Source organism: Podarcis pityusensis, assembly GCF_964106645.2.
Source record: "Podarcis pityusensis genome assembly, chromosome: 13".
NCBI lineage: Eukaryota > Metazoa > Chordata > Lepidosauria > Squamata > Lacertidae > Podarcis > Podarcis pityusensis.
In genome coordinates this window covers 21,739,620-21,810,365 of record NC_138038.1, presented here as the reverse complement: position 1 = coordinate 21,810,365, position 70,746 = coordinate 21,739,620, and the positions used below count along the sequence as shown (strand labels likewise).

At 45.3% G+C, this 70,746-nt stretch overlaps 3 protein-coding genes and 1 long non-coding RNA gene across 6 annotated transcripts in view; 2 read left to right on the top strand and 2 right to left on the bottom strand.

Moving 5' to 3' along the window:
• Positions 1-7,630, top strand: part of PNPO (pyridoxamine 5'-phosphate oxidase) — an 8,576-nt gene extending 946 nt beyond the window's left edge. Inside the window, exons 2-7 of the mRNA XM_080977834.1 lie at positions 352-476; positions 593-692; positions 1,416-1,469; positions 2,637-2,765; positions 4,121-4,191; positions 4,930-7,630. Coding sequence (XP_080833960.1) covers positions 352-476; positions 593-692; positions 1,416-1,469; positions 2,637-2,765; positions 4,121-4,191; positions 4,930-5,095 — 645 coding nt within the window. The 3' untranslated portion in view covers positions 5,096-7,630. The remainder of the gene's footprint in view (positions 1-351; positions 477-592; positions 693-1,415; positions 1,470-2,636; positions 2,766-4,120; positions 4,192-4,929) is intronic.
• Positions 7,631-15,261: 7,631 nt separating this feature from the next.
• On the bottom strand, positions 15,262-24,289 carry PRR15L (proline rich 15 like). Its single transcript, XM_080979562.1, has 2 exons — positions 23,851-24,289; positions 15,262-15,854 (listed from the first exon to the last, which is right to left on the bottom strand). Exon 2 carries the CDS (start codon positions 15,832-15,834, stop codon positions 15,511-15,513), a length of 324 nt encoding a protein of 107 aa, XP_080835688.1. The 5' UTR covers positions 15,835-15,854; positions 23,851-24,289; the 3' UTR covers positions 15,262-15,510.
• Positions 24,290-28,426: 4,137 nt separating this feature from the next.
• LOC308462170 lies at positions 28,427-31,044 on the bottom strand. Its single transcript, XR_013979038.1, has 2 exons — positions 30,920-31,044; positions 28,427-28,590 (listed from the first exon to the last, which is right to left on the bottom strand). It is a non-coding gene; the product is annotated as an uncharacterized lncRNA (long non-coding RNA).
• Positions 31,045-31,162: 118 nt separating this feature from the next.
• Positions 31,163-50,470, top strand: CDK5RAP3 (CDK5 regulatory subunit associated protein 3). Of its 3 annotated transcripts, none has more exons than XM_080979394.1 (14): positions 31,163-31,287; positions 32,823-32,868; positions 33,065-33,196; positions 33,448-33,548; positions 34,437-34,485; positions 35,522-35,700; positions 37,862-37,998; positions 39,031-39,175; positions 39,823-39,954; positions 42,276-42,357; positions 45,066-45,154; positions 46,562-46,767; positions 48,217-48,388; positions 50,178-50,470. In XM_080979394.1, the coding sequence occupies exons 1-14, from the start codon at positions 31,282-31,284 to the stop codon at positions 50,241-50,243; spliced, it is 1,542 nt and encodes a 513-aa protein (XP_080835520.1). In that variant the 5' UTR covers positions 31,163-31,281; the 3' UTR covers positions 50,244-50,470. The 3 variants fall into 3 exon arrangements, with proteins under 3 accessions (XP_080835520.1, XP_080835521.1, XP_080835522.1); XM_080979395.1 differs by having other exon boundaries at positions 31,176-31,287; positions 39,826-39,954; XM_080979396.1 differs by lacking the exon at positions 31,163-31,287 and adding an exon at positions 31,344-31,487.
• Positions 50,471-70,746: the final 20,276 nt, after the last annotated feature.

Below are 70,746 nucleotides of genomic sequence, written 5' to 3'. Positions count from 1 at the left end.
GCTTTTGCTTCAAACTGAGCACTATGGGACTGGGTCCAAAAGCTTGGGTGGGTGTGTCAATTGATAGATGCAGGCAGGTTTGGAGGAAAGGGTCAGGTGATGATTATGGAACCATGAAGGCTGGGAGGATGATGGAACAATTGGGGAATATCAAAAGGAGGGAAGGGGAAATGGAAAGGGTTGGTGAGTTTACAATAACACAATAGGTGGTGGAGAAGCAGTAGGATATGACACACTGACCACATTTTGGAAATGAGAAGTGATAGATGTGTGACTGAAAGGGGAGAAGAACTGGCGTCAAACGGTGTAGCCACCTGCTAAAAATGTGGGTGTTTTTTGTTCCCATCCCAGGCCTTTGAGGAGAAACATCTGACCTCCCTTAACCCTATTAAGCAGTTCTCTGTATGGTTTGAAGAAGCTATGAAGTGCCCATCTATTGGGGAAGTCAATGCCATGTGCTTAGCCACCTGTACTAGGTAGGAATCATTGCCTGATGGCTTGTATTCTTGTTGCTTTATGGGTTTGGGGGACCCGGGGCCAAAGTAGAGAAGAAATATTTCCCTATCTACAAGCTGTGTTTATCTCTTCCCAGAGATGGACGGCCTTCTGCTCGGATGCTGCTTTTGAAGGGGTTTAGTCAGGAAGGCTTTCGCTTCTTCACTAACCATGAGAGCCGGAAAGGAAGAGAGCTGGTGAGTGCTACTTGTACAGAAAGATTATCGGAGAAAAGTTGAACCTTTGTAAACTGGCACCTCAGATTTACTTCTGTGGAGCTGACACTTTGAATCCAGGCTTCTTATTTTTTAAGTGAAACAGCAACAATCCTTTAGGATATCTACATTTTGTGACCAATATCAATTATGCAAAGTTAGGAAAGTTGCAAATATTTGCCTATTCTGCTTCCATTTTGCTGTGGGAACATACATAAGCACCTATGCAAGCTACTGAGGGGGAACTGGAAGTCTCATAGAAGCTATCTATGGCGTCTCAGTTTTTGCCGGCTCAGCAACAGGTGACCCTGAGCTAAACTGGGCCAGCCAAAGGGTTATGAGTACAAATTCCTCTTCCTTCTGCAAATAGACAATTCAAGCAGCAAGGAGCAGAGAGAGAAGCTGACTGAAAAAAAAGTACGACAAAAAACTCTTCAGTCTAAGAACCTCCTTCCATATTATCCTTGCCTTCTAGCTTAGGGAATCCAGGTGTCCCTGTGTAGACACCATATGTTTAAAGCACTTTCCCCCACCCCCAAATAATGCAGGGAACACTACCTTTCACACAGCTACAATTCCCCACAAACTACAGTTCCCATGATTCTTTGTGGGAAGTCACATGCTCTGAATATATTATATGTACACAGCCTTAGTCAGCGGACACGGCAACTTTCTTTTCACTGTTGCTTTTCTCACCATTTGCAGGATTCAAACCCATTTGCTTCAATGGTCTTCTACTGGGAGCCCCTCAATCGCCAGGTAAACTGTCTTCTCTGCATCTACTGAAAAGAAGTCCTGTAGTCAAACTGGAAACCTCTGTAATACATGGGGTGGGTGACATGGTAAGAGGCGCTTTGGTGAACTTTTGTCCTGGCTGCTCCTTTTCATTTTCCCAGTTGCTGCTTATATGTGCTGAGTCTTACTGTATGTAGCCAGGTCTTGAGCAGATGGACAAGGGCATGATCTTGCTGCAGCTGGAGGCTCTTCCTCTTTGGCCTGTTCTGTGGAAGATGCTGAACTCTGATCTCAAGTATGGAAGGGACTGAAGTGTCGGTACTTGAGTTTGCTTCAGCTCTTCTTGTATCTCGTGAAAATGAAATCATCCCTTTGGAACAGCTCGGAGGGAGTACTGTAGTTATCCTCTCTGGTTTGTAGCAAGTCTGCATTTTGGAACCAGAAACTGCTATTCATTGCCGTGTGTCTTGTTCTTTCAGCCACCTCCTCCTTACTGTCTTTCAGCTCCCTTTCCCAGCTCAGAGAGCCACCAACACAAGCAGGGCACCTTAAAATGTGGCCATGGGAAAGACTCCCATAGAGACTAGAAGCCGTGTGCTTTCCCTCTCTGTGTCCATAGAGAGGCCATAGAGTCTGTGGGGTGTGAGCTTACTGTTCCTCCTCCCTCAAGATCTAATGATAGACAGCTGTTCCCGCCACTGCAAGGCAAGAAGCAACATGCTAGATGGAACGAGGCCATGGGCCACATCTGGGCCACAGGCATCCAGAGGTGTAGAGTGGGAGAAAATAACTTTTAATTCATCATATTTGGTTTCATGGACAATAGACCAAAAAAATGACGTGGAATGGGAAAGTTTGGAATGAGCCTGTTTTTAACTTGGCAATTTGATGGGTTTAAGAAGTAAGAGGGAGTGTTTGCCTATGCAAGATTAAGTAGGTGGAAGGAGAAGAGACTTTTTTTGAGCAGTACTTCACACAGAAAACAAGCAAATCAGAAGAGTTGGAATTGTCCAATTAAGTTTTAAAAATTAAGTTTTCCGTCTCCACCCCCTTCTCTTTTCTCAGTTAATTCCACCATATTGGAGAGGAGCTTGGGGTAACTATGATTTGAACTGCACAGCAAAGCCCCCTTACTAGCACATCCTCACTCTGGTCTTGTGCTTCACATGCTTTGAACTGAATTGCTTGCAGGTACGGATTGAGGGCCCTGTAGAGAAGCTTTCTGAGGAGGAATCGGAGAAATACTTCTATACGCGTCCAAAGAGCAGCCAGATCGGGGCTGTAGTGAGTCGTCAAAGCACGGTGATTGCGGACAGAGAGGTGAGGAGCTGCAGGGTTGGGGCTGCCCTTTCTTGAACCAGCGTTGGGGGTGGGGAAAGTGTTGAAATATGCCTTTTCATGATAAGCTGGAGAGCCTGGGTGTACATTGTCAGACGTGGTAACAAGAATATTAATCTGTAAACGGGTATCAAAACTTCCTTAACATAGAGGGTTCTCAAGGTGGACTGCTTGTCATCAGGGATATTGAAGAACAATTGCAAACATGGTTCTGCACAAAAGTTGAAAGCTCCTCCACAACATAGGCATTCTGTAGTACAGGGGTGGGGAATGTCTGGCCCCTGGGCTTCATCATTTGACTTGCCGGGCCATTTCAGCTGATATTTCATATGATGTTGGATAATGGTAGGGCTCGGCCAGAAGGCTCTCTGATGGCAGTACCTCTATACCCCCTGTGCAAAGCGCTGTGCAAGCCATGCTTTAAGAGCAGCTTCCAAAGACCCCTGCAGTCAAAAAAGCTCAGGCAATTCACAAATGGGCAGCTCAGATTTGGTGCGGGAGATGGGCTAGAAAGGTTCCCCAACTCTGCTACAGTAGATATCCAGTGTGTTACGACTTATTGTAGTTGAGCTTGAGTTCTTAACAGCCATTTTTAACACAAATAACCTTTAGATTTGTCTGTAATAGGTATGGGGGTATAGGTGTTTGAGTTTCTTTGGGGGGGGAGTGTCTGAGCATCACCAGCCTTTCTTCTGTGAAATGGGGTTTTTTTTGGTGGCCGTGGCAGTTCCTTAGAATCCACATGTTGTGGATTCCTGGCATATATCATTACAGTTTACCTTGCAGATCATTTGGCTGGAAGGTGGGATATAAAACTTTTAAATAAATTTGTAATAAATACATCTTTATTGGTTTAAAATACAATCTAACAATAAAGGTAAGTACAATGGAGTACAACACCCATCCAGGCACAGAAAAGAAAAAAAGGAAAAGAAAAAAGAAAGAAAAAGAATTCTCTACATCAAAAAGTACTAAAAGTTTAAAAGTAACAAGAAAATGAAAATAACAATTAAAAGTATCAGATATTTATGCAACATCATTTCTTATCCAATAATGTCTTCTGTGAAAAGCTTCCAATCGTTCTCATTATACTTTTTCTATTGAAACTTTTAAATAAATTAATAGTCTAGTCCTAACACCACCCATTATTGTCCCTTGGCATCCCTTCCCTCCAGTTTTCAGCTTACGACATGCTCGTTAGCCATCCTTACAAAGTGCAGATTATCCGCAAGCCTCTCTATATCCCCAAATCACCTAGTAGATTGGAGTTATTACCAAGCTCCCAGGTAGTTTCCTTTTGACGAAAAGCTTCACAGCCCTTTTCCTCTTTTTGTTAGTATTTAAGGAAGAAAAATGCCGAGCTGGAAGAGGTGTACCGAGAGGCTAAGGTGCCTAAGCCAGCATATTGGTGAGTCAGGCCTCGGTGTGCATTCTGGCCGTTTGGTTTTCTGTATATTGTTCCCCCTCTCTCAGTTGTTATCAGCCATAGATCCAGGACGTTGTTTTCAGAAACTTGTGATCTTTTTTACAGTGGTGGATTGGGCTGGTTGGAATAAACTCAAGCCAAAGGAAATTGAGGATTGTGGTGTTGTGGCAAACACCACAGCAGGGATTAGTAAAGGTAAAGGGACCCCTGACCATTAGGTCCAGTCGTGGCCGACTCTGGGGTTGTGGCGCTCATCTCGCTTTATTGGCCAAGGGAGCCGGCGTACAGCTTCCGGGTCATGTGGCCAGCATGACTAAGCCACTTCTGGCAAACCAGAGCAGCGCACGGAAACGCCGTTTACCTTCCCGCCAGAGCGGTACCTATTTATCTACTTGCAATTTGACGTGCTTTCGAACTGCTAGGTGGGCAGGAGCAGGGACCGAGCAACAGGAGCTCACCCCGTCGCAGGGATTCGAACCGCCAACCTTCTGATCAGCAAGTCCTAGGCTCTGTGGTTTTAACCCACAGCGCCACCCACATCCCTCTACATACAGCAGGGATTAGAGAGTAGCTAAACCTCTTGATTTATTTCCGCACCCCATGAGGTTTGTTTATATAGCTCTCACAGCCCTATTACCAATTGGCGAGTTGGTGCTTTGTTGTTTAAGGGTTCTTTCTTTCAGTCTTTTTATCTCTCTCTCTCTCTTTTATCCCCTCCAGGGGAGGCTACATCTTGAAACCAAAAGTCATAGAGTTCTGGCAGGGCCAGACAAACCGTTTGCATGACCGCATTGTTTTCCGGTACCTCCAAGACAGCAGTGCACCCTTGAAACCTATGACCCACAGAGGAGAGGACAACTGGATCTACGAGAGGCTGTCTCCTTGAGAAGCTTTTAGAGTTCACCCTCTCTCTTTTTTAAGTGCCAAATTCTTTGTTCCCCCACTTGCCTCTCAGACAGAGCACCCAAAGAACCGCTGGACAAAGTCATAGACTGGGGAGACCTGGAATTGAAATCCTTGCAGTGCTGTTCAATCAGCTGCTAACTCTCAGCCTAGCCTACCTTACAAGGTACTGGTGAGGATAAAGTGGTGGTAATCTCTGTGTAAACCATTGGAAGAAAGGCAGGTTGAAGCAGCCTAAACATTCTTGCGGAGAAGGGCAGTGCAAACATGTAGCATGGGCTTCCTCCTACACAGAAAGCACAATCCCAACCATTCTGTTTTAATTTTGAAATTGTTCTTTTTTATTTTGGGGCCCGCTAGCAGCACTGGTTCCTACAATCCCTGAGATCAGTGTCCTTGATTATTTTGTGTGTTTGTCCATTCCACCAGCAATCTCGCTCTTGCATATGCACTAAGCATGGTCATTTTTGAGACTATGTCACATTAAGGAAGCACAAATCTCTCCGTCTCTCAAACTGCATGTTCTACTTGAACTGTGCAAGCATTTATTCTGATCTAGAGAAGGACCTGACCCAGCAAGCCACTGTTTCAGGATGTTGCCTGTTTGACTAGCAATCTCACGAGATCTGGACAACAGATGCATAGGAAACAGGGAAATAAGTTGGCATACATATATCCTCAAGCATGGTCTGCACTTTATTTAGCCTCAGTAATTTTCCTTGTAATTGGGTTGCAACCTGGGTGAGGCCCTCATGGATCTCTGAGCCCTGTTAAAAGGTACCTGCCAAATAATAATAATAATAATAATAATAATAATAATAATTTTATTATTTACACCCCGCCCATCTGGCTGGGTTGCCACAACCATTCTGGGCTACTTCCAACACATATAAAAACATAATAAAACATCAAACATTCAAAACTTCCCAGTACAGGGCTGCCTTCAGATGTCTTCTAAAAGTTTAATCTCCTGTTGCTTATCTCATATATTTGGGCCCTGGAGGTAACAATATTTATGTTCAGGGTATGACTGCGCTACATATTTTTAAACTATTCACACATTTAGCTAACATTTCTCCCAAAGCATAAAACCTTGGGGATTTTCAATCCCCTAATGCTATACTTTCCAGAGTTTTGAGGTGCTGGTGGGAGATTATTAATTACCTGCCCTTCAGCCTAAGGTCACAGGGCAAGTTACAACATTAGAACACAATATTAAAAGCAGTTTAAAACAACTTCTTGACTTTTTCAGACTGGTTTAATGCTGTGGCTAGCAGATATATCTGTGTGGTTCTGCATTAGAATGGAGCAGATAGGCTTAGTTCAGTTTCTATAAATTCACTATATCAGGCATGATTAGAAGAGGCTTGTGCTCTGTGTTGAAGGGGACCCGGATTCTGAAACCAACAAAAATGAAAATTGGGAGGTCTGTTAAATGGGCAACCAAGATGGAGTTGGAAGAGACCTCCCAAATCGTCCAGTCCAGTGTGCCCAGTGCAGAAGATGCAGTAAAACAACATAGGCACACATATGTGGATTCTGGTGCAAGGGCTGGGAGTGGTGGAAGGGGGATAGACCAGCACTTATTAGATGCTTGTGAAATTACAACCAAGGGTGTGCAAGGACTATAAGTTCAGGATCTTAAAGGGGTGGGGCTGTGGTAACACATACTTTGCATGCAGATTCTAGATTCAGTCCGGCTGAAATTGCAGAGAGCTGCTTTCAGTCAGCGTGGACAGTACTGAGCAAGATGGGCTAATGATCTGAATTTGCATAAGGCAGTTTCCTATGTCCCCATGAACTAGAAAGGCTTAATGGGGGGGAAGACAGGTGGATGTTCTGTCTTCCCTTCCTTTTTGCTTCTGATTTCACTGCCCCCACATATTTTCTGACCTTCAATCTATAAAAGCTAGGAACTCTTTAAAACAAAAAAGGCCTGAGATACTTGGGATGTGGAAATCTGACCTGGATATCAGATTCCATGCTTAACTGACAGTCCCTGGGACAATCAAAGAGTTTGGGTCCAAAGTTGATCTTCCATTTATTTAAAGAGGGAGGTGATTTCCACCAAGCTTTTGCAACTGCAGCCCTTCTACTTCACTTGCCAGGCCTCCCTAATCCATAGCAGATGGCTGTATGGTGGGAAAGAGGCAGGAAATCCCCGTTTCAGTAACATTCATTTTGAGGAACTCCTGTTCCTGCCTTGAGGTGTTATCTCCCAGTGTGACAACTTACATGCGCTTTGTGGTCCTTCCGTAGACGAAACTGGAAGTGCAATAGTAAATACATTAGTCACTGATCCTAATGGGTCAGAGATGTGCTTTGTTGTGTGTGTGTGTGTGTGTGGTGCTCTGTTAATGTTCTTTGTGAAAGTCTTAAAAGTACTGGATATTGTCTTGATAATTCCTGTTGTTGCTCTGTCTGGGCAGTCCAGCGTCTATAAGTGCTGCTGTGTACCAACTTTTGAGTCTGTGCCTATGTACATTTGGACAATAAAAGTTCAGCCTAGTGAATGATAGTTGAAGGTGAATGTGGATTAATATTAACTTCTGTCCTGTTCCCTCCCACAAAAAGTGTATGTGTCTTCTTTCCTGCCTCCAGAAGTGGTGGGGAACATGTCATGCTCCTTCTGGGGTAGCTTCCCCAATTTTGGTCCCCATCCTGCCCTCATCTCTCACCTGTGGCTCCTAGAACTGTCAACGTGCGGCAGTGGCCACACCCTGGGAAACTGTGTTGACTAGTTGGCTGGCTGCCTAAGCCAGGTGAGGGTAGCCATTGGGTCTCAAGCCCTTGCTGAGTTAGTGAGGGGCAGAAGTGGCTCATCAACCTGGAAAGTTAGCCCATCTACTGTAGGAGAAGGAAAACTGATCCTAAACCAATACTCATTCATGAGAAAGACTTGAGGTGTAAACGCAGAGGGAAAATCTGTACCCGTTGCCTTGCAGTACATCTTTAGGAGAAGAAAAAGTGCTAAAGAGTAAATGCTTCACAACTCTGAAGTGATGACTGCCTACGGTTGGTGAAAATCATATGCTGAAACTAACCCCAGGCTAAAAGCAAGCAATTTAATCTTGGCAACTTTAAAAACTTCTCCAAAGAAACTCTTAAGAGAACTGGTAAAAGAGGTTTGGATTCAGCTGACGAATGCCTGAAAGGAGGGAATTCCAAAGGGAAACCCCTGCGAGTGTTTGTGGCCTTATTACATAAGGCACAACCGGTGAAAAGTGGAAATACTGGATTTCTCTTCTGGTTTTACCTTGTCATCTACCCCCCCTCCCCAAGCATGCTGTTCTTCTACATTCCACCAGGGGGAGTTAGCATGGGCTTTTCTCTGGTGTGCAGCCCAAGTCAAGTATTGGTTTGCTCTCTGTTCATTCTTGGGTTGCCTCCCAGTGAAACTGCATCCCTGATAACCTTTTGCCCACTCTCAGCTCCCGGCACATATTTGCCTTTTCAGTCATTGCTCCTTCGCTTGCTAATCGAGGGCTAAGATCTGCCAGAGCAGTTCACGTTTGATGATGGGATTCCCTAAAGCCTGGGAGAGCCCCCTTCTGCCTTGCCTTTGGAAACACCCGTTTCTGGAATCCTCCTGAACTTTCACTTTCCTTGTCTTAGCCTGAGGCTTCACGTTGTCACTGCGGTGCCTGGAGATCAGAAGCATATCCTGAACCACGCAAAGCAATAAACAAGAGAACAGCGTCCCTGATCATGTGTGAAACCATGCACACAGACACACACAGATCGCTTGTGCATTTGTGAATTAGGGAAGAGGTCCCAAGTTGGAAGGTGTGGGTTCCAGTAAATCTGAGCCTTAGTGCATCAAGTTTTAGAAACGTAGGATGTTTTATTACTAAAAAGTGATATGACATCTTAAGAGAATCGATGTAGTGTTGTGCTTAACATTGTTAACTATGGCCTGGAGAACTAGGCTTCAAATCCCCACCCAGCCTTGAAGCTCACTGGATGGCCTTCAGCCAGTCACCATTTCTCGGGCTAACCTACCTCACAAGGTTGTTATAAAGATAAAATTGGGAGAGAGGAGAACTATTGAGATCTTTGCAGGAAAGGTGGGATATAAATGTAATAACTAGTCTTTTAAGAGACCAATCAGGCCATTCTGCATATTTCTGACAGAGGGTTGTGTTGCATCTATTGGCACATTTATTTAGGTGTAAATCCCATTGAACTACATGAAGTTTGCTCTTGAGTAAACCTACAAGGGACACTGATATGTATGTCTTGCTTTCTCCTTCCTGAAAAAATGTAGTGCCTGGACCCCCCCCCCCCCAGTTAAATATATTATAAATATGTGCCCACTTTGTGAACAGAGGTGTAGCCAAAGTCAGTGGTCTCTGAAGTACATTGCTAATGAGATACTTGAGCTGTATAGAATCCAATTAAATCGCAAAGGGGTAGTGATGTGATGCTCAAATCTGTGCTGGGTTTGATTGTAGGAGACTTCACATCACATTACTGCTGAGCCAGACAACCTTGGGCCTAACCTCTACCTCCCAGGGTTGAGCTGAGGTCATAATGAGGCGAACACTGTACAAGTTCCTGGTACACTGTAAAAATGTGCCACAAAGATGATTATCCTTTGCCCGTGGGCCTTCGAGGAGGCCTCTTAATTTTGCTTCCTGCTTAGCTGGGACCCTGGAGCAGAACTGCAGGACTCTTGGCCTCTCCTTCAACCTACACAGTGAGGTATTTGCAAAGAGGAAATGCTGGGCCTCTTAATATCAGAAGAGAGGATATTTTAATTCTCCACCAGGATTTCATGCCTGCATTCAAAAAGAGCTGTTAAGCTTTGTGACTATACCTTCGTTTTCGTCTGGGAATATCTGCTAGTGGTTCAGAGCCAACAAGAAAGCTTTCTCTGCTGCTTCTGGAAGACAAGCAGTAGCAATGGGCCCTGTCTCTCCCCATACACTGAATACAAACTGCATAAGAAACAAATGGAGTAACAAACATATTGGTTCTGTACTGAGTAAGCACGCAAGTAGACCCATTTGCCAGGCAAGACAGTGTCATGCTGAGGGCACAGGGGAACACACTCATTTTCAATGTTTCCCTGATCCTCAGATTCTTGTGTACAATAGCATGATGCATACCACAACATACACAAATGCCTGGTTATTAAGCCCTAGTCTGTACATGCAAACAGTGGTGCAGAAGAGAGAATGATCTGAAAACACTTTGGATTGCAGGTAGGTGATTGCTCCTCCGTTAAAACTTCCTTCAAACAGAAATCCACCACAGCAGACAAAGGGCTGGATCTGTCTTCCTGCTCTGCTGACTTTCTGTTTGCAGGATTGTATTTTTAATGTTTTTGAGGGCTTCAGGATGATTCTGAGGTCAAAAAAGTTTGAAGAAATTCTTCTGTAAAGAATTTTTACTTTGCACCAATGTGTAGGTACAGTCCTCCCTTCCCCAAACTGGTAACCTCCAGATAGTTTGGCCTACAACTCCCATCAGCCCCAGCCAACATGGCCAATGTGAAGGATGATGGGAGTTTTTAGCTGCATACATTCTTTTATAGCACATTCCCACCTCGAAAGAGTCCTGGGAATGGGAGTTTACCTCTCACAGGGCTATGACCCCCAGCATCCTTAATTACAGTTCCCAGGGTCCTTTGGGAGGAAAATGTATGGTGTATACACAGTTGCAGTCCAAAAGGTCCAGGCAGGAGGGCATGCCAGGTTGCGGAAGACTGGCCTAGGAGTTGTTTCTTACTTTGTAGTAGTTACCAGGTGCTCAGCTATGAAGCATTATGTAACAGCGCAGTGAAAATCTGCACTTCAAGCTAAACTGACTGAAGTATTCATTTGAATCCAAGACTTTGTCCTGAAACTTTTTTTCACTTGTTAGGATTTCTCCCTGAGATATGTACGGTTCTAAAAGGGATGGATGTGTGTGTCTCAGCACAAGGTGAGTGCCTTTCACTTCCAGATGGCCACTTAAAGAGATATGGGGCTTGAAGAGTTTTTCAGTCAGAGTTGTGCCTTGTCCCCCAGTGCTGCCATTTCTGTTGCTGGGAGAGCAGTATCCATGCACACCTCTTGTTAGAAGTGCATCAGGGATCATTCATCTAGTAACCCAATGGTTAATTCTGTTTACAGTTAGCCAGCCAACCAAGAGGGTGTTGGGGTGGTGTTGCCTAGCAACCAGTCTGAATAGCATGATATTTGCTGAGGTAATTCCTACTCTGATTGGCTGTGGAGGTCTGAGGGAGTTTTCCTTATACGTTAGTTGAATATCTTTCTGCTATAAACAAAGGCTGTAAATAAAACAAAACCTCTCTGTTCATTTCTCCTCATATTTTTTGTGCCCCTAACACAAAGAGGAAATAAAGGTAGATGGAGTAGGTTGAAGATGCATCTGGACGCAACTGAATAGACCTTTTTGTAGCCTCTAAAGCAGAAATAGCTTCATAAAGAACCTGTTTGAAGCACACACACACACAGCTGGGTTGGGTCATATTTGAAACTAAACAGAAATAAAACGGGGACATTTCAGTGTAAAGAAAGGCTATATTGTATGGACGTGCTCTGTATTGAATTCTTGGATGTACAACCCTGCCCCAATCTGCCCAAAGGGGATTGTATTTCCTGCAGCTGACACTGTCCTTAGAATCTATTATCAAAACAGAACACAGTAAGTTCTTTTGTCCCAGGATGAACTGACCTACTACACTCCTTTGATAGCATTGGGAGATCAAGGTATAAGGATGAGCTGACCATGGAAACAACTCCTCTCTCACCCCTGCCATTGGGTGTGCTGCTGTGATGTCATAGAATAATCACAAATTAATTAAAGAGAAGGCTATATCAGAATGGTGTAAAACAGTCCAGCCACTTTAAATAATATGAAAGATCAGTGGGAGAAAGAAGACAAAGAGGAACTGGGGGGCAGCGGGGATTCCTAAGGATAGAAAGGTCTGGAGGCTGATGATATGAAAGGTGATGGGGGAGAGAAGGCAGCTAACATACTGGCTCAAAACAGATAGTCAAAACCTAGCTGTAGGTCTTAATCATGTAAAATCAACCCTTCCCTTAAATCATATAACATTGTTTGTTTCTCATGTTATGATCACAACCCTGTCTGGGCCCGTGTTTGCATGCAACTACTTACTAGGGAGACACTCTGTGTATGCTCAGAGACAATCCCATCACTATAATTTATCACAATTCTCAGTGTGGTTTAACAGCCAATCCCTCTTCACAGGGAACTCTGGGAACTGTAGATCTGGAAGGGAATTAAGGGTTTCCTAACAACTCTCAAAACCTTTAACGAATTATAGCCCCCAGAATTCTTTGGGGGAAGCCATGACTATTTAAAGTGGTTTCAGAGTTCTTTAAATGTATGTTGCAAATGTGGCCTAATGCTTTCTCTTGAGATGGGTGAGGGTGAGGGAAGTTTGTCCTTTTGGATCCCAATATATATGGGGCAATGGTGGGGACAAGTTTTTTGCAGCAAGCAATTCTTGCCGGTTAGGAAGACAAACTGTGATGAAGTTCAATGAAACTGGTGTGCAAAGTTCAGCAGAACAGTAGGTTTTTATGAGTATAAACTGAGGTTGATAGGTGAGTTATTAATACAGTTCTTCACAGCAAATGTTCACCTGACTTACCAGACAGCCTTGGCAGGGACTGACTGGAGGCAACTGAACTGAATGTGGGAAAAGGACAACCTTGAATTCAATGTGCGTTGCCATCATTTTCAGAAGTCCTTTCCTCCACTGTAATGGACCTGAGTTAATATGGTTTGGATTGAATTGGATGTTTGCTGGCATTTAGGTGACACTTTGAGCAAGGACCCTTGAACTTGGATATCAGGCTATGAAGTAAATATGAACCAAACAGTCTCTCCCTGTGTATCCCCCAAACAAGTCCTGCACATACATGCACAGAGAAGTGGCTGGTACCAGAGGCAGGATCTTTTTGTCATAGGCTTTGCTCGTCTAGAACGCTCTCCCTTAGGACCCCATCTTTGGAAACTTTTAAGAAACAAACCCATTTTTATTCCAATCTACTTTTTATTAATCACTTCATTTTTTTATTGATCGCCGTTGACGTTTTCACCTCCTATTCAATTTTAAGGAGTGTGTCATTTTAATTGGACATTAATATATTTTTTTTATCATTAATGCACTTTTTGAAATTTTGTACCCTGCCTTGAAGAAGCAGTTGTGCCCCAAAATATGGTATATAAAGCAGGTGGACAAATAAGAAAATAAGAAAAACGGCTTCTGACGACTCAAGCTAGTGAGACATTCCACACTGTTAGAAGGAAGGTCTCTAGGGCAGGGATAAGGAACTTACTTCACCCTGAGGGACACATTCCCTCTTACAGCCTTTCTCAACCTGTGGGTCCCCAGATGTTGTTGAACTACAACTCCCATCACCCCTAGCTAGCAAGGCCAGAGCTCAGGGATGAGGGGAGTTGTAGTCCAACAACATCTGGGGACCCACAGGTTGAGAACCGCTGCTAGGAGAACCTTGTGGGTGGCCACACATCAGTGATGGGTGGGGCCATAGGCAAAAGTGGGTGGTTACATTCCAGCAACACAAAGATCAGAGGTTTCCACTCACATGTACACAAACATTTCCTCTTCCTTCATCAAGACAAGCAAGAGGTGTTATTAGAGTTCGGAGATACGTTCCAGTCAGGCAAAGGCACTCAGAGAGGGTGTGGAGCAGGGCTGGTGTGCTGGGTGTCACCAGGGCAGAGAGGGGTGTGACTTGGGGAGAGTTCAAAATGTGAGATAAAGAGGCCCGGAGGGCGACATTTTGCACCCAAGCCTGAGGGATCCCCACCCCTGCCATGAGGTTTACTGTTCAGTTTGAGCTGGAGAGAAATGACCTTTTGATTCCCGCATAGATCAGTTATAAAACAAAATGCATGTTACTAGGGTTGCAACTCCATGCTAAAGCACGCTTTTCTTTATAAACATCCCTAATGCTGCACAGTGGAGGGAGGAAAAACATAAAGTCACAGATGATGGTGAGAGAAATGCCCATTTTGCAGTCCGAGGAGATGGAAAAGGGAAAGGTTTCATGTAGGGCTTATGTGACGCATTGTAGCTGGATATTTCATCCCTTGGAGGAATGTTAAGGCTTCTGAGCAAGGGCATGTCCACAGTTTCTATTATTATTATTATTATTATTATTATTATTATTATCATCATCATTGATTGCTGACTCCAGAATATCCATTGGATCAAACCTGCACAAATTGTGGCCCATCACTGAATACACAGCCCTCCAGCCTTATCTGGTGGTCCTCGATAAACCTGTTTTTGCAGCATTCCCCTGGCTGCAAAATAGGCATAGTGGGATGTTAATCACATGCCCGACACGCCAGAATGCATGCCTGTGGGTCTGTTGAGCTTGGTGGGTCACAATTGTGGAGGCTGGCACCATACAAGGACAGATTAGAATATCCAGCTTTAGCAGGGCACACCGCACTCAAGAGATGACAACAAGGCTGGTTTCATTGCTGAGCAGCCCCTGAGCAAGGTACCTCCCCACCAAGTGTCCATGACACTTCCTCAAAATTCCAAATGTGTCTACTGGCCAAGAAAATTGGTGATCCCCCCCCCCCAAGTTCTGCTACACTGAGTGTTCTGGGGCATTGTGGGAGATTTTCAGTGGTGGGCAGCTTCTCAGACTGAGCCACTGCAACCAGATAAACCTACCTCCAAGGAAACAGTGGCTGAGGTGGCCATCAGTGCTGGTTGGCACAGCTGGAGTGCTGAAGTCCCAGCTGTTGCTTGAGGATGCCATGTGCTGATGCTAATCTTGGGTGGCAAACATGTTGGCTTGACTTGCACCCCAATTATGAGGGTCACATGGTGGTACACTATGGTAATTTTTGAAACTAGACTCTATGGTTTAATGGTACTTCTCCTCCATAGGTAGTAAATATGTATTCTCTTAACTTCAAAATATGGTAAGCTAGCCCTACTGAGTGTGTGTGTGTGTGTGTAATTCTGCCGACTGGAGCCCTGAACCTTAGCCCTAGTCCTGCCCTGATAGCACCACTGGGATGATAGGGTTCCTAATGGTATCCAGGGGTAACTGGTTTAAGCAATTCTGAATATGTTCCTTGCACCACACATTCTCTGCTGTGCCTCTGGCTTCTCCTGTCTTGCATTTTAAATACTATTAGCTTTATTCCTTAAATTAAAAAAAAAAGACTAGTAACATTAATAAAGTTCATCTTCTTCTGAAACTTTTCAAGTGAAAATCAGGACCCAATCTCGAAAGCCCAGCTGGTCCCTCGTTAAACTTCATTTGCAAATGGGTTGAAATGCAGGTGTCGTACGCTTCTCTCAGACCAGAGAAACACCCTCAAATGAGGGCGTGTGAAGAGAGCATCTCTCCTTCATCCACCTCCTTATTTCTCGTCCCGTTCGCTGTCAGCAAAAAAATTGGGGTTTTCTGACAACGTGGCCCTTACTTTCTTCTTTTCCTTGAAGCGCCCTGAATGAGAGACTTTGACGTGTTTCCCTTTGGTGCTCTTGTCCACAATCTTCTCTAGCCGGGCGTTGAACTCGTGCTCGCTGCTCCCGCTGTTTCCCCCGTCGGCAAGCATACCCTCCTGTTGGTTCTCATTGTTGGTGACATCGTAGATATCTGGGCTTTCATACAATACTTTGGGGGTGGATTTTTTTTTCCGGAGAAAAGTCAGCTTCCACCAGCTATAATTGTTTTCCGCCATGGTGGCCAGGAATCGACACCCTTGAATGTGGGGGGAAAGCAGATCTATTATTACCAGGAGGTGCCTCCAGACTGCCAGCCATTTTGCCTGCAAGATTCAAGCGTGTGCTGAAAAAAATGTAAGTTTGCACAACTGAAGTGGATTAAAATACTCTGTTGCACTAGTGCAACAAACCCACGGGGGGGGGGGGGGAAGAAACACACTTCTAGGAAAGTGACAGAGAAATGCAAGGAAAAGCTTGAAATGAATGAGCAATTGACAGGAATATGTATAAACACCCCGCAGGCAAATAGGATGAATGTGAATTGTTCTTTGTTTTATAACCACCCCATAAACAAATCAGAACAAATGCTCAGTAAAGGCTGGATGTAGCTTAACCTCCAGGCAAGCTTTATGCAGAGAAATCAGGATGAATGTTCAAAAAACAGGTCATCTGCAGGAGCCTCAGGTTTTTGTGGCTTGGGCTGGTTCTTTCCCCTGAGGCTGGCCAGGGATTAATTCCTTAGAATTCCAAATCTTGTTTTTTTTCCCCACCCCAGAAAAAAATCTCAATTTCTAGTAACAGATTACACAAGGCAAATAGTTATCCTGAAGCCTCGAAGCCTTAGGCACTTACAGCAAGAGCCGTGGCCTGTGAGCTCAGGAGAATGGGCACTTAAAGGTAAAGGTACCCCTGACCATTAGGTCCAGTCGTGGATGACTGGGGTTGCGTGCTCATCTTGCTCTATAGGCCGAAGGAGCAGGCGTTTGTCCACAGACAGCTTCCGGGTCATGTGGCCAGCATGACTAAGCCGCTTCTGGCAAACCAGAGCAGCGCACGGAAACACTGTTTACCTTCCCGCCAGAGTGGTATCTATTTATCTACTTGCACTTTAATGTGCTGTCAAACTGCTAGGTGGGCAAGAGCAGGGACCGAACAACGGGAGCTCACCCAGTCGTGGGGATTCGAACCGCCGACCTTCTGATCGGCAAGCCCTAGGCTCAGTGGTTTAGACCACAGCGCCACCTGCATCTCAGCAGAATGGGCACTTACACATTGCTAAAAAGGAGGAAACCCATTACTTAAATAAAAAAAAGCACACAGCTGCATGCAATTTACATTGTGCTAATTTATATCCATAGGTGCAAATTTAGAAAGAATAACTGTAGTTTGACTGGAAATACAGTACAGTGGTACCTCGGGTTAAGTACTTAATTCGTTCCGGAGGTCCGTACTTAACCTGAAACTATTCTTAACCTGAAGCACCACCTTAGCTAATGGGGCCTCCTGCTGCTGCCGCACCGCCAGAGCCGATTTCTGTTCTCAACCTGAAGCAAAGTTCTTAACCTGAAGCACTATTTCTGGATTAGCGGAGTATGTAACCTGAAGCGTATGTAACCTGAGGTACCACTGTACATCTTGCCATGGTGAAGACTAAGGGACAGCTGTGTGCCTGCTCAGTCTCATACCCTCCAATTGTCCCGATTTTCCAGGGACAGTCCCAGAATAATGAAAGCCATCCTGGCTTCTGAACTGATCCCAGAATGTCCTTATTTCCTCCGCCAGTTCTGCTGTTGCCGAACTAGGGGAGGGGGATGAACTGGTGCTTATCCCGAGCAATGGTGGCTGTGGCTTCAGCAGCTGTGAGGGGAGTTGCCTATCCATGGCTGCCACAGCTAGCCTCCTCCATTGGGCAGCTCATAGCGGCTGCTGGAGACCGGGCAAAGAGGAGGATAGGCTGCAGCCGCTGAGGCCCAGCCCCATGTGACACACTGGCTCTGAGGGGCAGGGCCTCCCTGGGCAGGAACAAAGGATGAGCAGTGCCAGGGGTGGGGAACATGTAGCTCTCCAGATGTTGTTGGCCGGGTCTGATGAGTTGAAGTTCAACAACATCTGGAAGACTGCAAGTCCCACACTCTTGTGCTAGGACTGCAACTACTATGTGACTTAAGCTGCACAACCACACAAAGCTTCATTGCCATAGGTAGATAGGAAGCTACCTTTTACCAGGTTTGTCCATCTATCGCAATATTAGCTACAGTCACAAGCTTGCCTGGGCCTCAGGTAGAGGTCTTCCTCATCACCTGTTAACCTGTTCCTTTAAAAAAAAAGAGAGAGAGATGTTGTGCATTGGACCTAGGACACAAGGCATGTGCTCTAACTCGTCTTCTGCCTGTCCAAATCAAGGTTTGACCTTTACTGTAATATCTTAATCCTTGTGACCCACTTCCCCATCTTCTCTCACTCTGTTTTTCTCTTGCCATCTATTTCCTTATAAAGAAAAAAAAGAAAGAAAGAAAGAAAGAAAGAAAGAAAGAGAAAATGGTTTAACACAGTGGTAACCAACTCTAGAAGGGACGCGGGTGGTGCTGTGGTCTAAACCACAGAGCCTAGGACTTGTTGATCAGAAGGTCGGCGGTTCGAATCCCCGCAACGGGGTGAGCTCCCGTTGCTCGGTCCCTGCTCCTACCAACCTAGGAGTTCGAAAGCACGTCAAAGTGCAAGTAGATAAATAGGTACCGCTCCGGCGGGAAGGTAAACGGCGTTTCCGTGCGCTGCTCTGGTTCGCCAGAAGCGGCTTAGTCATGCTGGCCAGCTCCCTCAGCCAATAAAGCGAGATGAGCGCTGCAACCTCAGAGTCGGTCATGACTGGACCTAATGGTCAGGGGTCCCTGTACCTTTACCTTAACCCACTCTAGACTCTGTTATGGTCTAGTTGTGAGTTATGAACCACAAACACTATGCTACAAAGCTGCCTGGGTTGCCCCAAGAAGACACAGTACGTGGTCATATCCACACAATATATAAAACATTTAAAGTATATGGCTTCCTACAAAGTATCCTGGGAACTGTCATTTACCCCTCACAGTGTTGCAGCTCCTAGCACACTTAACAAATTACAGCTCCCAGGAGCCTTTCAGGGAAGCCATGTGCTTTAAATATATGGTGTGGATGTGACCTCTGTTGTCTGGTGCAGAGTTACAAAAGGTGCCTCTGCTTCTCTCCCCATCTACATAAACATCTTGGTAAATAAATAAAAAGGAGCTGCTGCTTCTTATATGCTGATAAAGGTGCTGTGGGTGCCAGCACAAAATGGCTGCAAAAAAAAAAGAGAGGTGATGGTACTCCACGCTGGCGACTAGACCAGGCAGAAAATTTCACAGATGCCTTTCCCCCTTACTGGCAGTATAATAATAAATGAAATAGCTAACATTTTCCTGCCTTTTCAATACATCTAAAACCAGCTGCCTGAGGTAGCCACCTCACTTTGCCTAATAATAGGCCCAACCTTGAGTCAGCCCCCAAACCTAACCTTGTTGCTATGAGAACAAAATGAGCTCAAGGGTAGAATGTAACCTGTTCTGAGCACTTCAGAGAGGGTTGGGTAATATATGAGGGCTTAGATACACTCACACACACACATATATAATGTCTGTGTGTGTAGGCACGGGGGAGAAATTCTATTTAGCTCACATTTAAAGGCAATTTTACCTAATTTGCACCTTCCAAACCAATACATAAATCAAAACACAGCCATCTTTCAAAAATCGTACCTCTCAGAATTTTGCAGTGCAGTTCTCTAGACAAGTTTCATATACAAAAATGTACACACTAGGGTAAAGTGTCATATAAATGCACATATTCATGAAAATAATACACAAAATGCTTTTCACAAATGGGTATACTGTAATAGACAAAAATGCAAATAAAAATGTGTGTACAATGTATTAAGAGATATTTGCATTGAAGTACTGATGAATTATTATTATTAAGTTTGCAAACTGATGTGAAAATTGAAATACTGAACTGATCAGTATCTGAAATACAGATTTCCCTCCGTTGTTACATTTCCCCAGCAAAGCATAGATAACTGGGAGTATGGAGTTATTCTAACGCAGTGGTTCAACAATCTCCCCAATGCTCTGGGCCTTGAGAAAATGGTTGAGGGTGCTGGTGAACCATTTAATGATTTTTCTGTCTGTTTAGTAATTCTGTTTAGTAATTATAAGGTGCTGTGCTAGATGCTGTAGAATTATGGTGGACTGTGAGCTACACTTTGGGAACCCCCTATTCTAGGGTGCAGTCTCAATTTGTGTGAAACAATGGTGGGACCCAGTAACCCTGACAAGCACTCTGCTTGAACTGAGGGCACTTCCAGATGATCTGTTTACTGAGCATTCATCATGATTTGTTTGCAGAGAGATTTGACAGCAGTGGCTACTTGATGAGCATTCATTCTGATTTGTTTGTGATAAGTTTAGATGACATTGCACCAACGCAAGGAGGTTTGTTGCGCAAAACCTCCAAATCAACTGCACAACCTGAGTTTACCAGTACGTGATTGAATCCCATTCAAAAAACAGTGACAATCTGGAAACATCCTTAGACATAGAACACCTCCCAGAATTCTCTGTGGCACATAATGTTTCCATGCAGCTCTTTCTCAGTAGACATATCCATACGGAAGTGGTTCTAGAACGTTTCTGAATCTAGAAAGTTGAAAGACAGTGATGCACACTCCTCAACTCTCCCGAGACATCTCGGGAAATTACAGAAGCCATCCCGGCTTCTAATTGGCTCCTAATTGGCTCCTAGGATATCCCATTTTGGCTTGTGCAAGAACACAGCCCTGAAAGACATGTGCTTTCAGAACACAGCCACATGAAAGACATGTGGATGCCATGCTCTCATGCAAGACACGGGACTCGCCCGGGAGCACAGCCCCAAAAGACTTGCACCCCAGTTTTCCCCCAGGCATGTCAGAGGGTGTGAGTCCAAACACCCAGTATTTAAAGCATCTGCAGGAGTGAGTGACCGACCATTGTTTGCTTGAAATTATTAATGTTATTATTTATTCGTACCCAAGGAGGTACTAGGGCAGGCCAGGGGGGCAGCCACGATGGCACCCCACCGGAATTGCACTGCCAGGGTTGGTGCACTCCCCCCACATTCCTCTTCCTCCGCCAGTGCTCCTGAACAATCCCTCTAGAAGTACCCAATGCTTTCTAATATGGCTGCTACTACCTCACTCTACCTTGAAAGCAGACAGAGCTCTTGAAGGGAGACAGTTCTAATGGGTGTGCCATTTTTGTGGCATCTCTGACCTCTGTTACCACCGCAGGCACTCTCGTCAGCCCATGATGCTCTTCACACATGTAAACGCACACTGATCCGCTATGCTGGAAAAGTTATGCTCTTCCTACCTTCTCAAAGTAAGTCCCAACAATGTCCACACGTTCCACTAAGTCACGTTGGCATAAGGTCTTCTGCAGCTATATCTGAGGTAATCTGGGAAATGCTTCCCTGTTGAAGCACCAACCATAGACTTTCCCATGCAGGTGTGCCTGAAGAGCTTATGGCTTGTCCACATTGGAAAATGGCTTCCTCCCCATCAAAGAGCTGTCCCTAACCTTTCCGCCTGTAAATGTGGGGTTTTTCGATCCTGGCCTTTTTGGACTTTCCAAGGATTGAAAAACCCCACATTTAAAGGGAGCGAGGCGCAGGGCAATGCAGGAATGGGGAGGACATAATGTGGATACCTCTAAATTAATGGGGTGCAAATCCACATTTTGCTCTGATGCGGACAATCTCTGGTGAGCAACTCTGTTTACTGGCAGGTCCCTCTGAAGAGGAGAAAGGGGCTAGCACAGTTTTTTTCAACCAGATACCCTCCAGAAGTTGCTGGACTAAAGCTCCCATCATCCTTGGCCATGCTGAATGGGGCTTCTGGGATTTGGAGTCAAACAACATATAGAAGCCATCAGGCTGGAAAAGGCTGGGCTGGAGAGTCAAGCACCCCCTCCACCACCCTCCCAGTTCTCCCAGAAATGGCTTGCTGAGTAGGAGTGGGTGGGAGGGGTCCTTCTTTTGCACACACCACCTGCCTTTGGGCAGATTTACATTACAAATTTCAAAGTGGCTCAAAACTTGTTTGAAATGGGTTTAGCAGCATAGCTGCCTTCGCCTTCCCTGAAGTATGCAAATTGTAGTTTTATGCATGCCATATGGCATGAATTTGCTGTTTATAAGCCCTAGTATTTCTTGCAAAAATACAGTTCCTACGATTCTTTGGTAAGGAGAGGTTTGACAGTTAGACAGCCTTGGAACTGCCCTTTGGGTATTTCCACGTGTTGGTTTATTGTGGGCTTGGTCCAGCACAGGCACCTACGTCTTTCACTGTGTCACCTGCATCAAAATGCCGACCTCATCAATGAGAGCCAACATGGTGCAGTGGTTAGAGTGCTTGGACTAGGGCCTGGAGAGACCAGGCTTCAAATTCTCATTCAGCCGTGAAGCTCACTGGATGATCTTAGGCCTGTCACAATATCTCTGCCTAAGCTACTTTGCAGGGTTGTTGTGAAGATATAATGACAGGAGGGGAGAGAAAACCTTATGATTTCTGTGGAAAACCCAGTACATTAAAAAATCTCATTGAAACAGTAACTCTGGATTAAAACGAGGGAGGGGTGTTTTGATGTGGACAATATTGTTATAAAATAAACTAAAAACCTGCAGGCATAAGAAACGCCAGCTTTCCTTTTGCTTGTATACTACTGTGCCAAGGGCTTATAAGAGATGAGAGTATTCAACTTTAAAAGCATTGCATACATTAAACCCCCCCCCCCATGAAACAGTAGACTCAGCTACATTGGCAAAGAAAAAGTGCTTTATACGTGTTGTTAGGCATTCTAACACTGTGACACCTGATTGCGCTGTGGAGTCCCGTTTTTGCTAACCCGATTTCTCATACAAAGTTTGCAACACATTTAACTGCAATGCTACTTTCATGTGTCTAGATCCAGCCAGTGTTTTTCTAAAAACATTCACAAATTAGTACAGGCATTTGGGACAGGGGAGAAGCAGCTGAAGTGCTCATTGCCATTCGTGTCACAGGTAACAACGTCCTATTGGACCCTGCAGGACTCACACAATTGTTGTAGAACCAAGGGATGCATGAGCTGTAGGGGAAATTGCATTTCCCCCAGTAAAGAGTGCACTTTGAATGGTGAAGAAATGTGCTATTTCTATCACAAATCATATGGGCAGCAACTGTGCTTTTAATGTGCAACCCCCCCCCCCCCAAAAAAAACCACTGCATGGGAAGGATCTTGGGGCCATTTACCTCTTCACATTTTAAAGGTGTATACCTAATATAAATATACTGCAAAGCATAGAGTAAGTACAAGTGGGGAGGGGAATTGTGTATGCCAGCACATCTGATATATATAATAAGGAGTCAGGATTGGCTGTACAGTACTTCCTATCAAGTATACCTTCAGGGGTTAATCTGGGTTTGCTGATGTGGAATATATTCAAAAGGCCATTACGTAGTTGATTTTTGTTTTCCCATTTTATCTCAAACGCACCTTAAAGGTCCCACCCTCACAACAACCTTGCATGGTAGATTATTAAATTGTCAGTTTCTCTTCTGAAAGCTATTGTGAGTGATTTTTAATTTTTTTTAAAGAGTTTAAAGGAACAGGGATAAACACCGTGTTATTGTGAAATTAGTATATAAAAGCAGCATGGGGAAAGGAGTCAATGGCCAGTGTGCAGATGAACTTTTAGAAAGATGGAAATGGTAAGAGGTGTTTCTAGATGTGAAATTAATTAAATCATAGGCGATTCGCTTTTATGTTTAAATTATGTACACGGTGATGAGTAGTGTTTAATGTTGCATGTTTGTGTGTGTACATTTTTGTCATATATTTTGTTTCCTCATCTTATCTCAAAGGCAAGATAGAGGTGTTATGTTGTCCTTATCTCAGGTTTTCTTTACAACAACCCTGCATAGTAGATTAGGCTGGAAAAAACTGTATCGTCCAATACCACCCAGTGAAGTTGAGGAGCTAGCAATGATGAGAAACCTGTGCCTCCCAGATCAAGACTCGGCACCCCGTCCACTGCAATACACTGGTTTTCCATCTGTTGCGGCAATCAATTAAACATTTGTGGAGGCGCAATGTCCCAGCGAGCCGTTCAAGTTTCCCTCTGCCTTCACCCCCCACCCCCACCCAGTGCCATTACAAACATACCTGCTCTCTTGGACTCCTGAACTTCGTCTCTCAGCAAGTAGCAAGTTCAGCCGTTATGGGAAAAGACCAACATGAAGAAGGGATGAGACGAGGTCCTGACAGTGAGGCAGGTCTCCGTGGCAAAACAAGCAGCCTTGGGTCCGGCAGCCAGTAGCAAAGTGGCTCTCACATCTCAGGTGTGCTGAGGTGCAACATACCTGTTCGTGCTGCGCCCCTTTCTCTCCCTCTCTCTCTCCCTCTCTCTCTATGTCAAGGTTAACCGGAGACTCAGCCACTCCTGTCTAAAGTAAACAGGAACTAACAGAGAGGCCGAGCTGAGAGAGTTCTGAATATTCATGACGAGAGAAATCTAAGCTAAGACATTTTGCTGCCGCTTTGTTGATGTCACCTGAGGAGACCAGGGGAGCACCAAGGCCTTTCGATTCCAGAATAGCAATTATGATAGCCTGTTGCAGAAAAGAAGAAGGAGAGAGAGAGAGAAGGACGAGGCCTGTGGCACTTTAGAGATTAGTTTATTGGGGCAAGACTTTCATAGGTAAACACCTTACTTCCTCAGGTGTATGCTGTTGACTGAAAAGGCCAGAGGCAATATAGATAATATACATACACATACAGGGGCTGAGATGCAGTGGAATGTAAGGCACTGGGTTTGCTAAGATCACACCCTGATAACTGGGGTGTAAAATGGAGACATTGTGGGCTGGAACATCAAGGTGTGCCTAACAATTATATTTTGCAGCAAGGGAACCACCTGTGAGTATCTTCATTCACAGGGATGAGGAACCAATGTTCTTCCAAGTGTTGTCAGACGTATAGCTCCCATTATCCCTGACTTTGGCCATACTAGCTGGAGTTCAGCAACATCTTGAGAGTTACAGGTTCTCCATCCCTACTTATTCATGACACGGTGCCCAAATTATTAGGATTGTTTCACCTGTGCATATACCAGTACATCTGAGGGATAGTTCAGTCGGTAGAGCATGAGACTCTTAATTTCAGGGTCATGGATTCGAGTATCACGTTGGGTGCAAAGATTCCTGCATTGTAGGGGGTTGAAATAGATCCCCCCCCCTGTGGTCTCTTCCAACTCTACAAATCTGTGATTCTGTGAATTTCATATATTGACACTTGATTGCTGGCAGCCAAATGTGTGAACCAACATCACTGAAAAAAACTGTACCCAAGAGATACTGATAACATTTGTTTTGTTTGTTTGTTTGTTTGTTTGTTTATTATACCCCGCCCATCTGGGTGGCTTCCAACTGAATATTAAAAACACAGTACAGCATCAAACATTAAAACCTTCCCTAAACAGGGCCACCTTCAGATGTCTTTTAAAAGTAAGATGGTTGCTTATTGCCTTGACATCTGCTTGGAGGGTGTTCCACAGGGCAGGCGCCACTAGCGAGAAAGCCCTCTGCCTGGTTCCCTGTAACCTCACCTCTCGCAGTGAGAGAACCGCCAGAAGGCCCTCGGCGCTAGACCTCAGTGTCCAGGCTGATGGAAGGGGGTGTGTGAACATCATGAACGTGGGAGTCTATTTGTGAACCTATTTGTGTGGAATTTGGCCAGAGTAAATGTAGAATGTCTAGGAAGATTGGAATCCTCTGCCACAGGTATTTCTGCCCTTTCCATTTTCAGTGTCAGGTTTGTTTGTGTCTATCCCTTTTCTTCAATAGAAACCAACCTGATTTGCCTATGTAAAAGGCTGCAGGGCATTGCAGCAGGCGACAGCATTTATAAGACTGGAGGGATAATATCACCATGTTACTACATTGCTTTCAACACCACATCTCTTGGCCTCCAGATGACGTCCCCAACCAGAGGCACCCCGGAATGGCAAAGAACTACATCCCCAATTTTGCCTCTGTGAGATAAAACAATGCAAGCTGAAGGGGTTTTTTTGTTTTGTTTTTAGGACAACAAACCTGCTTACCCATACCAGCAATGATGACATGTTTCCAAAACTTGAATCCTCCTTAACTATTATTTATGTAATGTCCTCAATGTATATAATATATATTTATATTAGATAAATATAGATATCAGTTGTACTGTTAGGGCAGGACTTCATTATTTTTCAATTTATTATATGTATCTAACAAAATGTAAAGACCATGTAATCATAATAATAATCTCTTTTATCAGTTTACATAAAATAGCACAATATACCGGTAATTTTTATAATAATAAAAAAATCAACAAAGTTCAAAAACAAGTAGGCATAAGGAAGGCACTTCCAGACTCACTGTTTTCAGCTGCAATTCAAGAGCACACTAGGAAATTCAGGTTGTGCAGTTGGAAATGATTGGGAGCTCCTGCACAACAAATCCATTCCCCTCCCTGCTCCCCAACCCCAAAAGATAAGGCTTTTTTGCGATAAGGAAAGTGACTAGAAAATGCACTGGAAAGTGTGAGATTAACACTTCATTTGACACAATGTCATCTAACCTCCCTGCAATTAAATCAGAGCGAATGCTCATTAAACAGCCGGCATCGTGTAATCTCCCTGGCAAACAGATCGGGATGAATGCTCAATAAAACAAGTCATCTGGAAGATGATCAAAAATATAAGATAAAAAATCAACAGAATTTAAACGCAAATATGTGTCAGAAAATTACAGATCTGTGTAGCCTTGCCCAAACAAAACGTATCTTCCAGGGCCCCACTCCTGATGATGATGATAAGGAGGACCCACAAATAAAATCAGATCCACTAAGCCTCTAAAAACCGTACCATCAACTTTTGATTGTAGGGAAGACAACGGCCCTCCCCAGTGGTCTCCCCAACACAGAGAGAACATCTGCCTGGCCCAGGGCTCATCTTGATGTGCATTTCAAAAAATATTCATGGGATTGCTAGTGGATGGGTGGGTGCAATCCCCCCCCCATGCTCTCAGCAACCTCTCCCCATGACTTCCAGCACCAGAATAAATCATGTGCACGCTCATGCACACTCACACAATACACCCTGTCTAATTCAGCATTTCTGGTTGCAAATTGGCATAGAATTCCAGCATCTTCTTGACAACACAGAAAACTGACAGCTGTTGATAACTCTCACCTCATTCATTTCTCATGGCAAATACGTTCCTTAGGGTCACAAGGGCATCAGGCAAAGTTAATGTTCTTTCCACCATCACACAGACACACATGGCCAGTGCTTTTTCCCCTTAAATAATTGTTTACTCTCATTTTCTGACTCATATTGATATGCTGCCCCTCACTGAGGCCAAACCTAAGATTCACAAAATGTTTAGGGGTATGCGTACCCCTGTGTCCCGTCCCCCCAGAAAAAGCCCTGCACGTGGCCTTGGAAGAATTTGAACCAGGGCCAAGAATGCCAAGGACTGATTTTGGCAATCAGATTGTGTTTGGGACATTTGTGGTCTATTTATATTATTTTGTCTCCATCCTGTAAACCTGAGACTCTGTGACTTTATGGTGTACCATGGAAGACCCACCAGCCAGCCCAGATGGGAGAGAGATCAGATGCAGACTGGAGGGTATTACTTCCAAACAGGTTTGAGTCCTTTCCTAGCACCAGTTAGAAATAAAACAAAGGTAGTGGAGGGTGACGCGGGTGGCACTGTGGGTTAAACCACAGAGCCTAGGACTTGCCGATCAGAAGGTCGGCGGTTCGAATCCCCGCGACGGGGTGAGCTCCCATTCCTCGGTCCCTGCTCCTGCCAACCTAGCAGTTCGAAAGCACGTCAAAGTGCAAGTAGATAAAGAGGTACCGCTCGGGGGGGGGGGGGGAAGGTAAATGGCGTTTCCATGTGCTGCTCTGGTTCGCCAGAAGTGGCTTAGTCATGCTGGCCACATGACCCGGAAGCTGTATACTGGCTCCCTCGGCCAATAAAGCAAGATGAGTGCCGCAACCCCAGGGTCGGTAACGACTGGACCTAATGGTCAGGGGTCCCCTTACCTTTACCTTAGTGGAGAGTAGAAAGAGCCATGGAAGTGTAGTGGTTAGGAGTGTCAGACTAGGACAAGCAGAGCAGGGTTCAAATTGGCCATAAAGCTCACTAGGTGACTTTGGGCTAGTCAGGATCTCTTCTTAGCCTGATCTACTATAACTTACAGGGTTGCTGTAGATGTAAAATAGGGATGGGGAGTGATGCATGTATACCACCTTGGGCCCCTTGAAGGAAATGCAGGCTATAAATGCAATAGATAAATAAAATAGCTCTTTAAAAACTCTCTTTTCATGGGTTTGGTCCTCCTGACTGGTAGATATTCTTGGTCTAAGTTGCTGCTAGTGGAGTGGACATTTCTCTTTACATCCATTTTTCTGCTCCTCTTTGCCAGTAAAGAGTTAAGGCTTCCAGCTCTTGCTTGCCTGCTTGGACTATTGTCCTTTTGAATCTATTATTTCCTTCTGAAGGATTAGTGAAACTAGGCTTTGGCTCAGCCACTTGCCAGACCGGTTCCTCACCTTTCTTTCTTTCTTTCTTTCTTTCTTTCTTTCTGTGACCTAGTCTTTGTTTTGAGGGTACTAATTTCCTCTCCAGCTTAGCACGAATCTTCATTTCAATATTGGAATAAATAATTATGCTCTCTCCAAGACTGTCACTATTTTCAGGGTGGGATTTAGTGACAAGATGGGCAAATTCAAATTTCACAGTTGATTGGGAGGTCATGCTTCCCCCAAAGGATTGGGCTTTTTGCAACAAGGAAAGTGACTGGAAGATGCACTAGAAGATGCGAGACAACACTTGCTTTGACCTCTTGACTTCCCTGCAAAGTGCAAACAATCAGAATAAATGCTCATTAAAAAGCCAGTGTAGTCAAATCTTCCTGCAAACAAATCAAGGTGAATTCCAATAAACAGGTCATCTGGAAACACCCTCAATGAATTGTGCTAGCAGGTCTTTCCAACAAATGGAAGACACCCTGTGTAGAGCAGAAAGAAACTGGGATGTGTGTGTGTGTGTGTGCGCGTGCGTGTGCGTGCGTGCTAGCAATGGTAGATGCTCATGCAAATTCTTCCAAATTTACTCTGCTTGCAAATAATCAAATTTATATCAATGCTCAAATTATGTGGCGGGAGGAAATGTGGGGTGCCTAATGAAATCTACAAGTTCCCTTGATCTCCTTCCCAATTTTATCGAAATCATGCCCCCCCCCCCCGTAGCCTTCAAAAATAGTATCTAAGAGGGCTGTCAAAACCGGTAAGGTGCCCTAAGGTTAGGAATAGGTCAGGATTCCTAACTAGCGATGCAGCCTGAATCTTACAAAGCCTCCTTTATTCCAAAGAAATGTAGTCGCAATTAAGCGCCATTGATATGTGGGGCTTAATCAAAAGCATGACTAATGTTCTCTGGGTTTAAGCCAATAAGCATATGTAATGGATTTGGCAAGTTCTAATAGGCATACTGTAATGCCCTGTTTTGAAAAAGTCTGCTACCTTCTTTTTAGACTACAGATTCCTTCCGATTCTGATCAGGTTGTGAGTGATGCTGTGTGTCTAGTCCAGGCATAGGCAAACTCGGCCCTCCAGATGTTTTGGGACTACAACTCCCATGATCCCTAGCTAACAGGACTAGTGGTCAGGGATGATGGGAATTGTAGTCCCAAAACATCTGGAGGGCCGAGTTTGCCTTTGCCTGGTGTAGTCAAATGGCTCCAAAAGATATCAGCAGGCTTGGGGGAAGCTAGGAGTAAACCGGCCCATAGAGAACTGAATATGCCTTCTGGTCAAGGAATGCTGACTGACTGTTGAGGGCAGGGAGGGGGGACAGAATGGACAGCTAGGGAGCGGAGACAGAATGGACTGAGTGGGATTTTGAATAGGGTGCACTACACACTGCAACATTTTGTTGCAGGACTCATAGGACAGTGTTATTTGCAGTAGCCTTTTAGAACTTAAGGCTTAAATATATTCAGACAACTGCCATGTTTTTCCAGGGTGATCACCTGATTTGGAAACAATGGTGAGAATGTGAGATTTGGATTGGTACTTGGTACTTTTCGATTATTTTAACTCTCCTGTGTGCTATTACTGTTTGTAAAGAATACTTTTATATGGCGTGCAGTACATGTGATCCAGGGAGCCCTTTGTGTTTTACACAAGTTTAAACACATGGTTTAACTTTAAACAAATAAATGAAACAAATGGAAAGTTATTGTTTAACATTAATGCCATCACAAAAGCTGTACATTTTAATATTGCCGCAAAAAGAGACAGCGTCCCTCAGTCAAATTTGAAAACATTGAAGGTCTTTCAAAAGGAATTAGAAGTAAATAATGTGTTTTGAGTGTCTTTTAAAGTGTATTGATATGTATAGAAGGGGATTATGGAAGAGACAGGTAAATAGTGAATTTAAAAAAAAAGAAAGATCTGGGAGTGAACTCTGTCTAGAAATTATGCCTAACTCCATCTGTCTGGAAGCCTGCTTCCTAGTCCCAGGTTTGTGGGAGTTCGCTGCAGGTACAGTGGTACTTCAGGTTACATACGCTTCAGGTTACATACGCTTCAGGTTAAAGACCCTGCTAACCCAGAAATAGTGCTTCAGGATAAGAACTTTGCTTCAGGATGAGAACAGAAATCGGGCTCCGGCGGCGCAGCAGCAGCAGGAGGCCCCATTAGCTAAAGTGGTGCTTCAGGTTAAGAACAGTTTCAGGTTAAAAACGGACCTCCGGAACAAATTAAGTACTTAACCTGAGGTACCACTGTATTCAAGAGTGAGGCTCACGTGCGCAGAACACAGTATTTTCCCCATACTTTGTACTAACATGTTCACAGCTATCAGTGTTAATCGGTAGCAGACACCCGTCCTGGTCTGATGTCACAACGGAACTGAGCAGCCTTGGTTGGCTTTAGCGCATAAGAAAAAGCAAAAATGCAACCATCTTTCCCTATCATTGCATTTTTATGCAAAGGGACGGGGAGAATGAGAAGCTCTGGCTTCTGAATTTCTGCCTGCTAAGCCTCAAGGGCCGATGCTAGAATAAAAGTATTATTAATTGGATTAATTGTGGTTTGGCTTAAATCTTCACCCCATATCCAACCCTTTCAAGGCTGATCTTGCTCTTCGCTGAAGGGATCTGGTTGATCTTAATTCACCTCTATATGCCACGCGGATGAACACGTCAGTACTAACTTAGCACGCATGCAGAAACCAGCGCATGATGCTCAACCTGCGGCATTCGGGCGCCACCTGCTGGCAAGCAGCTGCCACTGACCCTTTTGCCTCCCGGACTTCCCCTTCTTCCTTATTAGTAAATTCCCGCCAGCCAATCAGGAAGACGGGTGCGTGGCCTTGTTACAGCTCCCTCATTTGGTTTCGCAAAACGGGTGGTCGTTGATTGGCTGCGGCGGGGCAGCCCTAATCCTGCGTCCGTGACGATTGGCTGCCGGTGGCGCGGAAGGCCGGCGTTACGAAGAGGGGGGCCTGTAGCACTTTCACGTCGGACGCAGTAGAGACCATGCAGGTGGGAAAGACCATTTCATAAATGAAGCGGGGGGGAGGGGAGGGGGAGTCGTTGCTAAGCGACCAACGGCTTCGCGTGGTTGCCAGGATCCTCCCGTGGTTCCTTCCCGGGCGAGAGTATCCCCGACTCCTTGATCCTTAGAAAATTCCCTTTTCCCAGACCCAGCCACCACACCCCGGTGCTTGTCTCCAATATGAAAGGCACGATCTCTTTCCCCTGGCAGTCCTTTCTCCTCATCCCAGGCGTGCAAGGAGTCTTGGGTGCAATTTCTTAGCATTTGGGGGGAAATAAGAGTGCCTCTGGGTGCGTGCAGACTGCCGGACTTTGCACATGTTTAGAGGCATTCTCTTCTTTAAAAACAACTCCAGAGTTGAGCTCTACCTCAAATTATGCCACTGCCACTCACTCAAAAGACCTCACTACAGTGGTACCTCAGGTTACATACGCTTCAGGTTACATACGCTTCAGGTTACAGACTTCACTAACCCAGAAATAGTACTTCAGGTTAAGAACTTTGCTTCAGGATGAGAACAGAAATCGTGCTCCGGCGGCGTGGCGGCAGCAGGAGGCCCCATTAGCGAAAGTGGTGCTTCAGGTTAAGAACAGTTTCAGGTTAAGCACGGACCTGTGGAACGAATTAAGTACTTAACCTGAGGTACCACTGTAACGAGGGAGACACTCCTACCACCACCCCAACAAGTTCTCAAAAGCTTTCTTAGCTTTGTTGTACTAACCCTATTTATCTTGTACGTTATTCCAATCTGCACCCCAATTTAATTATTCCCCCACCCCAATATGATAACATTCCCTGTGCCTATCGGAGAATGTGATACTAATGCCTTCATACCAAGATGAAGGTCCATGCTGCTTTGTGGAAGTGAGTTGTGGGTAACTTACACCTGCCAGGAGCTATGCCTCAACGGCTCCCACATGCCAGGAAGATTTTGGACATCACATGGCAGGACAGTCTCAAGATGTGTTCTCCCAGTGGACACACATGTCCCATGTGTGTTTAAGGCAGTATTTTCCTAAATGTTAATAGTTCTCCATGTGAACACACTATGGATGCATTGGTTGTATAAAGTCTGAAGCACCTCTGCTTGTCTGAGAGTTAGGTGAGAATCCAATTCAAGCTGCTGGTTTTGACCGGTCATGCCCTAAACTATTAGTACATGACACATCCATTCCTGTGTTCCACTGTCGTCTCTTAGTCTACTAAAAGTAGTTAGGAATTATTGCAGTCTTCCTATGCATAACGTAGACCATTGCAACTGTTGTCTTTTTAAAGTTCTTTCATAACTGGAGCCAGGGTTAAGCAGGTATATGCTTATTTTAGATCAATATAACGTTTTAGTAAGTTAATATATAATTGCATACTGGTGCTTTTGGACTCTGGTTTTTATATTGTTACCTTCAACCGGGTCTCTAGATGGTGTGTGTGTTTATGTAGAAATTCAGCAAGTCAATAAAGTAGGTGCCTTCATTGGTCTTTAGTTTTCCTTGGGACTTCTCACTCTCTCTTTGTATTTCAACAGGACTATCAGAACCTGCCAATTGACATACAGACTAGCAAGCTGCTTGGTACGTCTTTTCTCAGTCATATCAAAAAGAAAAGAGGAGGGGAAATGGAGGGCAGCTCTGTCTTAATGTTGCTGGGCGGTCACTTTTTAAAAGGGCGGATATTTATTTTAAAACCCTGCCCGTTACGGTGAAGTAGATTCCTTGGGATAGGAAGTGGCCCTCTCATGTGTTTAATGCGGCTGCTTCCCTTCTGCAGATTGGCTAGTGGACAGAAGACACTGTAGCCTGAAATGGCAAGGCCAGCTCCGCACCGTCCGTGAGAAGATTGTCTTGGCCATGCAAGACATGCCTGAGAATGAAGAGATCAAGCAGCTTCTCTCTGGTTCCTGTGAGTATTTGTGATGGCTAGCCATGGGGAAAATTCGGAACATAGGAAAAAACCATATGCTCAGTAAGAGTTTCAGACAGGGAACATTCCAAGCCCTATCTGGATATGTGGTTCTTCATTCAGATTTCTCAGGGCTGAGCACATCAAGTGCCTGGGATTTTCCTTGCCTTTTTAGGGGAAAGAAGATGAGACTCGCAAAAGAGTCATCAGAATCTCACAGTCCTCTTCTCTCTCTCTTTCTCTGATTGCAGATATTCACTATTTTCACTGCCAGCAGATTGTGGAAATCCTTAAGCGGACAGAAGCCTCCACGAAAAACATCTTTGGCCGTTACTCTTCTCAGCGTATGAAGGCGAGTGAGCATGGAGGGAAAGAGTTACATCTCTAGCCCCTCTTCCAAGGACCGTTCCTATGGGGTCTAGGCAATCTCTGCAGCGTGGATATCTGTGGAGAAAGGGGAGGGGGGATAGAAAGCCTAGACCCAGGGTTAGTGCTACCCTACAGATGTTGGTGGACTACAGTTCCTGTCATCTCTACCATGCTGAACAATATAACACAACACAATGGCCAATAACAATGGCACTAAACACTATTTACAGACTAATACAAATGATCAGAAATTACAACCAAAGTCTCTAAATCACGGTAGAATAATTCAAAAGTTCGATATATACAATCTGTCACCAAATCGCCGGAACAGAGTTTCCGGATAACCTATCTGTTTCGTTCTTACAAGTCTGGCTGATGAAGAATTGATCAAGATTGGCTGATGAAGCATTGAACAAAACAGATGTATTCGTCTATAAATAGTGTTTAGTGCCATTGTTATTGGCCATCGTGTTGTGTTATATTGTTCAACTTGTCTATATTGCAACACAGGGGTCTGTTTACGGATCTCTACCATGCTGGCTGGGGCTGATGAGAGTTGACGGGTAAAGTATGAGTATAAATGCATGTATTAATGGAAGCAACACACAAAATGCATTCAATTAGGAGAAGCTGCATTGTAAAAATTTGTATATTAGATAAGACTGCTTACAAAAATGTGCATATTAGAGAAATTGACACTAAAATGCTGATGAATTTTCATGGGGACCTCTTTTTTTGTGGGGGGAATCACAAACGGATGTGTAAATGTAGAAAACTGAATTTACGATTAAAAAAAAGAGAGAGAATGGAGAATTAACATATTCCCTAGTTCCTACTCATCCCCCTCTCTTATCCTGTCTCATTTTCCCAGGACTGGCAAGAAATAATATCGCTGTATGAAAAGGATAACACCTACTTGGGTAAGACAACCTCCATGTGTGGTACAGAGACACACACACACCATCTGGACATAGTGTGTGTCCATAGTGTGAGAAATAGTGATAACTCATTTCTGTGACCAGGGTCCTTGTCAGTTTTGTAGCTGAACTCTTCATACCACTAAATATCCTCATAAAAGTAGAATCATAAAATTGCAGAGTTGTCCTCTAATCCAACTCCCTGCAATGCAGGAATCTCAGCATGTGGTTCCCCGTCCAACTTGAAACCATATTCGACCCTGCTTAGCTTTGCAAATATGCTAGCAGTTTTATTGCTGCACCACTAAGAGGTGCTACTATTCTAGTCTTACTGCTGGGAAAGTAGCAAGTACCAGTAGCAAGTTCCCTTATAACAAGTGCGGGGAACCTGCGCCTTCCAGGCGTTACTGGACTCCATCTCCCATCAGCCTCAGCCAACATGGCCAATGGTTAGCAATGATAGGAGTTGTAGTCCAGCAACTTCTGAAGGGCTGCAGGCACCCCCTCTTTGCCTTTATGGATCAGACCAAGGATCCGTTTAGCCTAGCACTCTGCCTTCCACAGTGTCGCAGCCAGATGGCCGTAGAAAGCTCACAAGCCAAGTACAGCGTAGAGAGTCATTCCTTCTTTGTCACAGCACAGAAATAAAAAAGATTCGGAAGACTTGGAAAACAGCAAACTCGGCCTCTAGTTCTTATAATGACCAGCTGGAATGGAAAGGCATTCAAGGGGAGGAGGAGCCAAAACTTGCTGATCTCTTAACTCAGTGGCCCTGCTTCCCTTCTCTTCCTCCTCCTGGTGTAATGATTGCAATGATGTGGCATTTGATGGCAGGAGAAGCCTGACGGAGCTGACATGTCAGCAGAAACGAAGGTGGCTCTGCTTCCTCTGCTGAAGCCTGATGTACTGGATAAAACTTGTCCGTTACAAATGGGGTGCAGGATTTTATAGGGTGCGAGTTAAGCCGCGGTGAGCTACCCTAGATCCGCTAAAATGTACACGTAACACTCAACCTGCGGTGTCTTTTCTTCTTCTGCAGTAGAACTGGCCAGCCTCCTGGTGCGGAATGTCAGCTACGAAATCCCATCCCTCAAGAAGCAGATCAGCAAGTGCCAACAACTGCAGCAGGAATACAGCCGCAAGGAGGAGGAGTGCCAGCTGGCGGCCGCCGAGACGAGGGAGCGCTTCTACAGTTCCTGCAAGCAGTATGGCATTACGGTACAGAGTGCACCTCTCCCAGTCCCACCACTCTTAATCGCTTTTGCGATTAATGGCAGAATGCCAGTCCTGGTCAGAGCCACGGAAGTGCCCCTCAAACCTTTTTTGCTGCCTGAACGATAGTCATCAGGAGCAGCCTCAGGAATCAGCATGGATGAGTACCTTGCTAAGGTGCGCAGCTCAGCATGTGGACATGTGGCCCCAAGCCATTTCCTGGCTGGCAAATCTGAATTGTTTGTGGTTAAACCCAGCCCGGTTTTGCAGCCAGCGCTGTCCAGGCGTTCTGTCAAAATAACCCGTTCTGAAGCTTCAAATACTGCACTGAAAATGAACAATGCTAAACAAAATCAGTGCAGGTGTGATTGTTCTGTGATACTTTCCTCAATTTGCCTCATTCATTCAGACTCAGTAGCGCCTAAACTATTTTAACTGGAGATGTTAGAAGAGAAGTGATGGCAAGAGGGAGGCTGGGCTTACTCTGAAACAGGCCTTAGGCCTGAAACCCATTCTCAGCCCTAGCAGAGAATGGAAGGATGTAAAGAAGGCTATGTTTCTGAGTGCCTTTTTTCTCATCACTTGGTGGCCATTGCAAGACCCTGCAGATCTGGGTTTAAGGAGAACGACTTCCAGGTTACGGAGCGTTACTTCCAGGAACCTTTGAGTATCTCTGCTCCTATCGAGAAGGAATAGAGGGGATTCATAGGTAATAAATAGGAATATAAATTCTAGCCCTCAAATGCTGAAGCATCATGTAGACATTGCCTGTTTTCAGATATATTTTGCCAACATAAAGGCTAGGAAATTGCTTTTCAACAATCCAGACCAAGCAGAATTATGCTGTGCACAGAATCTCAAATGATTAACAGCACCGTCTTTCAATTTCTCCCAGCACTGCCTTGCTCAGCCATCTAGCATATATTTTCCTCTCTGCATTGTACTGCTTTATTGGTCTGTTGTTTTGCTTCATATTATTGAGATTTTGGACTTCCAGTTCTTTTTTTTTTAAAGCAAGTTTCTATGCTTTTTGGATAAAAATATGGAAATGTGTGGGCAGATTCAGAAGAAAGCTCTGAAACCTTCCGGGGGCTTGGACAGACTTTCTCTTGCGTAACAAAAAGACTTGTAGCACCATAGAGACTAAGAAATGTATTATGGTATAAGCTCTTGTGAACCAGAGCCCACTACATCTAATACAAGCCTTTTGGGCTTGCCAATCAGAAGGTTGGCAGTTTGAATCCCTGTAACGGAGTAAGCTCCCATTGTTCTGTCCCAGCTCCTGCCAACCTAGCGGTTCGAAAGCATCCCAGTGCAAGTAGATAAATAGGTTCCAATGCGGCAGGAAGTTAAAGGCGTTTCCATGCGCTCTGGTTTCCGTCACGGTGTCCCATTGCGCCAGAAGCGGTTTATTCATGCTGGCCACATGACCCAGAAAGCTGTCTGTGGACAAACGCCGGCTCCCTCGGCCTGAAAGTGAGATGGGTGCCACACTCCATAATCACCTTTGACTGGACTTAACCATCCAGGGGTCCTTTCCCTTTTTAAAAAATTTACATCTGATGAATGGAGTGTGATCCTCAGTTGTCAGTTATAGATACACATTGGTTTAAAGTGGGGCAGGGAAAAGGGTGAATGTAAAGGTTGGAGTTTAAGTGGCAGTGGGATGTAGAAATATAGTCTGTGTCAATTCAGCTAGAGCTTAAAAAGGTAAAGGGACCCCTGACCATTAGGTCCAGTCGTGACCAACTCTGGGGTTGCGGCGCTCATCTCGCTTTATTGGCCGAGGGAGCCGGCGTACAGCTTCCGGGTCATGTGGCCAGCATGACTAAGCCACTTCTGGCGAACCAGAGCAGCGCATGGAAACGCCGTTTACCTTCCCGCCGGAGCGGTTCCTATTTATCTACTTGTACTTTGACGTGCTTTCAAACTGCTAGGTTGGCAGGAGCAGGGACTGAGCAACGGGAGCTCACCCCGTTGCGGGGATTCAAACCGCCGACCTTCTGATTGGCAAGTCCTAGGCTCTGTGGTTTAACCCACAGCGCTACCCTCATCCCCAATTAGATCTTAAATGTATGCAAAACGATCCTTCACAGCAGCAGTAATTTGTGAGAACGCTATCATATTGAACAGTGTCTGACTGGTCTTATATCTCTGTTTTTTCCAGGGGGACGACGTACGCCAGGAGCTTCTGGCTTTGGTGAAAGACCTGCCATCACAGCTTGATGAGACTGGGGCTGGTGCCAAGGGGCTTTTGGAAGCCATCAACCTATACCAGGCCTGTGTGCAGTTTGTGTGCGACAGGTAGGGGCTAGTAAGCTGAGAAGGTTCTAGAATTCCTTTTTTTGCTTTGCTTTGCTTTGCTTTGCTGTCCTGTGGGTGTGACAGGTGTGCAGTCCCCAGAATCTTTGGTTTAGAAGGATCTGAGAATGCAGGATTGTGAAGGAGTGCTGCCTGAACCCTTGAATTGCAGCTGATGGTTGGAGTGGACAGCACTGGGCTCAGTGGACCAATTGGGGTGACTCACTAGGGCAACATCAAAGCATCCAGGACATGTAACAGGCAGGGGTGGGGGAGAACTTTTCTCCTGGCTGCATTCCCTCAGGGGTCATGGGCCACATGGTTGTGGTGGGTGGGGTCAAAGCCCAAAGTGGGCAGAGCCCAGAGCCAAAGGTGGGTGGGATCTGCAACCTTGCAGGATTCCATAGCAATTGATCTCTGCCACCATCTTCTATGCTGGGCTGCTTTCAGTTTGCAAGCATAGGCAGCCACCGATTTAGGCGTAACCAAATGACTCACGATCGTGCGCACGGCACCGAACCTGGAAGTAGCCCTCAAATGCCACAAAGACATCACAAAAAAGGTTGTGTGTATTTGAAACTGTGGGCAGCATTAAGATAAATTCAACAGTGTAAATAAGTTTTGATGAGTGTAATAATGGAATACTGAATGGTTTCGTTTATATAAAATATGCAGGGATTTATGTTTTGCAAAATGAACTGTGGAAAGAGAAGAAGGGAAGTCATTGATATTTTAAGGTTGTTTGAATTAATCTTCTAAAACATAAAACAGAAAATATAATAAAAATTATGGAAGAAATAATAATAAAGACGTCACAAACAAGAGGTGGAGCAAGCTTACGAGTGCTCCGCCGATGGACGCAGGGGTCTGGAACATAACCCCCGTGCAAAACGAGGATTACCTGTATTCCCAAGAGTCAAGAGATATTCTCTAATTTGCTAAATGCAACAAGTTGCAGTGACTATAAGGCAGTCTTGAGCCCAGGGACAGACATCTTGACTGCCTGCATTTGCTTGCTGATCTCTTGCCTTCCAGTTCCGCAGAGCAGGTTGTCCCCTTACTGAGGCACGTGCAGGCTCTGGGCAACACCACCGTGTACGAGTGGAGACGAGGGGTGAAGCCAACCGCAGTGGAACGGCCAAAGGTTGCGGAAGTGAAGGAAGCCATTGAAGAGGATGCGGTATGTCCATTTGGGGAAGGGGGTCAAAGTGGGTGTGGTGGGATGAAAACAATTTGTACCCCTCTGCCAGTGGGTAAAGGTAATTAACGGAGGGCTCGTCCAACCCATTGCTTGCTTAGGACGGCAAAAATACGGTGCTAGCATGCCTAGGTAGGGAGTATTCTGACTACAGAATAGTGACAGTCTATCCCCACACATTTGGGACTACGCATAAAAAGGTAAAGGGACCCCTGATGATTAGGTCCAGTCGTGACCGACTCTGGGGTTGTGGCGCTCATCTCGCTTTATTGGCCGAAGGAACCAGCGTACAGCTTCTGGGTCATGTGGCCAGCATGACTAAGCCGCTTCTGGCGAACCAGAGCAGCGCACAGAAACGCCGTTTACCTTCCCGCCAGTGTGGTACCTATTTATCTACTTGCACTTTGACTTGCTTTCGAACTGCTAGGTGGGCAGGAGCAGAGACCAAGCAACAGGAGCTCACCCCGTTGTGGGGATTCGAACCGCTGACCTTCTGATCGGCAAGTCCTAGGCTCTGTGGTTTAACCCACAGCGCCACCCGTGTCCCTAGGGGCTAAGCATAGGAACGCACAAATTGCTTTGTTGGATCAGGCAAAATGCTGCCTAGTCAGGATTGTGTTTTCTGTCAGCAGATTGACTGGGGCGACTTTGGAGACGGAGCAGAGTCGGCGCCTGCCCCTGAAGTAGTTGATTATGGGATCTCCATTGGAGAAGGAAGTGAGGAGATAGACTGGGGTATTTCTCTGGAGTCAGATGCCCAAGTGAGTGTCTACCATATCTGCCTGCCTCTAATGCAGACAGCACTTGCATGCAGTTTGATTGTACATGTACAGGGCGCTGTGGAGACGAGCAGCTACAGTGCTATGATACTGTTACGTGTCACCACAGTCTCTTGAGCGGTAAGAGGTTTCAGGGGCGCCTGCGCTTTACCCAGGGCTCAGTTTCCTTGGAATGAAGGTCAGTGGAGACTGTGGTGTCTTTAGAATATATGGTTTAATTGACACATTTCTACTACCTGAGCATAGGATGGAGGGGCTCACAGCATTAACACTCCCATAGAACCTAGGTTTCGAAGGTGGGAGTCCCAAAGTCCAGCACAGAGCAGGGCATATATCCATCTCTGCAACTTTCTAGCATCCAGCTTCAACTCATGTACACTATTGTTTTGTATAATTTCATTAAATTTCATTGTACACAGGTTGTACAATGACAATAAAGGAATTATTATCATCATCATTATTATTACTATTATTCTAAGTAAGTGGCAACTAGGTGAGGGATGTTGGGGAAGTCTCACCCATTTGTCCTATGGCACAAAGCAACTTCTCTGGATATGCTAAATTGTGGTACTTAACTACCGTAATTTTCACTCCATAACACGCAGTTTTTTCCTCCTAGAAAGTAAGGGGAAATGTCTGTGTGTGTTATGGAGCGAATGCCTACGGATGGCGGGGGAATCTGCTGCAGTCGTGAGCAGTCCGTGGCTCGCTTTGAAACAGCAAAGCGGGTGTAAGCGGCTCCTGTCAGCGAGCCAAGCCGGGGAGGAGGGAGAGAAGCAGAGCGGGAGAGGAGAGGAGCCGCTTACACGAGTGTAAGCGGCTCCTGTCTGGTTGGCTGCTTTAAAACAACCCCGTGCTCTATGTCCCTCTCTCCTCCCTACTGAGCTCCCTAAGTAGCAGCAAAGCTTTTCAGCCAGCCGAGCTGGGGAGGAGGGAGAGAAGCAGAGTGGGGTTGGCTGCTTTAAAACAACCCCGTGCTCTCTGTCCCTGCCTGCAGTTTTTTGCTGTCCAATTTTGGATTAGCCACTGTAGGGGCTGTGTGTGTGTGTGCTTGAGCTATCGTTCTCCTCCTCCTGCTTCCCGTTCACTCTCCCAGCGCCCCTGCGCTCTCCCAGCCCCTGTGACTTTAGGATTGATACTGTGTGTGTGTGTGTGTGTGTGAGAGAGAGAGAGAGAGAGAGAGGGATCGTTCTCCTTCTCTTGCTTCCCGTTCACTCCCCCAGCGCCCCTGCGACTTCCAGCACCCCTGCGACTTTAGGATTGATACTCTGTGTGTCTGTGTGTGTGTGTGAGGCATCATTCTCCTTCTATTGCTTCCTGTTCACTCCCCCAGCGCCCCTGCGACTTCCAGCGCCCCTGCGACTTTAGGATTGATACTCTGTGTGTCTGTGTGTGTGTGTGTGTGAGGCATCATTCTCCTTCTCTTGTTTCCCGTTCACTCCCCCAGCGCCCCTGCGACTTTAGGGCGACTTTAGCATGGATCCTCAGGATTTTTGCATTGGGCTACCCCAAACTCACCATCAGATCACATGTCAGTGGCCACAGCATGAACCACAAAAATCATACATCCACTGTTTCGTTTAGAATATTTTTTTCTTGTTTTCCTCCTCTAAAAACTACGTGCGTGTTATGGTCAGGTGCGTGTTATAGAGCGAAAAATACGGTAACCAGCTGAATCCATCTCCTTGACAGAGGAACTGGTTTGGCAGTCTTCCTCTTATGCAGTCTACCCTCACAGATACAGGCTCCCCAAAACTGGAAGGGAGTCAGGGTATCGTCCAGACTGACCCCTCACAACAATAGTTTATAACCATTACAGTGGAACCTCTACTTAGGGACGTAATCAGTTCCAGAGGTTCGTCTGTAAGTCGATCCGGGTCGTTGATAGAAGCACCGTTGTGTGCAGGTACATTCGGTGGTGGCATGCTTCTGTGCATGTGCAGACAGCGGCAGCCGCTTCTGCGCATACACAAATGGCAGAAGCCGCTTCTGTGTGTGCTTGAATCACAGCAAACCTGGTATTTACTTCCGGGTTTGCCACGGTCACAACTTGGATCGGGCCAAGTAGAGGCAGTCATAAGTAGAGGTTCTACTGTATAAGTCAATAACATATTTTTAAGACATTCCTTTGCAAGTGTATGGACCAGAAACTTGACACACACACACACAAAGAAAAAGAGAGAGAGAAAGAGATGAAGACTGTGGCCTGCCTGTTTGACATACTGTCATATATCGTGATCACAGCTGTCCTGACTTCAGGCATCCGTGCAGATACTAGTCACTGAAATATTCCCCTTCTACAGGAGAGCAGCACTGCAGCCATAGACTGGGGAGATGGGAGTGATGACGCAGCTCAGATCGTGGTGTTGGAGGCTGGCAGTGAGGGTAAGCACCTCTAGCGCCCCCTTTCTGGAAGGAGGTGAATATGCACACACGCTAAAAAGGGCTGGGGTGATATTTGTCAGGAAACAAGGCTAAAAGTCTGATAATGAGCTGCTTGAGTCAACTGGAAAAGCGGACTCCATCTCGGGACTCCTGCAGGACGTGGCAAGTAAAACTTGTTGATTTGTAAAAAGAGAGTTTCTGGGGATAAGGTCTGTCTGGAAGCCACACCTCTTGGCACAGAGTCCCTGCTCTTTGACCCGCTGATTCTCCTCTAGAAATACCCTCTAGTCCTGGCTTCCTCAAACTTGGCACTCCAGAGGTTTTTGGCCTACAACTCCCATGATCCCTGGCTAGCAGCACCAGTGGTCAGGGATAATGGGAATTGTAGTCTCAAAAACATCTGGAGGGCCAAGTTTGAGGAAGCCTGATCTAGTCCATATTAAGTGTTTCTACCTCCACCTCCAAACTGCTCCCTAAAGTGGAAGCAAGTGTGAGCAAGGGGGAAAACAGCAAACCATGAGGGCAGCTGTGGGAGGGGTTAAGTTTCTCTCCCTTCAGCAGTTCCTCCTTGGCAAATAAATATAAGAGGTTGTTTTGTCCTGAGTCAGAGGGAGTGGGGAAAAAGGGGAACAAAGCATACACAAGAGGGCGCTGTTGGATATGTGTTTTCTGTTCCTGCAGTGGGATTCTTGCACACAAGCCAGCCTGTGTTCACCTCAATATACTCTTTCCTCGTTGTATTTGTTTGATTTCTTTTTTTCCAGTTGTCCTTTGTTGTCTTAGTAGTTCCCCTCCCTGTGCATTAGCGGTCCTGACACCTACCAGTTGGTACCAGTTATACTCTCAGGCAGGCCATTGTCCTAGCTCCAAATAGTGGACTGCAGCAGCATCCCTGTTTGCAAGTAGGTTTTCTTTTGCAAGCATATTGAAGTTGACCATCTAAAGAGAATGGCAGATGAAATTATTTGAATATGTGGAATTGGCAACAATGACAGCGAAAATTAGGAATCAGCCAAACCAAAAGTTTAACAAGGAATGGGATGTTTGCAGAATGTATTTGAAAGGACATTGTTCCCACATGAAATCTTTAACATGCTTCGATTAACTATCGCAATATAATAGCTTATGTTAGAAATATACAATTAAAAAAATAGTTCATGCTAAGTCAAACGTTATATAATAGGCAGTTACTAAGGAATCAGAGGACCCATGTTGAGGTTGATGGAAGTCACAACATAAAGAAGAAAGTGATCTTATGTTGATGTAACAAATTTTTTTTGTATTGGATGTTTTGTTTATTTTTTGTTTTTGTTTGTTTGTTTTGTATAGTGTTGTTTGGATGTTATAAATAAAACTAATAGAGAGTAATTGAAAAAAGAAGAAGTTGACATTTTAAAATGAGAAAACTGAAAGAATTGGAGGCTGCTGGATTATGTTTTCTGTTTTAAATGAGGCAATTCCTCATAGCAAGGGAGGAAAAATCAGTGCAGAGGCCCACTTGCAAGTGCATCTATTGTATAGTCTGCCTCTTGAAACGGCAGCCTGGGTTGGCTTGGGATTTGGCACTCCTGCCTGCCGTTTTGTAGGTGGGGAAATCAAAGGCAAGATTGGCGAGTCGGTTCACCTTCTGAGTTGGTGCATCAATCACAAAGGACTTTGCCAGGAAGTTAATACTTTTCAAATTTGGCACTGACTTTCTCAGGATAAAGTCTGGAAGTTGACTCTGAGTTAATGGTACTACCCAGGACCAGGTAAAGACCGCAGCAGCTCTTTCCAGTAGGTTCTGGGACATGCAGGGGTGGGGAACAAGGGAGATAGCTGACAAAAGTCTCCACATCCCATGCTTCCAGGCCCAGAATTTTCAGATGCACCCCTGACTTGTGGAACATGGGTGTGAGGATGGTTCATGGCAGTTGTTGCAAGTAAGAACTGAAAGCAACTCGCTGGTGTGCTGCCTTGCCCTGATAGGTGAGAAATCCTTGCTGCTGTATAAAATGCTGCCCCGTTGTTACTTAAGAATTGGACCCTTAGGAGAGCATCTTCTCTATGACAACCTGGGATCGCCTGTTATAAAAGAACTAACAAAATCAAAGTTCTGCATTTTAAACCTAGTTCTTGTGCCAAGGAAAGTTAGATTCTGTAACCTATACAAATGGTGCAGAATTAAGCATATTTGCATGTATTATTTGCTTAATCTTGCATCATTTCCTCTTGGTTTTTTCCCCTAGCTGTTGAGAGTGGAAAGAACTCTGTGGTCTACTGAAGTCTAGCTCAACTCACTGGTCTTGTGGTTTCTGAGATATACCAAGCATTTTGCAAAATTTCCAGTTGGGTTTTGTAGCTATAAGGGCTGGCTGGCTGGTTGTGTTTTTGTTTTGAGATGAAGGCTGCAATTCTCAGGATGGAGGATTCTGCGTCCAGCACCAAGTCCCCTCCTTGTGCAGCATTTCCCATTTGCAAATCCTGCTGACGGTGTGGAACAGTATTAAATTGTAACATCATCTGATTTTTAGCCTTGTTTCCCAACAAGTTTGGCCCCGACTTTCAGAATAGGGTCTTTCCATTCTATTTCTATAAGGTGGGAGTAGAAAAGTCAAGGAGAAGCTGAATTGTTACTTCAGAACTTGATATTCATATGTAAATGAAGTCTATGAAATTTATTTATAAATGAAATCTACTTTTCTTCCCCCTCTGTTCTCTGCATCCAGCCCCAGAGGGAATTGCACGAGGACCTGATGCTCTCACCATCCTGGAGACCCCAGAGACCAGGAATCAGTTCATTGATGAGCTCATGGAGGTAACAAGAGCTTATGCAGTGCTAAGTTCAAACCAGGGAGACTCTGTCACCTTAGATGTTGTTTGACTCCAACTTCCAGAGGTGCTGAACCCCAGTGCTGAGCCAAAGGCCTGTCAGCTGGGAGATGCCCCCTAAGCCGGGATGCCAAGAGACAGATTCCTCTGAAGAAGTGGCCCTCTTTACACCAGGGACCTTGCTGTCTCCAGCACAGGCAATGCATGGCAGAGCTAGGTTGCAGGCCATGGGACTCCCCCTTTAAGGCTCTCCATTCCGCAGGAAAGATGAAAAGCTTAGGAAGGTTAGTTTGGCCAAGTACGGTAATTTGCCTGTGTGGAGTTATCCATGGTCCTGAAATTTAAGCCTGTCTCTATCTGCCAAGTGACTCTCAGGCATCAGTTGTGCCCCATGTTCAGGGCAGGACAGCTGCATCCGATCTCATGTGATTTTGAATACAGTCGTACTTTGGAAGCCAAATGCCTTGCGAGTCAAAGAGTTTTGGCTTCCGAGCGCCACAAACCCGGAAGTGAGTGTTTCAGTTTGTGAATGTTCTTTGGAAGCCGAACATCCGACCACAGCTTCCGCGGCTTACGATTATGTGCAGGAAGCTCCTGCAGCCAATCGGAAGCCACACCTTAGTTATCGAACATTTTGGAAGTCGGACAGACTTCCTGGAAGGATTCCATTTGGCTTCCAAGGTACGACTGTGCATCTCAGTCCTCTGGCACATCACTTCTAAGACTTGTCTGGCACGGTGGGAGCAGGGTAGAGATAACAAGACCCAAGAAACACAAGTGGTTAATTTCTAAAATGAGATGTCATGGAGCTCAAGCTTGGGTGGTGCCATCTGAGCTGGAAACTGGGAAATGAATGGGAGCTAGCTGGCCTTCAAAGACAAAGGTAGTTTTCTGCACATAGGATCGTAGAATTTTAGATATGGAAGAGACCCCGAGGGTCATCTAGTCCAACCCCCTGCAATACAGGAACCTCAATTAAAGCATCCATGACAGGAAGCCATCCAATCTCTGCTTAAAAATCTTCAGTGAGGAGGAGTCCACCACCTTCTGAGGGAGTTTGTTCCACTGTCCAACAGCTCTTATTTCCTGATGTTTCTTCCTGATGTTTAGTCGGAATCTCCTTTCTTGTAACTTGAATCCATTGGTCATGTAGATGTACAAAGGTGTTCTTCTTTATTGCTATACATATTCCAGAATCGAGCCTTGGCTCTCTAAAGAGCCTTGATACCTAGTAGGATTTGGTTCAGATGAATCCCTGAGAACTGTCGGCCGTTGTGACCCCCACTGCCTTCGTCTTTGTTTTGAAATTGAAGGCTTTTTGACAGGCAAGTGTTTGTGCCCTGCTTTCTCACTGCCCTATGTCTCCTCCTGTCCCTCCCTCATCCACCAAAAGCTGGAGATATTCCTTTCCCAGCGCATTACTGAGACAAGCGAAGAGGCGGACATCCTAGCTGTGAGCCAGTTCCAACTAGCGCCAGCCATTCTGCAAGACCAGACCAAAGAGAAATTGGAGGCCATGGTTGCAGTCATCCACAATCTTCTTGGCCGGTTGACCAGCTTGAGAATGCAGCATCTTTTCATGATCCTTGCCTCCCCGAGGTTGGTGAACTTCTCCTTCCTACATAACTCCTCCCCTTGGGTCAGACCCTCCCTTTCGTAGCACACACAAGGAACCCTTTCTTACCCTTGACGGGCTGTAAAGCAGACAGATTTCTTTTTGTCTCTGGTCCTGACCGTAACTGTGCCAGTTATTTGTATAACATCATTCTTGTTTATAAGACCCAATAAATAAAAAATTAAAAAAGGAAAAACCAGTTCAGGGCCCAAGATTAATCCCCCTTGGGTTGAAATGGAGGAGCGACAAGGAAAAGATAGGTTGGAAGACATGGAATGGGGATTTCAGTGGTATGGGGCTTGCCTTAGGGAAAGCACAATTTTGTAGTACAGTTGAAAGTTGGAATTGGACATTGTTGGGAAAAACCATTCAGGGCTCTGGTGTTTTATTACTGGAGTTTCTGTGACCTGCATGGTCTCGTGGGTCTTTTTAAAAGTCCTTCATGGGGAAGGTTTCATTGTACGTTTTTGGTGGGAGAGGGGAGGTTTCATTGTTTTGATTTGGTGCATCTAAAATGCATAACAGCCTGTCTTGATCCACTCCTATCTGTGTGCGTTTGCTGTGTGCCGCACCTTAGACAACAGAAGACGCTATATTTGTGTGAGAATCTTTGCACTGCGGCACACCCTCTTCCCTTTGAATTGGCTTCTTACACTTCTGCTCATCTGCTAAAGCACAGTCTGGAGGCAGTACTTTGCCAAGACTCCTTTTTAAAGAGGAAAACATGCTAGAAGGGAAATAAGTTCCATTCGGTCAAGTGGGGCTCAGTGTTCATGTAAACGTACTTGCTTGGTGTTGGAGGTTGAGCCAGATGTTCTTTTCAGTCCGATGCCAATCCTGTGATACCAGAATCTCTGAGTAGGATCAACATGTGCAACATGTACAACATGTCCTAATTGCTAAAAACTGGAAAAAAGAAACTGTGCCAACAAAAAGGGAATGGCAAGACAAACTGTTAGAGTATATTGAACTGGCTAGATTAACAGAGGCAATTAGAGATCACACTGGACAAGAGTTTCAAAAAGCATGGGGGAAATGCAGAGAATACTTCACAAAACAGTGCCCAAAAATACATACCTGGACTTGTTTCGATTAATGTCTGCAGGAGACTTTGTGGATACTTAAGTTATAATTAGAAAAATCTTAATAATAATGCATAAAGGAAACAGTTTATAAGAAGTAAAAAAGGAGGCCAGATACATGATAAAGGAAGTCTTTTATTTGGTTGTTTGTATTGTTGTATGTTATGCTCACTGCATGTTATGTTCACGTTTAATGAGGGTGGATTTCTGTATTGGGGGGGTGGGAGGGTTTATGTTTTGTTGTAAATAAAATTCCAATTAAAAACAAAACAAAAACATGTGCAGTGCTTGAGGACTGCAGTGGACAAGAGTTTGCTTGAAAGCTTTTCATGGGATTCTCTTGGGCTTCAGATATGTGGACCGCGTGTCCGAGCTCCTCCGCCAGAAGTTGAAGCAGGCAGACCTCCTCCTCCTGAAGAAGGATCTGATGGTTCAGAAGCGGCAGGAGGCACTGGAAGAGCAGGCCAGCCTGGAGCCAAAACTTGACATTCTTGTGGAGAAAACCAGAGAGTTGCAGAAGCTGGTGAGTGCAATGGAGGGGGGGGGCCGGTTCCCACCTCCAAGTCCAGTTGCGCTAAGTCCTGTAGGCCACTTCCATTTCAGAGGCACCAGAACACAGGGTGCCTGCTGACCGAGTGCGATCCAATGCTGTTGTAAATTGCCTTGGATCAAACCCACAGTGGATTGCATATGGAGGGAGGGGTAAATATGAGCAAATATCACCCAGAGTTTGCAGGGAAGAACTGCAGGTAGGGTTTTGCGTGGTCTGGGAGTTGGGCTTAAGTGGTCTACAAGACTCTTCTCCATCCATGCCATTCTCCATGTATGTAAGCCGCAGGGTTCGTTTCTTTTTCTTAGGAAAACGTGGTTTCAGTTTGAATCAAAAGAGGGGGGGGGGAGGGATCAAGGCTTCTGCTGGTTTTTAAATATACAGATATATATATAAGTATGATTATTTTATTGAAGTTCACAATAAATCTGCAATAACCAATAGGTTTACAATGCTGTAAGAAAATAACCAACTTAAACAAAGTACACTAAACGGATATCAACATACAACTGTACATTTCCATTGTATTTACTATACTGTTAGATCTGAGAAAAAATACAAATTTCTCCATAAATTTATTTGGTTGATTTGCTCATATTCTCCTATAATGGGTTGGTATTATTATTATTATTATCATCATCATCATCATCTTTATTGCTACCACTACTATTATATTTAAATTTGTATACTGCCCTATACTCGCAGGTCTCAGGGTGGTTCATTTGCACCAAAGTCTAAATCTTTTCATGCTCCCCCCCCCCCCAGTTCTTGGCTACTATTATTTTTGCTGCACAAATCAAACTGGTTACCGCCCCTTGATCACTGTCTGTGATAACATCTTTTAAGCTCTCATGCTGTTTTTTAAATCTGAAAATGTATTTATTTATTTTGCACAAATTATCCCTTCGGGACACAGCTATAGTACAACCAAAGCTGGGAGCCACATTCAGCTGAAGGACAACCCACTTAACGGCTTGCTTTTAAAGACTTGCGGTTCCTGAACATTCACCTGGCAACAAGCATGTAGTCTAATGTGGGAAAAGGACCACTATAGATGTAAATCAGTAACTCCCAGCCTGGGTACCTGCATACCCTCTATAGATCAAAGCAGGGTTGGTGGGTTTGAAGATCTGTGCAAACTACAACTTCAGTTTTCTCAGGTGTGAAGATGCCCAAGGAATAGCTTCCACGTTCCCCCTATGGCTGTGTGCAACTGCAGTACTGGCATGGAATTACAGCATTCAATGCACAGTTCTTAAAAATCTCTCTCGCTCTTTCTTTTTTGATAAAAAAATAAAATGAGTTTCTAGAACTTGCGGCTACGCTATAAACTTGAAACTAATAAGGGTGATATCTGGGGTTATCCCAGAAGCTGAGGAGAAGTAGTAGTTTGGATTTGATATCCCACTTTATCACTACCCTGAGGAGTCTCAAAGCAGCTAACAATCTCTTTTTCCCTTCCTCCCCCACAACAAACACTCTGTGAGGTGAGGCTGAGAGACTTCAGAGAAGTGTGACTAGCCCAAGGTCACCCAGCAGCTGCATGTGGAAGAGCAGGGAAGCGAACCCGGTTCACCAGATTACGAGTCTACCGCTCTTAACTACTACACCACACTGATTCCCACCCCCACCTCCCACCACCAGCAATTTATTAATATTTTCCAATAACAGGACAGTCACACAAAAGCTGTGTTTCCTTTTGGTATAATTTTCTGCAGTTTGGCTTCGGGGGGCCACTGACAATGGGTATTCTGTCTTTCAGATTGAAGCAGACATCTCTAAACGGTACAACGAGCGACCTGTGAACCTGATGGGTGCCTTCGTTTGACTCCTTCTCCCCACATGCAAAATACACCTTGGACGTCCCTTGTGTGGTTGCAGCAGATGGCGTCAACCACACCCCACAACCAAAGGGAAGGGAGGCCAATTGGTCTTCAGATTCCGGGAGCAAGGGGCGGCTGGTAGGGACGGCTTCCTGGACTTGCCCCGCATAGAGCTTTTCATGCTTATTAGCAGATCCCTGATGGATAAATAAAGCTGCTGTCTCCGTTCCAATTCCGGTGGTAATTCCGGTGGCCAAGGAAGGTACAAGATTCCCCAGAGACACACCCCATCTTAAACCTTTCCGTACACCCCAAGGAAACCAACTGCACCCACTAATCTGGTAACAGTAACCCCGGGCATGGCACTGCGGTCGTGGATCTTTGCTTGGCCTTGGGATAGACACTGCAGCTGTAGGAGAAACCTCAACACTGGCGAGTTGCACACACTGTCCCTCAAACAGCACCGCTGGGATGCAAGCCCCTTTCACAGGATTCATCAAACTGTAGAGGGACTACGAGTGTCATCTATTCCAACTTCCTGCAATGCAGGCATCTTTCACTCGAACCCACAACCCTGAGATTAAGAATCTCATGATCTACTGACAAAAGCTGAGGAACCTTTTTTTTTCAGTTTGAGGGCCTCATTCCCTTCTGGGCAACGTTCCAGGGGCCACATGACAGTGGTGAGGCAGTGCATCAGCAAGAGTAGGTGGAGCAGGGGATGTAAGTTTTGTGGGAATGTTCAGGGTGGCAGGAGAGGATATATGGTTTATTAATATCCTTCCTAACTTGCACTAGCAAGTTCCTTTACTTACCAGAGTTTACATTCTCCTTCTCACGCACAGCAGATAACTGGTTGCAGGCTCGTGTGAGCCTCTCACTATTATACAATTTAGTCTTTCCCAAACTGAATTGTATGTTCCTGGTAAGTTCCCTTGAATCCCCCTTAAAAAGAATAAAGGCTCCACAAAATTACTTAAAGATGATCAAAGAAGTTTACTCACATCAGTTCACAGTTGGATTCCTGAAGGCAGACTTAGTTACAGATATGTACATGTAGATCTACCCCATATGGGGGAATTAATCCCAGTGCTCCTGCTAGCTGAGAGCTAGCAGAGCAGTCCTAGCTAAAACCTGGTCAAACGAAGAAGGAAGTGAAAAAAAGAGAGGTGTGCTGCGTGACTCGTTCTTTTGTTACCTGGACAGGTAAGGTCGTGCCCACCTTCTATCACATGCAAAAGGAAGGATGATCCAGCCAGGAGGAATAGGAAGTTTCGACTGGCTGGACCAAACATTTTCCCGCATGTCTTCTCTAGCAGTACAAGGAATGTTGTACTTGACTGCCTCTCACGGATCACATCCCACAAGTTTTACCTGCACATGGCAGGCCAGTTCCCCACTTACACAAGTCTCTCTACCCTCCATCCAGCAAAGCAAGAGGCACGATCAAAGTTAGAGGGTGGATTCTAGCCCGGCAAAAACACTCAAGGAGGATTCAGAGTAGGTCCAGTAGGGGGTGTGGCCTGGGGTGAGTCCTGAGGGCCAGCCAGAGAGGCTTGGAGGGCCGTGTTTCCCCCCAGGGTCTGCTTTATTAGGATACTTCTCTTCAAACTTTCTTTGGAGAAGAAACCTACTGCTATGATTCAGACCTATTTGTCTCCAGACAGACACTGATTTCACTTTGTATTGTAGCTTCAACCTCGGCTGCAAGAAAGTTGTTCCCTCTTATCTGCCACTCAGCTGGCTCTGCCCCATAGATCACTCTGTGGGGCAGCTGAGTTTGTTGCATTAGCACACATTTACAAAATTTGCATGCCTAAACATGTAATGTGTGAATGGCTGCTGTATGTGATGGCCTGGGATTCGGACTCGGATACTGAACCTGAGGGATCCCAGCTTGCACAGGATTCCCTGCCTCCAGAACCAGCTGAGCCGGGGCTGGGGCATGAGCCTGAAGAGTCCTCACCTGTGCTGGATCCTCAGCTGCAGGCATCAGCTGAGCCTGCTCTGGCTCCTGAGGTGATGGAGGCCCCATTGCCTGCAGGTGCTCCACTCTCAGCCCCGTCAGAGGAAGCTGAGGTTGCCTCTGGGTCCGGTAACCCTCCAGCCTCTCCTGAGCTACAGAGACTCAGGGCAGAGAGGCGGAGGGAATTAAGTTCCTGCAGGAGGAGTGCTCACCTCCAGGCCAGGAGAGGCAAGTCACCTGAGAATCGGGGCCACCCTATGCTTCGGGGCAGATAAAAGCCGGCCAGCCCCAGTCCCAAGTTGCGGGAGCAACATTGTTGGTTGCTAGTTCCTGTCTGAACCCAGTCCTGCTTTCCTGCCTGAGCTTCTGACCCACCCTGGCTCCCTGCTTGCATGCCTGTTCCTGACTTCACCCGACTTCCTGCCCTGCACCCAGCTTCAGCCACTACGGACTGCCTCCACATTGCATCTTTGACCACGGACCGGACTTGGACCTCGCCTCTCGGGTAACCCATGGGACCAGCATACTGTATGTTTTTGGAAGTCAGAGCCTGCCCACAACCTTGGGGCAAGAGGTTTGTGCTGAGATGCCTCCTGTCCTTGCATGCTTCCCTGACGTATCCTCCAGACAGGGAGTAGGACAGATACTTGTCTTGTAAGCATCCCTTTTCCATTTGGTTCCACCAGCAACCCAGCTTTGAACAACAAGAGCATAGTAACACATATTATATGTAATATAAACCAGTCCCTCCCACTTACCCACCCACCCACAGCTGGTATCCAGGAAGTGGCTGGATCAAGTAAGGTAAGGATGAAAGACAAGGTGGGCAGTTGTGCCAATGGATAGTTTCTCGTCTGGCCTTGGATCTGCCCCCATTGTCTTTTAGCCTGGCAGAGGATACCACCCCTTCTATCCCTCTTATTTGGGGGAGGCAAAGAGTGGGTGATCGGTTTGGGATTGGGGGGGGGGAGATGATTCGATTTTAATTTCATAGGAGAGCAGTTGATTCATTGCTCTTTGTCGGTGGTGTTGACTCTCGTAATGACTTTCCATCAAAATGAAAAGTGGAATGACAGCGTTCATTATTCCTGCTGCTTGTTATCTCAGCGGCGGGGGGAGGGCCGCCCCCTCCCCCCCACGCCGCCTTTCAGCCATCCTGGACAGTGAGTGATGGGCCCTATTAATCACCGACCCCGCGGACTCTGGCGGACACACGCTACCCGGCAGAGAAGGGGAGAGAGATAAGGCACCAACAGGCGCTCCAATCAATTAACGTCAAGCAGGACTCTCCTGCCCCTCCTTCCTTCCCTGCTTTCACCCTCTTGTGGCTACAGAGGTGGACATCTCTGGGGTGGGTGGGTGGGTGTGAAGAGAGAAAGAGCAAATGGGGGCTCTTCTCCCATGGACCATTAGTTGGAATCTTCACAATGTCTGGCTTCTTCCATCCAAACCCAACTGCCTTCTGGGCTGGGAGAGATTTTGAGCCAAAGCTTATGATGGGATTCTCTTACTCTCTTTTGACACCCCCTCTCTCTAAATCCATGGAGCACTTGCTGACATATTCCATCCCTTAATGATTCATGGTTCACCTCCTGGTGAGTTTATTTATTGCCTTGGTTGTTTTTGTATTCCCACCCATGCCCCATAATCTCTTTGGGATTCTGCCCACCCTCCACATAATCCTGTGGATTTTATTTGGTGACTATGACCTCTTAAGAGATTCTCCAGCTCCACCGTCATAGAACAACAGTTCTTGGGGTTGTCTGAGGAAGAGGGCATGGCTCTGAAAGCAAATTATGGTACAGATTTGAGGTTAGAGCCTATGCGAGATTCACAGTTTTGGAAAAGGAAAAACAACAACCAGGAGCAAGCAGGATTTTCTGGCCCATGTGTGCAGGGCTAGGTGCGTATCCAGTTTTCCCAACAACAAGAAGCTGCCTAGCTACTCTCTATGTATACCCTTTGAGTGTAACTGAATGCCTCTATAACTCCATTTATTTATTATGACAGTCAAATGAGAAATGATCTATAACAGAGGGAAAGTGAAGGGAAAGTATTAAGTAACAATGTGATAAATGAGTGCAGGAGAAGCAGATGCATATAATGATTATTATTACGTAGGGTCTGCAACAAAATGTTGCAGGGTGGAGTCCTCCTGTTCAGGGCTCTATTCATATCTCCTCCCATTAAGTTTTCTGTTTTGCTCTCAATAATCAGCATTCTGCACCCACTGAGCATGCTCCATCCTGTTTAAGTGTTCCGCTTCCCTGCCCCTTAGGTTCCCCCACCCGCAAAACTTGTTAGTACTTTTGCAAAACTTGGGATATCTTCAGACCTGCTGCTGCCTCCCTCTGGAGTGTGGATGGTGCTGTTTTGGCTGCATATGGACTGGTGCATAGTTGAGTTCACTGATTAGTATATATGGCAATAATAAATGCTTAACACTTGTGTTAAGTTGTGGGTGAACATATCAGACGACACAGCGATTCTTCAAACAGCTCTTGTTTATTCACAGACCCAGAACAGAACTGAACTGAAAGGTTCAGCCAGCCTGCTTATATAGAGCTCCACTACAACGCAACAGTAACAATTTTCTGTAACTATCCAATCACTGAATGTCACTTTCAATGCCTTATTTGCATATGTGGACCTGAGTGAAAACTATCTACAGTATCCCCCTGCTGGCCCAGGGTGAGAACTTCAGTACATAACAACTTGCATGGTGTTTTTAGAGTGTACATAGCGCTTCACGTACATTGTCTTGGAATTCTTACAATAGGCAAGTAACCATTATCATCTCTTACAGCGGCATCTTTCTGCAGAGGGGGTGGAGCAATTAAGGTGGCAAGACCCACAGAAACTGATGGATTCCTAAGGGTCAAGTTTCCTGCCCGTATAGCAGGAGTTCCTGTTGAAGCCCCTGTTCCCTTTATGGCATTCAGAAACTGCTTCCCAGGTTGTAAACAGAATTGCTCCTAAGTGCCCTCTCCAACTGAATAGAGCCCGTGGGGGTCACTGCTATACCCAGAAAGTGGAGGTGATTAAGTGGCTAAAATTTTAGTAGAGGAAGTCTTGAACCAGATATAGTCACCGTAAAGTACCTAACAGTTTTCTGAGTTCTGCACAAAGATTAAGGAAGCAACACAGCCTCTGCCTGCACAGTACACACAGACATACATTCAAAAGTGGCTTACAAATGCATACAATTTTGTGGGAAGAAGAAATGAATGATGCGCTGAGCCTTTTGTGTAAAAAGAAATATGGTTTAACAGAAAGTGGAGGAGATAGATACTAACATGGACTGAGTGCCATAAAAAGTCATTTTCTGTTGTATCCTACAGACGGAGAATCGGAAGTTTTTTTATTCTTCTTTATCTTTATATCTTTGTTCTCTCCCCTTTCTCCCTTTTTCGTTCTTTCTTTCCTTGTTATCTCTTTCTTGCCTTTTCAATTCTATTTGTTCTAGAGATTACATTATTGTATTGTGAAAACTTTAATAAAAATCAATTTGAAAAACAAACAAGCAAAGATCTGATAGGTATATTGAGGCATGTATGGCAGACTCTTCTGAATTGTGGAGTACAGAAGGACTCATGGTGATGACAGTTAAAATGTCAGTCTCTGGGAGCAGCTCATTCAATTATCTACAGAACCTTCTTGTCCCGAGCTATTTTGGGTGGTCATTCGATAAATGTCCTCAGGTGGCTCTCAATTGTGATACCACAAAACTCTAAAGCCTACTGTGACCTAACCTATTTACAAAGTGTATTTTTTAGTCACTATGCTAAGCCAACCCTCAAAAGTGTGGCATCACATTTCGGATGCTATTTATTTGATTGACCTCATATAGAGTTACCAGTGAACATGATGTTTGACAGTGTTTCATAAGGTGGGAAAGACAGGCTGCTGTTCCCTAGGAGCTGACAGTCTCAGTGTAATGAGTGGGAGCTGCTACAGAGAAATGGAATCAAACATCCCCTTCTGTGTCACAAATCATCACAATTTCGCTACTTAGGGAAGCTTTTAATGTTTAACAGACTAATGTATTTTAATATTTTGTTGGAAGCTGCCCAGAGTGGCTGGGGAAACCCCGCCAGATGGAGATGGGGTATAAATAATAATAATAATAATAATAATATGCTGTTGTTGTTGTTGTTGTTCTCCCTCCCATTGGTTGGGTTTCACACGCATTGTGGATGACACCATAACAGAACTTCTGATCCACTGGCTCAAATTACACCTGCATAACGCCAGACACCCAAAACTAGCATACATTTTTCCTGACTCCACTGTTTTTACATTGTGGTTTGTTTGTGTTTCTTCTCCCTGATTTATTTTGCCACTATCTTGTTTGTAGCTGGAGATGGTCTTTGGGACTGCTGGGAGTTAGCCTGCAAAGTGACTTGTGACTACTGTAAGTAAATAAATAAAGGCAAGACCGTCCTTTTTGAAAGATTCTTCAATTTAGGATTTGGAGAACCTCCCTTTGAAAGGCAGCTTCACAAAGAAGCCGCTGGGCATGCCTGTGTATATACTGCTGTCAATTGCACTTGGTCTAACCGCTGCATTGCTTAGAGGAAAAAATTAGGGAATGAGTGGAAGTTGTGGTGCCTTCTGAGAATCCAAGCAACCCCACACTGCATTCTCACATCTATATGTTCAGCAAATGGGGGATATTTATTTATTTGGTGTATTTCTAAACTGTTTATTGTTTCTCAACAAAGGTATAAATGGTTAAAACATAAATATAATGAGGATTTTTTTAAAAAAAATCAGGGAACAGAAAGCAACACTATGAATGATTGGAATCACACCTGCTTGAACAAAGAAGTATTGAGCAAGTGTCAGGAACCTAGTATTAATTGTCAGAGCACCTCTGATGTCAAAAGGGGAAGTGTTCCAGAGGGCTAATGCTGCAACACTAAAAGCCCGGCTCTTAATGACCATGGAGTTTCATGGAGGAGCATGTGGTATCGCTAGGAGGGACTCCTGACTATCACAGAGATGGGGCAGCTACGTAAGGAGTTACGTGATCCCTCACACAACCCGGTCCCAATATGTTTAGGACTGTATATGCTCACAGTAAACTTGACCTGGTAGCATTCTGGCAACCAGTGCTGTTCCTTCAGCATAGAAGTGACACGTGCTGTTGGTAAGCTACATCATTCAGCAGCTTAGCCACTGTGCCCTACATTCTATTAATAATTACACTCTTTTTCTTGAACTAATTAATCTAGAGTAATTAGTACCCTGGTCTAGTACTCAGAATCACTAATATGAATTAGAACCCCCAGTCTGCTTATAAACATGCACCCAGTGAGTAGACATCTGCCATACAACTTTTATTTAACTCCTCAACTTTTAGTACAATCGAATGGTTTGCGTACATTAAAAGGAGACACTCATTTGTATTAACTAATCTTCCCTATGTGCCTTGGGACAGCCTTCTGCTAGGACTCAAAGATACCCCCAACCCATCAATCTGGTCTAACAGTACTACCTAAAGCCTTATATTTTCGCAGAACAAAAAAGCTGGTCTTTGATTTACTGTCCAATTTCTGAGTCTTCAGATTTATACATATTTTGTTGAAAGGGCTATTTTGCAGGTTAGCCACTACAGATAAAACATTTGATGTCACATCACACAAGACTTGGAGAACCAAAAGGTGGCAGTTTTAGGGTGGAGAGCTTAACTCACACAGGCACAGAGATCTTAATCATGACTTGAGTCTAGAGACTTCAGGATAAGGTTTAAATTTTGTTCCTATCCCTATTTTCTGTGGGTCTCATAAGGCAAGTTATGGTATGCTCACACTCCATAGTTCTGGGAAGTTAGGATCTTTAAATCTTTAGGGTAGAGTGTATGAACGTATCAGTAATTATTTGTTGCCCAGCACACATATAACTGCTCTGTAACTTAAGCAGCAGATACACTCTTTACTTTTTCCTTGTAATAAACCAATCTTCCTCTTCCTCTTTGTGTGACTCTTTATTTGCATAAGAGTCAAAATACACACACAGTGCTCGTGACTGTGATATTTCGGCTAGTCCCAATAAAAGGGGACTACCACACACAGGGGGACGCAGGTGGCGCTGTGGGTTAAACCACAGAGCCTAGAATTTGCCGATCAGAAGGTCGGCGGTCGAATCCCGCGACGGAGTGAGCTCCCGTTGCTCGGTCCTTGCTCCTGCCAACCTAGCAGTTCGAAAGCACGTCAAAGTGCAAGTAGATAAACAGGTACCGCTCCGGCGGGAAGGTAAACGGCGGGAAGGTAAACGGTGCGCTGCTCTGGTTCGCCAGAAGCGGCTTAGTCATGCTGGCCACATGACCCGGAAGCTGTACGCTAGGTCCCTCAGCCAATAAAGCAAGATGAGCGCTGCAACCCCAGAGTCGGTCACAACTGGACCTAATGGTCAGGCGTCCCTTTACCTTTTACCACACACAGGAGCGGAGGAAGTGGGGTGCGGTGGGGGCAGTCTGCCCTGTGTGTCACCACTGAGGGGGGTGACAAAATGCCAGGCAGCACTCACCGTGGGGCCTGCAGCGCACTCAAGCCACATGTCTCTCCTGCGAGTGAAGTGGTGGCTTGGGCGCCCGCAGGCTCCACACTGCCCCAAATGGTCTGTCCAACACCTCCCCCTCAGCTGTAGGGTGGCTGAGTGGGAGGAGGCAGGGACTCCTTGGAGGCCCCACGGAGCGTCCTCCCCTGGCTTGCCCCGCCCCGTGGGCCGCTGGCCCTGCCCTTGGGCACAGGGCACACGCGCCAACCCAGACCCCCAATCAGCTTGCTCCACCACTGAACACAGTAACATTGGAACATTTTTTTTATATCTATTCAATACCTTTTAAGTAGATACTCCAAAACATGGCATGTAAAGGTGGGGAACCTCAGCATAATGTGTGAAATGGTCCTAACCTGCAACTCAGACCATAACCTATGTCATGTTCAACAATATATCAAGTCCTCCATGTCTGCAATCACCTCCTCCCAATACTGGGTCCACCACTGAATCCTGGAGCTCCCTGGCCCTGCTGCTGCTGCTGCTGCTCCACCTCCTCATTGCCTGTTCACCTTTCCTCCCTGAGCATGCGGGCAGTGACAAGCGCAAGGACGTACATCTCCTCCTCTACTTGCCCCATTCTCCCTCTTACTGTTTGGGTGGTTTAGTCCCAAAGGGAGAGGGCAAACAAATGGGAGTGAAGATTCAGTGCTGAGAAGGAGCTGAGCACATTCAAGGACAGTTGTATGTTCAGGGGCCCTCAGAACCCGGAGCCAATACGGACTGCATTGCTGGCATAGGATAATGGCGAGAGAGTCAGTAACAAACCAGGAAGTCCCTGGTTTAAATCTCACCTCTGCCATCAGCAATCTTAGGCAAGCCACACACCCTCAGCCTCAATCTTCTCCATCTGCAATATGGGGGACAACAATGCTGATGCGCCTTGCAGGATTGTTGTAAGGCTTGCAGCTGGATAATGTACATAAAGCACTTTGAACCCGTGAAAGTCCAGCCCTAATGCAAAGTATTATTGTCATCACTCCTGCTGTCTCATAGTTCCTGAGCCAAACTCTAGCTGTGCATACGTGTCATTTATGCATTAATGTTGTTAAACAAGGGAGTGGTTGGCGGGCTCCGTTTCCTATGCTATTTATATTGTAATGGGAGATGAAGCACTAATTTGTTTGAATACAGAATAACTTAGCCGTGTCATGGGTGGGGGGAGAGCTTCTGCAATTTACCAACCTCGGCTATCCATTAAAATGTCTCCGAAACGTCCCATTTCTCCCAAGTACACTGTCCACACCTCTGCATCCTCCCCCCACTTCCCGGAGAAGAAAAAAACACACACTCCAGCGCTGCAAAGCCATTTGTCAAACATTCCCGCGAGCTCTGCTTGGCTGTGTCTGAAAGGACACAGTGCCACTGCAGGGGAAGGTGAACATGAATAAAGGCGCTATGTAAATTGGTGTTTAATCTGCGGAGAAACACCCAGGCTCCAGAGAGCTACTCATCACTCCTCTTAACTGTGATTAACGGATGAATTAAGCACCACCTTTAACGCTTTATTCACAGGCCGCAAATGCCACACCACACAGAACACCTTGCAGCCATTGGTGAGAGCCTGTGTTCACACAACCGTCTGGTGTGAGGGGATCTCGGGCAGAGTCTGCCTCTTCTGGCTCCCAAATGTGGAAAGCCAGCTGTATGGATCTGCTGGCTGGTGGAGAATTTGGTCTATCACCAAGCATCAATGCGGTGAAGGAGCTATGGGCTCATTGGTTCATGCATGTTCCTCTCTTGAGGGCTTTGTCTTCAAGTGGTGACTTGAATGTGTGAAAGGGCTTCACAAACTTTCACACAGCTTCAAGGGCAATGTTCTCTTGTGACCTAATGTGAGAACTTGACTCCCCTGAAAAACAGGGTCCTTAAGGAGATGTGAGAGGCCCCTCTGATGCCCATCCCTGCATTCAAGTTGCCGCTTGATACTGAAGTCCTCAAGACTTCATGTTTGGAACCTCAAGATTTGTAGAAGTGCAAAAGGAATCTGACAACAAGGACAGCACCAAGGGAGCAATAGCCCAAAGAGGACTGAGCATGCTCAGTAAGCACAGATTGTTGACTGTCAGATGGAAAAGGGAAATGTGGGCAATGGAGAGAAGATTGGGATGTTGTGCTTGAGCACTCTGTCCTGTGAGAGGACATAGCTGAATGGCAGGAACCCTGAACAGGAACACTCCTGCCAGAAGGATATACAGATCAGTCTACAGGCCCCTCCAGACATCCTTTTTTATTGCACATTCATGATGATTTGTGCTTCTGATGGTATTGTGGAGCTTATATGCAATCCCACTTTCAATAATGTGAACACCTGCAAAGGTTTCGGTGTGGACACAAAGATTTGTTTCCGATCAGTGTATGTCCCGTTGCTTCCTGCTGATATTTTGTAACATTTTATACCAAAAATAGGGGGGTTTTTTGGTCCCACTGTTGTCATCCTACACTCCAAGGGTGCCACTCCAGACGACAATAATGCAATAACATTTGGGGAACTGTCAGAAAACAATTAATAAAGACGAATGATGTGTGGACGGTCCACTATAAAACCACTACTAATGCAGTGCTTTTGCATCAATTATATGCTGCCGAAAACACCCACCCTTCTGGAGGGACTCTATATCTGATCTTTGTCAGCTTCACATGCATTCATTTATAAATCCTTTCCATTTTCCACATTATTATTATTATTTAAATCTGCAGGAATATTTCTAATAAAATACTATGTGTGCATCTGTATGCACTGTCATTCAAAATATTAATTTCTAAACATATTTTATTTTAAAATATCTTAAAATACATTTTTTTACACACATTTGGCATCTTCCTTTTAAGTTTAAAACTGAAACACAAGATCTAGAGAGCTTCAACATCTGAAAGGTAACTTGAGTTCCTGTCTGCATTATAGTCTGGGATGTGTGGAGCTGGCTGAACTGCTTCAGGATTCCCAAATTCCTAAAGCATCTGTAGCTGCAGATCTCACTTGTTGCTTCTAATAAGGAACCTGGATGGGTTAGTGCCTGCCTGGAAGCAGAACAGGCCGCTTAAAAATAAGATTGTCATTTTTCTACACTGGTGGTGGTGGTGGTCGGGTGTCCCTAACTATTCAGAAGCATGTATATTTATTTAAACATGTGCACCCGTCCTGACAAGGACCTGTGAACTTCCAGCATGCAGAGTTGTCAGTGGAAGGTAAATCCAGTGGCATAGCATGGGTTGCCAGTGCCCAGTGCTGCACAGACGGTAATTCTGATGATATTTTAGGGGAAAGCAAGTTTATTTCAACTCTAGCAAATTTGAGAGCAGAGGCTAGGTGAGCCCTGGCTTACATTAAGCTCTCAGCCAAAAACTTTAAACATGGGTTCACACAAACCACAGTAATTCTCCCAGTAGTGTGGACAGTCAATTGCAATTCCACTTGTAGCTTGCAACAGCAGAGCAAAGACTGGCTAGTACGTACTAGGAGCCACCTGTCAAAAAACAGCCTGTGTTTCAGAACTGCATCAGCAATTGGGAGATAATGGTAGTGACCTACCTTACAGGGTTAAAGCTAAGACTTACTGTACCCAAAGTGTGTTGAACCACTAATAAGTACACTGTTGTTATTAACATGGGGGGGGGGGATAGCTTTGTTAATTTTCTTTATTTGTTGATTTTTGCTTCATTTAAATTTTGAGTAGGGAGTCTCCATTTGTCGTACGAAGTGGTACAGCCTTGTCACAGGCCTTACCAGTTTTATTATCATAATTAAGCCTTGGGGACTCTGGCTACATTCACACCATGCAAACTGAAAGTACTATGATACCGCTTTAAACAGTTGTGACTTCTCCCAAAGAATCCTGGGAGCTGTAGTTTGTGAAAGGGTGCTGTGAGTTGTTGGGAGTCCCCCTGTTCTCATCTCAGAACTACAAGGCCCAGAGCTCTGGGAATCGTAGCTCTGGGAAGGGAGCAGAACAGCTCTCAAACCAATCATAAACCACAGCTCCCAGAATTCATTGGGGGAAGCCATGACTGTTTAAAGTGGCATCATAAATGTTTCGATGTATGCTGTGAGCCGCCCAGAGTGGCTGTGGAAACCCAGCCAAATGGGCAGGGTATAAATAATAAAAGAATAACAGTAACAATAATGATGATGATGTAGCTGTGGCCTTTGAGGGCAAACCAAACATTTTCTTGCATAAATGCCTCAAACCTGTGTTTATTTGTTTTTAGTGCTCCCATCAGTTTCAACGGGGCTTGCGCAGAAGGTCTTCCGAGTGGATTTTGCCCTTCTTCCATACGTGCCGCCAGACTATCGACACGAGTTAGATGTCCGGAGTTATGCTGTGCAATGGTGCATAGCACGGTTATGTCACTCCGTAACGGTTGGCAGCGCTTTCAAAACCTGCCAACGTTTCTGACACCAAGGGGAGTGAAAAGCGAGTGGGGAATCTATGACAGCTTTGGCACGAGGCAGAAACGAACTGTTCCACTGAGGGCACTTTTGACACTGCATTATGTAAAACACATGAAAGGTACAGATATAAATATTAATCCCCAATGTCCCATTCGTCAACTGTACACGCCGGCCCTCCGTAATAGGATTTTCAGCTGTGGTTAGGAAAAAAAAACCCATGCGCAGGAAACACATTGGGGATCCCTCATTGGCCCAGAGGAGGTGGGTAACGGTGAGGTGGCAGTGAGAGATGATGGACAGTGCATCAAAGTGAAGAGGAAAAGAAAGGATCGTGTCCCATCTTTTATATTGTGTCATATTGTCGATTGGGGGAACTGTAAGAGAAAGCCGGCTGTGACAGTTCAGCTTCTCCCTCTTCTCCATCTCCCCAATCTATTAAAACAACCAAGCCTGTCAGGGATATTAAAAGGCCTTGTCACTCCTCCTTAAAACACCCATAAATACCTATTGGATACCGAGTGATTTCAGCAGGGGGCAGGGGAGTGAGGCTGCAGGTGCCGCTGCCAGTCTTGGCCTGCTGCCAGGGATATATCTTGTCGCCAAATGGGCAAGTGCCAAATCTGGATGATGGCCTAGTGCCTCCTTCGGTTTCTCTTGCTGGGGCTAAGGTTTCCTTGCATAAAAGGTGCCACTAGCGATGCTTTTTGGACCTTGAAAATAACATTTGAGCAGTGCATAATCTCTTGCCGTTTTAACTTGCGAATTTAGGTTAGGCAAATGAGACCACAGGAGCTTTTTTCAGGGTCAGGTTCACTTGCTGGAACATGGAAAGTTGTGTGTATGCATGTTAATGGTTTCTGCCTATGTATGGAGCGTGTGTTAAGGGCGTGGTGTGGTGTGATTACGTTTGTGTATTAAGCGTGTGTTAAGGGTCTGGCCCCACCCACTTTGGGGTTTGCTTGCACCCATTGCTGAAATGCAGCCCCAGGCAGCTTTCCACCAACATGATCTATTTCAAAGACTTTATACACCTCGACTTTTTTTACAAATAAAAATTCATTATAATGAGAACCTCAGCCTGAAAAAGGCTTCCCAATACAGTGGTACCTCGGGTTACATACGCTTCGGGTTACATACGCGTCAGGTTACAGACTCCGCTAACCCAGAAATAGTGCTTCAGCTTAAGAACTTTGCTTCAGGATGAGAACAGAAATTGGGTGGCGGCGGCACAGCGGCAGTGGGAGGCCCCATTAGCTAAAGTGGTGCTTCAGGTTAAGAACAGTTTCAGGTTAAGAACGGACCTCCGGAATGAATTAAGTACTTAACCCGAGGTACCACTGTAGTGTGTGTTTTCCTTCGCACTATGTGGTTACAAAACAATTGGGGTTAGAGAACATGGAAAACGAGCATTTCAGGGAGAAGCGTTCTAGCATGGCAGTTTCCACACTACTTTATATGCACTGAATTATTACGTTGTTGGTGTTGTTTGAATGTGATTATGTAAGCCTTCAGATGCCCAGGCACAAGTTCACTTCCTTAATAAGAATGAGCCTGCAGGGAAAATATTTTTTATTTTATAATATTCAGATACGCAGCCCCTCACCTGCAGGCTGAAATGATACATTCCACATTCCGTGCTATGTTCAGCTGCATATGTGAGGTCTGCAGAGCTTTCTTCTGTGATTCTGTGAGAGCACAGACAAACCACAGAATGTTGTATTGTATACAATATTCAGCGACCTAAGAATTTTTATTTTATCTTATTTAACCGAGCAACTTTCTAGTCCTTGTGGCTGTCGTGATAAGCTTTGGATGTGGATGGGCAATGCCTGGTGAAATTAAATCCCATAAACCAGTGGAGTTGATGAATAATATTTCCAGTGTCTTGTATAGCATCTAGTCTTCCTGAAATTCACAAAAATGGAATCAGTTGTGATGAATAGTAAGCCTGCAAAATAAACAGATTTGCTTAATTTGCATAATCGACACGGTTAATAAAATCCAGCTTTTCTTGTTTCAGAATCAGGGTTACCTTGGTGTAGAATGTTGAGATACACACACACGACACAAACAGATATCAAGATAGTTTAAGAAGACTGTTCTCCTGGTATGTAATGTATTTAATCCCTAGTTTGCCTTACAGAAAGAGGTTGCTTGTTGTGTTTCTGCCATTTTTACCTGAACTTGGAGTTTCCTATAAACTGATGCTATTTTGGCTGGCTAAAGACGGCCTGAAATGTTAGTACTGGGTGTGTGAGATAAAAATGGATAGATGGCCAATGTTGGGGCACTGGCGGAGGAAGGGGGATACGGTGGGTGTGCCCTGGGTGTCATCCCTGAGGAAGGGTGACATCACCGCCCCGCCCCCCTGGGACGCTCGCCCCGCCCCTACGGGGCGACTAACCCCACACCTAGGTGTACAGCATGTGCACCGCTCCGGGTGCCAGAGCAGCTAGCTCCACCTCTGCGTCTGGGGTGCATTCACAGCAACCTTTTTAAACTGAAGCATTCATGTCCCTTACAAAGTTTAGTGACATAGTGGTCCATGTCTGAAATTTTCATATTTTCCTTTATCAGGGAGTAAACTACCACAGTTCCTTTCTCCTTTACCACCACCACAACCTGTTAAAAGTAAGGATATAGAGTGGTACCTCGGGTTACATACGCTTCAGGATACAGACGCTTCAGGTTACAGACTCCGTTAACCCAGAAATAGTACCTCGGGTTAAGAACTTTGCTTCAGGATGAGAACAGAAATCGTGCGGCAGCAGGAGGCCCCATTAGATAACGTGGGGTCTCAGGTTAAGAACAGTTTCAGGTTAAGAACGGACCTCCAGAACGAATTAGGTTCTTAACCTGAGGTACCACTGTACTGGGAAAGAAAAGTACCACATTTGAAAGGCCCCCCCAAACTATTTGAGAACCACTATAGTGCAGTGCTTAGTGTGCAGGGCTAGAACTGGGGAGGCCTGGGTTCAAATTCCCCCTTAGCCATGATGGTCTCTGGGTGTCCTTGAGGAAGCCGTTACAGTGGTACCTCGGGTTACATACGCTTCAGGTTACAGACTCCGCTAACCCAGAAATAGTGCTTCAGGTTAAGAACTTTGCTTCAGGATGAGAATAGAAATTGTGCTCCAGCGGCGCGGCAGCAGCGGGAGGCCCCATTAGCTAAAGTGGTGCTTGAGGTTAAGAACAGTTTCAGGTTAAGAACGAACCTCTGGAACAAATTAAGTACTTAACCTGAGGTACCACTGTATATCTCAGCTAGGGATGGGTGGATGAATGTGTCCATTTCTCATTTTTCCAGTTTTAAGTTCAGCTCTCCACATCACTTTCTACATCAGTTTGTAATTATTATTATTTTTACTGAAAATTGATGAGCATCTTTGTGTGACTTTCTCCTACTACAGTGGTATCTCTGGTTACGTACTTAATTCATTTTGGAGGTCCGTTCTTAACCTGAAACTGTTCTCAACCTGAAGCACCACTTTAGCTAATGGGGCCTCCCACCGCCGCCCCGCCATTTTCTGTTCTCATCCTGAAGCAAAGTTCTTAACCTGAGGTATTATTTCTGGGTTAGCGGAGTCTGTAACCTGAAGCGTATGTAACCTGAAGCGTATGTAACCCGAGGTACCACTGTATATACATTTTTATATGCATTTTTGCCTAGCATACAGATTTCTGCAAAGGAACATTCCCTAACGGGATGTATTCTTGTATGTTATTTTCACTAACATATGCATTTATATGCACACTTTACCGTAGTATGTGCATTTTTGCAACCCATCGCTTGGCTGGAGAACTGCACTGGAAAATTTAGGTAAGTGCAGCTTTCAAATGATAGCTGTGTGACGGGTTACATATTGCTTTGGAAAATATTAATTCGATCAGTTCACCTTTAAATGTGACCTGAATCAAATTTCTTCCCCAACCCTAATCTCATCTTAACTTACCTCACAAAGACATTAGTGAGGATCAGTTTGGAATGAGGTAACCATGCCCACTGCCTTGAGTTCTTCGGAAGAAGGGGAAAATAGCAAGTTAAATGATAATAACTATTTCTGCCCTGAAAGACAGATGTGGCGATATAGCTGCTTTACTCCCCAAGCCACCCAAACATTCTCTCTCAATCCCTCCCTCAGGGGAAAAACCTATAAACAATTAGAGATGTAACACCAAATGACTACCACCAATGTAAAATCCCAGGGTAAGTCAGCGGTCAGTTGCAAATTCAGGGCACTATAGTGTAGTTAGGGATCGATGATGGTCCATGCTGCTGGACCACATGGAAATATCTCGCTCAGCCACATGGCAAGTTTTGTCAAATATCAGAAGACAGGATACAAATCCTGGGAATTTTGCTGCTTCTAGCAGATAGTAAAGGCTGACCAATGCGTCTAGCCTGGATTGTGCATTGGAAGGTGCTGGAAAGGGCAAAGAACAGAGCGGCCTTCATTGTTAGTTTCTCATCCCCCTTCCCGATCCCTTTCGCGGAGCCCGGAGAGAGCCTCCTGGTCTCCATGGCAACCCCAAGGGGGCATGAATCTAGAAGACTATTTCATCCCTATCTATAATAGGCCCTTTCTCCTCACATGCAGTGGAACTAATGCAGCCCCAGCTGCTGGGCTCGCGAAAGGGACAGGGAAGAGGAAATTTCACACAGCCCCGCGTGCCACCCCCAGTGACCCTGCGCCGCCACTGCCAGCCCCCGAGGTGCTGCAGCTGCTCCACCTGGGCCTCTTCCTTGAGTCCTGAGGTCAGGCGGCGACCTCTGAGGAGAGGGGGGGCAAAGGGTCAGGGCTTTTCCCGACAAGGGTCAGCCAGCCCTGCGACTGACAGGGAGAAAAATGACAACCAGAAAAGGAACGGGGGTGGGGGTGGAGTTGTGTGGTAATAGGGAATTAAAAGGCTCTTTGTACATTGGCATAGGTTGAGAAGATCGCTGGGTGACAGCTCAGGGCCTCTGCCTGACGTCCAATCTTAGCTAACTTTCCATTCGTATCTCATTCTCTATCTATCTGCCTATCTTTTCCTCTCCTCATGTTTTCTGAAAAGGTTCCTTCCTTCCTTCTTTCCTCATTTCCTATCCTTCCTTGCCATTCATAGCCTGCTTCTTTTCCTTTTGTCGTGTGTACATCAAAATACGCATGAAATCTGCTATTTCCCCCTCCCCTTATCTACCCACTTAATTACTTAGTATATACTTTTATCCTGCCCTTCATCTTACAGTCTCACGGTGGGCAACCCATCACCTTTGTCCATTCATTCTTCATTTCCCTTTATGTATAAAAGGAATCTGTGTGTGACTAATTCTGATTTGTGGTCCTCCTTCTCTCTTCTTGATTCCTGTTCTTCCTACGCTTCTATCTATTCCATCTCACAGCCGCTTTATCTCTCCCTCTTATCTATCTGCCTATTTCTTATTTTCCTTATGTTACTGCTATCTATCTGCTCCTCATCATTCTGCCTTCGTATCTCTCGACCCTTCATTTATCCTTATCTACATCTGTCCATTTGTCATGCTCGTCATTCATCCATCCTTATTTCTCTTTCTGTTCTTTCTTTTCCTTCTTTCTAGCCATCCTTCCGCCCATTCTCATATATGTCTATTCACACACTGTGTGTGAGTGTATCTGTGTGTTCCTCCATCCATCCATCTATAATGATGGCAGGTTTGTTCTCTCTCTCTCTCTCTCTCTCTCTCTCTCTCTCTGTCCCTTCCCCCACCTCACCTAATTAATGCTAATTATTATCTACTTGCATAATATACTCTACAGGCACCAACCTGACCATATATATCCTCTATTCATCAAAATTGTAACTGGGGACTTGGAGGTGGGCAGAGAAGTATTTTATTAGAATGCTGTTTGGTTCTGTTATTAATATAACTGTCTGAGCTGCATCCATGAGATCTGATAGCTCATGAAATATCAACCTCTAATGCCAATCGCTGTTAGCATCATTTCAGATGTTACAGGGTGATAATGACAGAACAATAAAATAAGCACCTCCCCCAGCTTGCTCTAATCAGACATCCGTTCTGGGTTCAGGGACAAGGGTCTGGGAAAGAGAAACGGCTGTTTGCATAGAAGACTTGCTCATTCAGTAAACAACATGGCCATTGTAAACGAGTTGTGGCCATTTTCATAGATGGATTCCCCCCCTTTAAGCATTAGATAATTTCATGGGAGACAAGTCTGTCAGTGGCTGCTAGTCCAGATAACTAAAAACAGAACCTCCATGTTCAGAGACAGACTACCTTTGATTAACAGTTCTTGGGGCAGACAATGGGATGTTTATCTCCATCATGCTCACTTACTTCTGAGTTTCTCAGGACTTTCCTGCAGTGTAAAACAGAGGGTAGGGTTGCTAAGAACTATAAGAGTATTAAAGTCCAATTTATTTATATATATTTACATATATGAGAGAACCAGTGTGGTGTAGTGGTTTGAGTGTTGGACTAGGACCAGTTCAAATCCACACTCGGTCACAAAGCTCACTTTGGGCCAGTCACTGCCTCTCAGCCTAACCTACCTCATAGGGTTGTTGTGGGGATTAGAAATAGAGGCCCACTGTACGCTACCTTGAGCTCCTTGGAGAAAATGATGGGGGGTAGCAATGCAATAAATAATAAATAATTTATAAATTGCAATTGCATTGTAAAGAAAAGTTGAGTGTTGCTCTGTCACCATTGCTAGCCAATACCATACTTTTTAACTGCTTTTCAGTGCAAGGAAGAAGCCCAGAATTTGGCAATGCAAAAGGCTCTCAAGACAAATCTGAAAAGGTATGGCCAACAGGGGAGAGGGTTTTGTAGACTCTTTGGGGCTGAGCCCACTGGTTTTGCTTCCATGCGCACTCAGCCTTCTTTTTGCAGGCCTCACGATGAGGAAACTCGCCTTGCTCTTCCGCTTCTCCACAGCTGGGTCTGATGCTCTCTTGGTGCACCTCATTTGCATTCGGTTAAGCACCCAGCATTTCATCCTCATTTCTCAGCTTCTCTCCCCCCCCCTGCGCCCCCCCAGTTCTTTTCCCAAATGAACCGCACAGCCGCATGCCGGCAATGCATTATCTTCGCAAGATTGAGGAGCTAATGGAGAAGATCGCCGCCCAGCAAAGCAAAAACTCCCCCTCGGACGAGCTGGGAGAGGTTGAGCTGTCTGCATTCCCTCTTGGGAATGGGTATCCCCCTCCCTCCCCTTACAAGGAGTAGGTTTTTGGTCCATGATGAACAGTCCAAACCCTCAATGTGTCTTGGGGTCTTCTTCAGCGGGAATAGCCTAGGAAGCGGAGGCAACATTTCTCACCAGTTGGCACTGGCCCCCTCCCAAAGGGATCAATCTCCTCTTTTGCCACTCTGCTTACACAAGGCTCCATTGGAACAATATAGGAAGCTGCCAGAGGTGAGTCAGATCATTGCACTGTCTGGCAGCAGCTCCCCAGACAGAAGACATTCCCCAACATACCTTGAGATGCTGGGGATTGAACCTGGAACCTTCTGCATGCAAGGTACACACTGTGCCACTGAGCTACAGATACCGTGATATACAGTGGTACCTCGGGTTAAGTACTTAATTCGTTCCGGAGG

Excerpts from the sequence above, each read along its gene's own strand:
- PRR15L (XM_080979562.1), bottom strand. The coding sequence starts at position 15,834 with ATGGCGGAAAACAATTATAGCTGGTGGAAGCTGACTTTTCTCCGGAAA.
- CDK5RAP3 (XM_080979394.1), top strand. Across the intron at positions 35,701-37,861 it reads GCAAGCAGTATGGCATTACG|GGGGACGACGTACGCCAGGA; the intron begins GTACAGAGTGCA and ends TGTTTTTTCCAG. Across the intron at positions 42,358-45,065 it reads GTTGGAGGCTGGCAGTGAGG|CCCCAGAGGGAATTGCACGA; the intron begins GTAAGCACCTCT and ends CTCTGCATCCAG.